The sequence below is a fragment of the Mytilus californianus genome, unplaced genomic scaffold (assembly GCF_021869535.1).
Source record: "Mytilus californianus isolate M0D057914Y unplaced genomic scaffold, xbMytCali1.0.p SCAF_49, whole genome shotgun sequence".
NCBI lineage: Eukaryota > Metazoa > Mollusca > Bivalvia > Mytilida > Mytilidae > Mytilus > Mytilus californianus.
In genome coordinates, this window is record NW_026262700.1 from 1,179,277 (window position 1) to 1,241,292 (window position 62,016).

Below are 62,016 nucleotides of genomic sequence, written 5' to 3' on the forward strand. Positions count from 1 at the left end.
CATTTTGTTAATTCACTGGTCTACGATTGTAAATAATAAAAAGCGACTGGTTACCAATTTGTGTTGTCATTATCTTTGTGTTTTCTTTTGATGGTCATGGTGTTGCCTGTTTGTCATTTCCCTTTTTAAGTCATTATGTGGGCTGTTTGTCATTTCCCTCTCTTAGTCATGGTATCGGCTGTTTTTCTTTTCCCTTTTTTTAGTCATTGTGTGGGCTTTTTGTCATTTCCCACTCTTAGTCATGGTGTCGGCTGTTTGTCTTTTCCCTTTCTTAGTCATGGTGTCCGCTGTTTGTCTTTTCCCTTTCTTAGTCATGGTGTTGCCTGTTTGTCATTTCCCTCTCTTAGTCATGGTGGTTTCTGTTTGTCATTTCCCTTTTTTAGTCATGGTGTCGCTTGTTTGTTATTTCCCTTTCTTACTATTTGTGTTGTCTGTTTGTCATTTCACTTTCTTAGTTATCGTGTTGGCCGTTTGTCCTTTTTTTCTCTTAGTCATGGTATTGGCTGTTTGTTTATTTCCTTTCTTAGTCAAAGTGTTGCATGTTTGTCATTTTCTTTTCTTTGTCATGGTGTTGCCTGTTTGTTCTTTCCTTTTCTTAGTTTTGGTGTGGGCTGTTTGTCCGTTCCTTTTTTTAGTCATGGTGTCGCCTGTTTGTCATTTTCTTTTCTTAGTTATCTTGCGAGCTGTTTTTCTTTTCCCTTTTTTAGTCATGATGTCGCCTAATGGTGATTTCCCTTTCTTAGTCATGGTGTTGCCTGTTTGTCATTATCTTTCTTGTTCTTGGATTGGGCTGTGTGTCATTTCAATTTCTTAATCATTGTGTCGCCTGTTTGTCATTTCCCTGTCTTATCCATGGTGTTGTCAGTTTGTCATTTCCCTTTCTTAGTCATGGCGTCACTTGTTTGTCATTTTCCTTTCTTAGTCATGGTGTTGTCTGTTTGTCATTTCCCTTTCTTAGTCATGGTGTCGCTTGTTTGTCATTTTCCTTTCTTAGTCATGGTGTTGTCTGTTTGTCATGTCCCTCTCTTAGTCATGGTGTTGTCTGTTTGTCTTTTCACTTTCTTAGTCATGGTGTCGCTTTTTTGATATTCTTTTCTTTGTCATGGTGTTGTATTTTTGTCATTTCCCTCCTTTAGTCATTGTGATGTCTGGGTTTCTGGAGTTTCCGTTCATGATGCATGTAGGAAAGATACGAGTACATAGATTCAATTATGGATAAAAAATTTGTATGCAATAAATTTAAAGTTTAATATTAATGTTTAATATTTAAAATTATCTACCAATTATCAGGTTATATATAGGCAGTCCAGGTGTAAAATCTGGCTTATATATTTTAGTTACATGTTACTATAGTTACGTTTTAAAATACGTTTCAACATATATATATAGTAACGTTTTGTGGCTTAAGTTGTACCCCCTCTCGACAGTAAAATTTTAAATATTTAAAACGCTCGGCGAGCCTCGCATTTGAAATTTTAAATTAAAATGGCTAGTTGTGGATAAATATCGTATCACACTTGATGCAGTGGTATAATCTATATTTTTGTCATGCTTGGAACAGTGCGTGTCCTGCTATAAAGGGTCATTTATAATCTTTGTGAAGACATTATAATTGTGTCTTACTTTGAACCATGAAAATACAAAGCATTGAATGATTAAAAAGCATATAGAGTACACCCTAGCATCAATAAAAAGTGACAAACTAAGAACAGGGACTTCAACAGCTGTTTTAGACAAGACAAAACCATGTTATGTCAAAATCAGTAACGGTAAAGTTATGTCAATTCAAACAAAGTCATATCGTTTAAATTATTTAAAAAATCGCTGAATTCGTACAAGAAATTAGAGGAAAAACAACAGATATCATTAAAAAGTATTTCTTAGTTAAAATTCTTGATAATTAGACATACATTTCATCAAAGTATTTCTTAAAAATCAGTAAAGTAGTTCTGATTAAAACATCATGAATTTTATCTTTTCCTGAAACTAAATCATACTACACGTATTAACAGTTATTATTTTAAAAAATGTTATCTCATTTTGAATTGTTTATTTTGTTGTAATCTTCTGATTTTTATTGTAATGTGTTTATAAATTCCTGACATCTGACAACACCCACAATCTTAACTTAAATCATAACTGTAAGAGTATTATTGGTGAAACATATGTACAGCATATTATTGGTGAAACATATGTACAGCAATGTGCCTTGTCAACTCATTTTATTTTCTATAAATTTTTACCACTTATACTTCAATATTCATTACAAATAATATACATAAAAATAGTACAAAAAACAAATATAAGATTTACTAATTTTGCGCAATACATCCGTACAATTATCAGATTATTGTGTTGTTACTATATAGATAATACTCAAAATAACCAAGGTAAACATGATATATCATATTAAACATGTCCCAAAAGCGGTCTGATAGGTGCGGTGAAACGTGCCAAAGATACTAGGCTAAGGAGTGAACCAGTCATATTAACAAATACATACTTGATGAGCAGACGAAATAGTTGCATTTCTAATAAAGCTACACTTTATTTAGACAAGAGTGCACACGCTGAAATGTCTCGCCTACATTTACTAACCATTGATATTATATTGAAAATACATGTACACCTCACAATCATTCCATACACCAAATATGCTTTAAATATAGTTGACCTATTGCACATCTAAGAAACAAACTTAACCAGGAAAACTTAACATTGATCAGTGAACCATGAAAATGAGGCCAAGATCAGATGAACCCTGCCAGACAGACAGTCCACCTTACAATCATTACATGCTTTTAATATAGTTGACCTATTGCTTATAGTATCTATGAAACAAACTTAACCAGGAAAACTTAAGATTGACCAATGACCAATGAAAATAAGGTCATGGTCAAATGATAATTGCCAGACAGACATATGCACCTTACAATCATTCCATACACCAACTATAGTTGACCTATTGCTTATAGTATTAGAAAAACAGACAAAAAAACAAAAACTTAACATTAAGCGATGAACCGTAAAATGAGGTCAAGGTCAAATTAAACATGCCGGACTGACATGTACATCAAAAATATTTTCATACATCAAATATAGTTGACCTATTGCATACAGTATAAGAATAACAGACCAAAACACAAAAGCCTAATTTTAACCACTAAACCATGTAAATGAGGTCAAGGTAAGATAACACTCGCCAGTTGGACATGTTCACCTTACAATCATTCCATACACCAGATATAGTAGACCTATCGCTTACAGTTTCTAAGATATGGACTTGACCACGAAAACTTAACCTTGTTCACTGATCCATGAAATGAGGTCGAGGTCAAATGAAAACTGTCTGACGGGCATGAAGACCTTGCAAGGTACGCACATAACAAATATAGTTAACCTATTACTGATAATAAGAGAGAAATTAAGAATACTAAAAATCTTAACTTTTTTTTCAAGAAGTCACTGAACCATGAAAATTAGGTCAAGGATAATGGACACATGACAGACGGAAACTTCATAACATAAGGCATCTATATACAAACTATGAAGGATCCAGGTCTTCTACCTTCTGAAATATTAAGCTTTTAAGAAGTTTTTTAACGCCGCCGTGGTCGTCGTGGCCGCCACCAGATCACTATCCCTATGTCGAGCTTTCTGCGACAGTAGTCGCAGCCAACGACAAAAATTAAATTGGCAGTTTTTTTCATTATTGATACCTCCCGCAAACAAATAAAAAAGAAAAAGAAACTAACTTGACCAATCAAATGAACAAAACTACAAAAATATGTGCATTAAATTCCAAACAGTAGTGAAAACTGTACAGTCATTTAATCAAACGTATAAAATATTTGACGCAGTAGTCATTTTAATTGATCAATATATGCTTGATAAACTATCTAACGTCAGATGGTTTAAATTAACATTTAACAAAAAGAATATTAGAATCTTCTCATCTATTTTTGTTGATCAAGATACTGTATCAACATTTGATAAGCTACTACAACAGCATGACGGCTATAGACATAATATATATCTTTCTGTCCGACTTTTTGTGCGGTATATGTAATGTCATCAGTCTTTTTAAAACTGTCAGAACAAAATTAATTCACAGATGTCTAAAATTCATAAAAGTTAAAAGTTTTATAAAAACAGATATTGGAGGTACATGTCAATAGAAAGTCAACCCAATAGCAATAAAAACTCAGAAGATATCTGGAGTTTAACAACAGGTATTTGTTCATAGTTAAGCGCTAAGTTTACTGAAGAAAAGACAGAAAAGTTAATAACACATTTGTATGTCTCCAAATATGCTGTTTATGATAAAGAGTCATAACCGATTGATACGTTGATTAAGGAAGCAATAATTGTATTGTTAATTAATTAGAAATACGTTGTTGATGTAGATTTTCTGATAAGATTTAATAGTTCCAATTAATGTTAACATGAACGTATCTTTCTTGTCTGATAGATTAAGACAACAGTAGTTTATCAATGTTCAAATCTCGTTAATTGAGTAAGAATAGAAGAAAAAAGGTAACAAACAAACCCTGGGGTAATCCCTTCAACGCCAAAAGGAGCAAGACCGGGTGCGTCGACATGATGAGCGACTGCTGTTGTGCATGCTTTGTATATCTTACCTTTTTTCACTGGGCCACTGGAGATATACTTGCTGCTTCACACTATTACTCGACTGATTAAAAGTAGGAGTTTAGGGAAGCTGAAACAAAGAGACAAAAACTTCCTGATGAAAACTTTGTAAATACTTGTACTGATGCTATCTGATTTTGTTCGTATTAAAACAAGGATAGTCGGCCACTTAACAAAATTGTAAATAAGATTGCAAGGAAATCGAAACACAACGTAAGTGAATCTCACATAATCCGAAACCTCACTCTTCTCTTAATTCTTATACATACATTTCCCAGTGGTCATTTGATAACGTGTCCAATGCATTTAAGTATTTCTTATCGATCGATATCGGGTACGTTATTTGCGCATATAAATGATTGAAGCCAGACACGTTATGCAATAGTGTTTTTTCTTTTACATTAAGCGTTAACTTATCAACCAAAAACCGAACATATAAAAAATAAGGGAATTTAGTATGATTTCAAACGTGGCAACATTCTATAGAGAAGTGGATAACAACAGAAGTAATATATGTCACCGTATGGGCCTCGAAAATGAGCAAAACCTAAACCTGTACATGCTATAGTTGATAGTAATCCATAAAGGCCTGGTTTAACAAAATATGAAACAATTCCTGAGAGAAAACCAATGGCGTGTATGTAAAGTTAGCGACCGGTTCGTTATTCATTATTCGATATTTGATATTCAATATCCAACCGGCTGCTAGAAACAACTATGGAGCTGATTTTTATTTAAATTTTCGATTGACTTATAATGTACAAATATATATACAGGTAAAAGGGCCCAGTGCGTTGGCTAGATCTCCCTAACCTCTCAATCTCCATAATAGTATGCATATAGTTAATTATTACATAGATAAAAATTACATCAAAAGGAATTTTGGTTAACTTCTCTTCTTCTATGTTTACAGAGGGCTCAAAGTGCAAGTTTGATGTTTAAAATATATAGTAAAAATCTACCGGAGACCGTTGAAAAAACAGTGAGATCTCCTGGTCTTTCAATGTCCATGAAATGTATTATTCTTTTATACTACGTATATATACACATCATATCAAAAGGATTTCCCAGAAAAAGGTCATCTTCGATATGTACGGAGGGCTTAAAGTGTCACTATTCAATCAAAAATCGTCGACATTCCAGGTAAAAGGCCCCAGTGTGTTGGCTAGATCTTTTTAATCTCTCAATGTTCATAATATTATACGAATGACGAAATTCGAAAGGGGTGCCGCGGTACCCAGTGTCTCGCATGCTATTGCTGCTGTCAGCGTAAAAGTGTAATATTGACTTTAAAAAGTGAGTCCATTTATCAGTAAAATACAAAAATTTAGAAAAAAAATTAAAACAATTTCTTTAGTTGCTTTTTCTAGGTTTTGAAGATTAGCTTCAGTCCAAGTTTCATAACCATCGATGAAGGTTTACAAATTTATCATGTAACAAGAATGTGTCCATAGTACACGGATGCCCCACTCGGACTATCATTTTCTATGTTCAATGGACCGTGAAATTGGGGTCAAAACTCTTATTGGGCATTAAAAGTAGAAAGATAATATCATAGGAAACATGTGTACTAAGTTTCAAGTTGATTGGACTTCAATTTCATCAAAAACTACCTTGACCAAAAACTTTAACCTGAAAAACTTTAACCTGAAACGGGACAGACGGACGAACGAACGAACGAACGGACGCACAGACCGAAACACATAATGCCCATAAATTGGGCATAACAATCGGGCATAACAGAAATGTAATCCCAGACTGTCTGTAAATCTTAATGGTTAAAAACTAAGTCTGTCATCAGAAAAAAACGGAAAATAAAAAAAAAGATATTTTCAAACGTTTGCTTCAAACATTATCTCTTAATTATAAGAAAGCTTCTGCCAAAGTTTCATAAAATTCTATGAAGCTTTTACAAAGTAATTGACTTGTTACAAATTTTAACCCCAGACTGTATCAACTTGCATTGGTAACTATAAAAAAAATATATATAAAAAAGTACATTTATCAGTACAATACGGGAAAATGAAAATAAATATTTCCAAATTTTGTTCTGCATACTCTATTTTGGTCATGATCAAACTGTTGTCCAAATTTCATAAAATGTCTTGAAGGTTTGACAAAGTTATTGATGACTGAAAAACTGTAACCTCAGACTGAATCTGAATGTTTATTTATATAAAAAAAAACGAAGACCATTTATCAGTAAAATACGGGAAAAAAAATATTTCCAACATTTTACTCTGGATACTGTATATTAGTCTTAAACAAGCTTTTGTTCAAATTTCCTAAAATTCCATGAAGGTTTAACAAAGTTATAATTGTCTAAAAAACTTTAACCATCGACTGAATCTAAAGGTTGACGACGTCGACGGCGATGCCGACGCCGGAATCTAGGATCGTACGGATGTCAAGTTGGTTCAATAATCAACATTCAACATTCAAATTTTTTTTTTGGGGGGAACCATTCATTTTCAACATTCAACATTCGATTTCAACAATTAACATTCAAAATTGTTTTTTTGTTAAACTTTTTTTTTAATTTTTTTTTTTTTTTTTTTTTTTTTTTCAACATTCGTTTTCAACATTCAACATTCGTTTTCAACATTCGATTTTCAACATACAACATTCGATTTTCAACATTCAACATTCGTTTTCAACATTCAACATTCGATTTTCAACTTTCAACATTCGTTTTCAACATTCAACATTCGTTTTCAACAATCAACATTCAAAATTGTTTTTTTGTTAAACTTTTTTTTCAATTTTTTTTTTTTTTTTTTTTCAACATTCAAAATTCGTTTTCAATATTCAGCATTCGTCATTCGTTTTCAACATTCAACATTCGTTTTCAACATTCGATTTTCAACTTTCAACATTCGTTTTCAACATTCAACATTCGTTTTCAACATTCAACATTCGTTTTCAACATTCGATTTTCAACTTTCAATATTCGTTTTCAACATTCAACATTCGTTTTCAACATTTAACATTCGTTTTCAACATTCAACATTCGTTTTCAACATTCGATTTTCAACATTCAAAATTCGTTTTCAATATTGAACGTTCGTTTTCGATATTCAACATTCGTTTTCAACATTGGATTTTCAACTTTCATCATTCGTTTTTAAACATTCAACATTCGTTTTCAACATTCAACATTCGTTTTCAACATTCAACATTCTTTTTCAACATTCGATTTTCAACTTTCAACATTCGTTTTCAACATTCAACATTCGTTTTCAACATTCGATTTTCAACTTTCAACATTCGTTTTCAACATTCAACATTCGTTTTCAACATTCGATTTTCAACTTTCAACATTCGTTTTCAACATTCAACATTCGTTTTCAACATTCAATTTTCGACTTTCAACATTCGATTTTCAACTTTCAACATTCGTTTTCAACATTCAACATTCGTTTTCAACATTCAATTTTCGACTTTCAACATTCGTTTTCAACATTCAACATTCGTTTTCAACATTCGATTTTTATCTTTCATCATTCGTTTTCAACATTCAACATTCGATTTTTAACATTTAACATTCATTTTCAACGTTCAAAATTCGTTTTCAACATTCAACATTCGTTTTTACTTTCAACATTCGTTTTCAACATTCAACATTCGTTTTCAACATTCGATTTTCAACTTTTAACATTCCTTTTCAACATTCAACATTAGTTTTCAACATTCAACATTCGTTTTCAACATTCAATTTTCAACTTTCAACATTCGATTTTCATCACATTCAACATTTGTTTTCGATATTCAACATTCCTTTTCAACATTCGATTTTCAACTTTCAACATTCGTTTTAAACATTCAACATTCGTATTCAACATTCAACATTCGATTTTCACCTTTCAATATTCGTTTTCAACATTCAACGTTCAACATTCGTTTTCAACATTCAACATTCGTTTTCAACATTCGATTTTCAACTTTCAACATTCAACATTCATTTTCAACATTCAACATTTGTTTTCAACATTTGTTTTCAACATTTGTTTTCAACATTCGATTTTCACCTTTCAACATTCGTTTTCAACATTCAACATTCGTTTTCAACATTCGATTTTCAACTTTCAACATTCGTTTTCAACATTCAACATTCGTTTTCAACATTCGATTTTTATCTTTCATCATTCGTTTTCAACATTCAACATTCGATTTTCAACATTTAATATTCGTTTTCAACATTCAAAATTCGTTTTCAACATTCAACATTTGTTTTTAACTTTCATCATTCGTTTTCAACATTCAACATTCGTTTTCAACATTCGATTTTCAACTTTTAACATTTCTTTTCAACATTCAACATTAGTTTTCAACATTCAACATTCGTTTTCAACATTCGATTTTCAACTTTCAACATTCGTTTTCAACATTCAACATTCGTTTTCAACATTCGATTTTCAACTTTCAACATTCGATTTTCAACATTCAACATTCGTTTTCGATATTCAACATTCGTTTTAAACATTCGATTTTCAACTTTCAACATTCGTTTTAAACATTCAACATTCGTATTCAACATTCAACATTCGTTTTCAACTTTCAACATTCGTTTTCAACATTCGATTTTCACCTTTCAATATTCGTTTTCAACATTCAACATTCGTTTTCAACATTCGATTTTCAACTTTCAACATTCAACATTCGTTTTCAACATTCAACATTTGTTTTCAACATTCGTTTTCAACATTCGATTTTCATCTTTCAACATTCGTTTTCAACATTCAACATTCGTTTTCAACATTCGATTTTCAACTTTCAACATTCGTTTTCAACATTCAACATTCGTTTTCAACATTCGATTTTTATCTTTCATCATTCGTTTTCAACATTCAACATTCGATTTTCAACATTTAACATTCGTTTTCAACATTCAAAATTCGTTTTCAACATTCAACATTCGATTTCAACATCCGTTTTCAACATTCAATATCGTTTTCAACATTCAACATTCGTTTTCAACATTCGATTTTCAACTTTCAACATTCGTTTTCATCATTCGATTTTCAACTTTCAACATTCGTTTTTAACATTCAAGATTCGTTTTCAACATTCAACATTCGTTTTCAACATTTGATTTTTAACTCTCAACATTCGTTTTCAACATTCAATTTTCAACTTTCAACATTTGTTTTCAACTTTCAACATTCGTTTTCAACATTCAACATTCGTTTTCAACATTCAATTTTTAACATTCAACATTCGTTTTCAACATTCAACATTCGTTTTTCAACATTCGATTTTCAACATTCAATATTCGTTTTCAACATTTTAACATTCGTTTTCAACATTCGACATTCGGTATGGGCTTTGCTCATTGTTGAAGGCCGTACCGTGACCTATAGTTGTTAATTTCTATGTCATTTTGGTCATTTATTGAGAGTTGTCTCATTGGCAGTCATACCACATATTCTTTTTATATATACTCACGGTGGTCAAGTATCGTGAAAGCTCTGGCATAGGATCGTGAAGGAAATCTTATCGAGAAGACATTTGCTAGGTCAATTACTGATATAATTTAATGAACAATACGGACAAATTTACAACAAAAATAAAACTGTCTGCCAAATGGTTTAACATTATGAACAGTATGTTAGAAAAATCAAGGTTTAAAATTAAACCGTTTTTACAAAACTACAAAAGGTAGATTGCTGCTCGACATTTCTATGACATTAAATATGTAAACATACAAGATTTTTTTCATAATTCGAATGACTTAACAACTTTTCTTTGAAAAATGTCATTCCATGTTAAACTTATTAATTTAAATGGTTTTTAAAGTTATTTTATGTAAGCATATTGAGTGATTTTGCAAAAGATGAAATATTTACATAAACATTATTTTTTAGATCGTTAAAGATCGCGAACCGCTTTTTGAAGATCGTGAAAAGGATCGTGAACGATCTGATGCTACGAAAACATTTTACTCATTATCTAATCATATGATAATTTAAATTCGTAGTTTAATGACCCATTCAGGTTCTCTTTTTTTGGTGCATAGGGCTATAATCGTTCATTTAATCCATTGGATCTGATTATCTTATAGTACCACACCGACTAGGTTCTTTATAGCAATATCATAAAATTGAGAATGGAAATGGAGAATGTGTCAAAGAGACAACAACCCGACCATAGAGCAGACAACAGCCGAAGGCCACCAATGGGTCTTCAATGCAGCGAGAAACTCCCGCACCCGGAGGCGTCCTTCAGCTGGCCCCTAAACAAATATGTATACTAGTTCAGTGATAATGGACGTCATACTAAACTCCAAATTATACACAAGAAACTAAAATTAAAAATGATACAAGACTAACAAAGGCCAGAGGCTCCTGACATGGGACAGGCGCAAAAATGCGGCGGGGTTAAACATGTTTTTTGATATCTCAACCTTCCCCTATACCTCTAGCCAATGTAGAAAAAACAAACGTAGAACAGTACGCACAGTAAAACTCAGTTTAAGAGAAGTCCGAGTCCGATGTCAGAATAGGAAACAAAAGAAAATAAACAAAATGACAATAATATATAAATAACAACAGACTACTAGCAGTTACTGACATGCCAGCTCCAGACCTCAATTAAACTGATTGAAAGATTATGTCTTCATCATATGAATATCAGGCACAATCCCTCCTGTTAGGGGTTTAGTATCATACCGTCATAAAATATATGAGAAGAACATAACCAGTGTCATGCCAACAACTGGTTTTAGAATAAATATGTTTAATTCCGATGCAAAGACACTATAAGTGAATCCCAGTCTATTTGTCCGTCCTTCGTAAGTTTTGCTTTCTTATACAAATTTAAGATTGAGAATAGAACCTAATGGGCTAAATTACAGTTCAAACTGGACATCATGCACATTCGATCGCGAGGCACGGTATTGGATTGGTAATTTCCCCACTTAAGTTGGTACAATGAGATATAATAGCTAAGTTTTAACAGACTGAAGTGATCGAACAATCGGGTAAAAATAACGTCATCTTGGTACATTTTTAGTGTATGTCAGCGCAGTCACGAACTAGTCCAACATTGTCATACGATGTACACACGAACGACGCTTCTTTAAACTGAAGGTAGCAACCCTTTAATTATAAAAAAATGTGGTATGATTGTCATGGAGGCAATCCTTCACAAGTGACCAAATGACACTGAAATTAACAACTATACGTCACGGTACGGCCTTCAACAATGAGGAAAGTCCATACCGCATAGTCAGCTAGAAAAGACCCCGAAATGACAAATGTAAAACAATTCAAACGAGAAAACTAACAGCCTATAAATTTATGTAGAAAATAAAAACCTGAAGCGGGACATACGGACGAACGAACGGACGGACGCACAGACCAAAAAACATAATGCCCATCAATTGGGCATAAAAAAAATGTAATCCCAGACTGTCTGTTAATGTTAATGGTTAAAAACTAAGTCTGTCTATCAGAAAAAAACTGAAAATCAAAAAAAGTATATTTTCAAAAGTTTTCTTCAGACATTATCTCTTAATTATAAAAAAAGTTTCTGCCAAAGGTTGATAAAATTCTATGAAGCTTTGACAAAGTAATTCACTTGTAACAAATTTTTATCCCAGACTGTATCAACTTGGTAGCTATAAAAAAAAATATATAAAAAAGTCCCTTTATCAGTAAAATACGGGAAAATGAAAATAAATATTTCCAAATTTTGTTCTGGATACTCTATTTTGGTCAATATCAAGCTGTTGTCCAAATTTCATAAAATTTCTTGACGGTTTGACAAAGTTATTCATGACTGAAATACTTTATCCTCAGACTGAATCTGAATGTTTATTAATAAAAAAAATAACGAAGACCATTTAACAGTAAAATACGGGGAAAAAAAAAGTTTCCAACATTTTGCTCTGGATATTGTATATTGGTTATAAACAAGCTTCTGTCCAAATTTCCTAAAATTCCATGAACGTTTGACAAAGATATAATTGTCTAAAAAAACTTTAACCATCGACTGAATCTAAATGTTGACGACGTCGACGCCGATGCCGACGCCGGAATCTAGGATCGCTATGTCTCGCTTTTGCGACATAAATGTCGTCTCTGATATGTACGGATGGCTTAAAAGTACCATTTCTTGAAGTTTACATGAAGCTTAATTGTCTTTTGTAAATATAGATGCCGGTGAGTATTTCTGTGGAGTGAGTAAGCGAATTCGTCCCTTTTGCGGCATACACGTGTGCTTTGTAGGGAAACTGGTGTAGAAATTTGATGAAGTCTTATACGGGGGTCTGCTCTGTGATTTTGCTCCATGTTTTGGTGCATTAAGCCATATGCATGCCATGCTTCTGGCACTTAAAATTTCTGGGAGGTGAGATTCTCAGAGTTTTACCCCAAACTCTATGGGAAAATACAATTTTTAATTCCAATTTTAAACCAAACAGTAAAAGATGTCACAAAGATATTTTAAACCCATGTCTAATAATCAGGAGATTTGCAAAAACGATCTCAAATTAATGATTCAACAAAAAATAAATTGAGTTTTAAATTTGTGTTACTATATATGGTAAAACCGGAGGATTTGTCTCTGCTTCAACTCCAATATTCAAATAGATAAACACAATCTAATTATCTGATTGGTCAATCTTCAGCTGTGATGCAAGCATGAAATTATGTATTGCAATAATAAATTCTTGTAAAAACAAGCATTCTGAGAGTATTGCATGGCATTACATAGTCACCTACCGGTTAAAAATGCATTGTACTGGAACAAAATTTGAACTTAATCTGTAACTTGTTATGATAAAACTATATACCAATTATCAAATCAATATCTTCAAGCATGACGAAAAAAGGTGGGGAAAACTGATTATTTGAGTGAATGTTCTTAGTCCAAGGACCATAAGTCTGCACAAAATCATCAGACCGCAACAAAATTTAAACTTGATCTGTAACTTGTCATGATAAAACAATACACAAATGTAAAATCAATATCTTTTAGGACGAAGAAAAAAAAAAGTGGAAAACTGATTTGCCGGACTGACAGATGGACAGACATACAAACAGACACAGACGGATAGACTGCAAACCTAAAGTCCCCTTCGACTTCGTCGATAGGGGACCTTTTTAAGTACCTATTGTGTGACGTCAAGGGCAGTGAAAATAAAGGTGAAGTTTTGATATTTTATATGTGGGAAATCATGGTATTTCATTGGAACCAATGTAAACATACACCATAACCTTCAATAGTTGTCAGTTATCATTCTCACACCAATACGACATTGACAATAAAATATTGTAAAATAAGAAATGTTTGAATAATTGCAAAAATTAATACCATACATGTCTTGGAAAAATAAAATCTGCAATTTTGAATACTGATGTCATTTTTGTAGGCAGCATTTCCGGAAATATCAATAACCTGGTAATATATTTTTATTATTGTTCAACAATTGCCATATTAAATGCACACAAAATTGTCTAAATTGACAGTAGTTGTATATCATCATTAGACTTTGTATAATTCTATAAGAGAAATAATATATTGTTATATATTTTATTTACCATTTGAAAAAAAATAATATGTATGATACAAAATAATATTTATTGACAACAATGAAATATATTTATCATTAATACCATATAAAAATAAGATGTGGTATGACTGCAAATAAAATAACAATCCACCAGCGACCACAAAGTGTGGGTGTCAGCAGCTATAGGTCACTGTACGGCCTTCAATAATGAGCAAAACCCATACTGTATAGTAAGTTATTACAGACCAAGACATGATATGCAAAATGTGAAACAATTCAATTAAGAAAAACCAACAGCCAGATTAATGTTCAAACTTATTAAAAAAAAATATGACAGCAACCAAAGACAACCACTGAATAACAGGCTCCTGACTTGGGACAGGCACATAAAGAATTTAACCATGTCAGTCTTGCGATAGAACTTTTTTAGTTAACAATTTTATATATAACACTTTCATGAATTCAAACTACAGTGATTCATGTACATGTCTAAATAGAACTCCTTAAAAGATCTGAAAAACAAATCGGTTTAAAGAAGGTGTTCAGTTTGTACAGGTTTAAAATGTATTGATGTTGATATAAAGGGACTTTATAGGAGTGAGCTGTCTGGTTTAGACAAATAACTAGTTTGGTCAGGTTTCACTGAATCATATTTCAATGTAGTCATTGGTTTGTGGTTTTAAACTTTCAAGACATAAAATCAATGATAAACGTTGGGAAATGAAGATAAACCGTCAACAGATATACCAAGACATGAAATAAAAGTACACTATGTAATTAATTTTCACACCATCTAACCCACCCTGCTGGTGAGACCCTCAATGATAGTGTAGATTATAAAATCATCCCTGAAGTATATAGAATGTAAACATTCAAAAATACATATTTCAACATTGGAAAGTTCTTATTTCTTTAAACAGCAAAGGTTAGAGGTGTAAATAAAAAAGACTTTGTATCTCCAAAAGCATTTTAAACATAACTCAACATTATGTGCACTGCAATGTAATCACTGAAGCAAAACAATTATTCAAGCAAAAAAAAAAAAAATTTACAATTGATTAATATAAAAATTAAAATATCAAACAACAAATCTAATGTACTGTTGATTCATTTATGTTCGTGGATACTAATTTTAGTGGATTGAGGAAAGCTTGTATTTTCATGAATATTTAATTTGGTTGATTTGCCAACGACTTCTTTTAAAATTAATAAATCCTTAAGCATTAAAATTTGTGGTTTATACCCACGAAATCCATGGAAATTGGTACCACACAAATTATAATAAATCTATAATAAAATACATAATAAACAAAGAGGTGTCTAACCTGTATAACCTATATAACCTAAAATCAAACTTAAAGAACGCCAATAACAGCACCCCTTATTAAACAAAAACTTTAACAAATGGTGGTGCTACCATCAGCACCAATAATGGCACACCCTAGTCTGGCTATAAAAACTTTCCTTACAGGCAAGACAATTATTCAATGGCACTGACCATAGACCTAACATCAACATGAATTACTGATGAAAGCTCTGAGGAAAAATGACGCCATTGTCTCTAATATTGGGATATGTTTGATGCAAGTCTTGATTTTCACATAATGTACCTACTGAATCGTAAGAGACTTTTCAGTTCATGTTAGGTATGCTGACTGACAATAAAATAGAAATGAATTGTTTTCAATATCTATGGCTTTTTTATTTGTTTGTCAAGATATATATATATATATATGTGTGTGTGAAGTGAATATAAAAATGAAGATGTGGTATGATTGCCAATGAGACAACTCTCCACAAGAGACCAAATAACACAGAAATTAACAACTAAAGGTCACCGTAAGGCCTTCAACAATGAGCAAAGCCCAAACCGCATAGTCAGCTATAAAAGGCCCCGTAATGACAAATATAAAACAATTCAAACAAATATGTAACACATCAACAAACGACAACCACTGAATTACAGGCTCCTGACTTGGGACAGACACATACATACAGAATGTGGCTGGGTTAGACATGTCAGCGGGATCCCAACCCTTCCCTGGGACAGTGGTGTAACATGAATATATTTATATGCTGGTTGTTTCTTTTGTATAAAGAAATAGCTGAAGACTACCTGAACGATCTACAATATTCAAAGCAATATGTGAATTTTTTTCTTGCAATTTCATTATTCTTAGTCAACGATACATTAACAGACTATCCCCTTCTTTGTAGAATTATTTAACAAAATGATGATGAAGAGCCTGCACTAAACAAGCTCTCATACCCCACATAGTCCTTATTTAAGAGATAAGTTACACGTGACTTAGTGACATTGTTATTTCTGTTACTTAAAGGATGATCAAATTCTGTAGATTTAGACAATAGTATTGTTATACTAATTTGACAATTACAAATATAGTGACACCATTTATACAACCAAATTTCATTGTTGATATTTATATATATATAAACTGAAATCTTTAAATGACAACATAAATTATTGCAGAATTATCTTTTTTGCAAATGATTTAATGTTTGTGAGTCATTTATTTCAAATAATTAACCAGTACTAAAATAAGGAGATGTGGTTACATGATTGCCAATGAGATAACAGTCTGATAACTAGCTAGCTATCCACCACAGTCTAAATAATGTGGCTGTTGGCAGTTAAAAGTTTCTTTACATCATTACAGACTCATTGTTATAAGGACCTAGCTAGACCTTTTTCTTAGGCAAGGTATATTATATAACTCTGAAAGCAATACAATCCAGTGTTCTCCCCATGATTTTTTTATAGCAATGTGGTATTAGCGCCCGATTTAAGATTGATTCACCTTAAGTTTCATGTTTGTGACTTGATGTTACATTTATTTATAACTACCTTGTTAGTTTTATTTTATTGAATAGACCAAGACCTGGATTTTTTATACATGTGCCATGTGCATTAACTGTAATGCAAATTAGTAACATTTCAATTATTAATTAAACTTTAAAAATTAAAATGCCTAGATAACTTAAATAATTTTATTTTATTACCACCCGTCCCCAAATGTAGCACAGTAAGTTTTTTTTATTATTTAAGGTGAATTATCAATAAGTAAATGTTTGTCAATTGAAACATAACAACCACCTTTAAAAGTTGTGTTTGTTATTTTATGAATAGGTGAATTATTGCCACCGGAAATATTTTACAAGATTTGACAATACTTGTTTTAGCACTTTTGAAATTGTCTCCCTTCACAACTTCCTGTTTACACATTTTGCTGTATCTCTAGGAATCATTAAATGCCATTCCTTATCAAAGTCATCCACAGTTAACATTGATTTTAAATTAATATTTAATCAATAGTTAAGAAAAGTGGATGGCAAATCTCAATACTTTTTATTTATTTTCAAGAAATTTTCCTACCCGATTTTGAAAAATTAATCGTAAAATACAGGCTTGTAATGAACACCTGGACAAGGGGAATGCTTTTCTCGAAACAATACAGATTCAATAGTTTAGTTGTTAACTCGAAAAAGTAATAAAATAATTGTAATGTTTCAAAAATGGACGAGACCACGTTGTCAGAGAAAGGGTAAAACTTTCCTTAAATACTTTATAATCCTGGTACCTTTGATAACTATTTGGTATGATTCATTGAGCACTGCCTACTCCTTTCATAAAGTTTCTGCATCTTATAATTCTTTTTAAAGTGAAGAAATCCAGAAAGAAAAAAACGTCTTTTTGACAGAAAAACTTCTGCAATTATCACAATGTATTCTTTAATAGAACTGGCCCCTGCGATATTTGACCTATCTTATCTGATTATGTCTGCAGCAGTAACTTACAAATACATATGCACCGAGTGGATATAACCGTATTACTAATTTTCGATTCTTAAAAACTTCTTAAATCTTGATAAAGACCATTATCTTTCGTATGATTTTAAGATGATACCGATTATTATTTTTTGAATGATTTCAAAGTTCAGCTGACAAGAAAGGTAAGCATTCTTTCAAGAACTATTTTCTAGCGATAGCGATTTGTTATCATTGGTATGTAAAAAGTCCAAACCATAACAATACGGATCTATTGATGATTTTTGAAATTTAGATACCATATGTACCTTTAAATCATATATATCAATGAGTTATACTTTAGTCAATGTTATATATAAGTGCCATCTTGGCCTTTGCTCTAAACTCTTTAGCAATCTTGACAATTAAGTTCAGCAACTTAATGCTCTTTGTTTCAGAAAATGTTTTTTATGTACAAGCCAAAAAACAGTCTTTCATAAAATTTCTTTAAACTAATATGCCTAATGCTGCCTCTATTCATGAACACTTTACTGGTCTAGCAACCTTTTTACTGGCCTGGGCCTAATTCCCAGTATATATTGCCTTAGAAATACTGAGTTATTCATCTTCTCGATATCCCTTTTCCCTAACCTTGTTTAAAATAAGTTTGAAAAGTACCATTTCTCTTAAGGCTAACAGTACTCCTTCCTTTCAAAAGGAGAATGTTTGCTGAGTAGAAGTATATGTTTAATTATTTTTTTCAGGAATAAGTTTTAAAACTACTACTGAAATTGTGTAACTTCAAGAACAAAAAAAAGACATCTTTTTAAAATTTTGTATGTTCCCACATGAGCTACATACTTGAATTTCAAGGATAATTCTTTTTTGGAGGAAGCAAGCAGGAAAACCATCAAAGGATCTAAAAAAAATACAGTTTGGTAATTTTAGCATATTAAAGCTGCCATGTTACTAATCACATTTAACTCCCTTTGACAATTACTTTTTTTCTACTTCAAGTAACATCTTTTCTTTTCTTTTAATTACATATAACACGAATCTCAATGTAAACCTGAAAAAATATTTTACCACTTTTTTAATTCCATTCCACAATAGTTTAAATTCTCCTCTGATACAGCCAATCACATAAGTTGTTATAAGTGTACAAGGCACAAGGTACAATAAAGCTGGTTGGCCAGTCTGCATCAACTCCAAGGCAACAAATGTTATGATCATTCCAATTCCATATGCTGTAAATACATAAATACATTTAAGGTATAGTCATGACTATGTAAGTAATGCTTGCAAAAAGGCTTTTCTTTAATTGTTCTCTTGTATTTCTTTGAAAACTTCCTGAGGTTTCATGCAAATTAGCAGACCACAGGTAACACCACACTGCATTACACATAGGCCTTCCTTGTATTACCTTTCAGGTTTATGTAAAGAGAACCAAACATCAAGTGGCAGAAGTCAATATTCTAATAGGTGTGATTTTTTATGGGAATAATAATTGCTTAAGCTAAGAAAAACTATTGGTATCGAGTTATGAACCAGAAAAGGGTAGCATCAGTGAGAGTAGAAATCGTGAGGCATCAAACGGTCATTTTTGGCTACTGTTAGCATCAAATTGGTTACAATTTTAGCATGATATGTCAAAATATCCTTATCATGATTCGTCAGAGGTCTCAAAATAATTATCCATTACTGTTATTTTTGATAATTATTTAACGTGATTCGTCAAAATCAGTCGATTTTTGTTATTGTCATAAAGAAAATGTACATTTTATCGTCACGCACCAAAAATTACCATTAACATTATTTGGGAAGATTTGTTTACCGTTATTCATCATGAAGGTACCTCCATTACGATCCTCATCAGTCTGTAATTTTTTTAAATGCTGAATTCACACATCAATGGTTTCGGGTAAATCTTGACTCGTCTCAAAAAAAGTTTGGATATCAGACTGTTATATGTGCTAGTTATTTACAACCTTTGGTTCTTTGACAGTTTTTTATGCTATACTTTCATATCAATATGCAGTAAATCCTTACTCCAACCAACAAAGCAAGGTGAAAATTATGAAAACATAATCCTTGAAAAAATGAATATTTACAGAGTTTTTTTCCCTGATTGCAATATTGTAAATTCAGAAATTATTGCGATGTTTTTATTAATGTGAAAAATGTGACAGGATCATGTTCGCAATAATAAAACCTTCCATTCATAATTTTAGAAGTGATTTTCATTTATAAAATTTTTGCAATCACATTAATTAGCTATAGATTACGCTTTTTGCCACTGGTCAAATTTTCGCAATAATAAATACATGCATGAATTTCTGAATTACAGTATATAAAATTTTCACATAGCGGTTAAATTTGTGCATCAACAATAATTTTACTCTGCACATTATTATTGTTGCTTTCTATAAACTATTGGCACAATGGATTTTTTCTGCCATTTTGTGTGATCGCGTAACAAGTCAAAATAATACAGGCATGGCAATTTCCATGTTTACAGTGGACATAAGCATTCAACTTACCTATTACCGTAGCTATGTAGTATATTTTTCTACTGTTGACTTTTAAATCTGTTCCATGATTATAACCCACCAATAAACCTGCATTATATCAACAAAGATTGGGTAGATAAATATAGCAGCAATACACAATATATCTTTATGTAATACTCAATACATACACATTTGACTAATCTATTTTCAATATTTTTGCACTGTGGCCTTGATCTTTGACCTAATAATAATAAAGTCAAAGTTTGGCATTTTCTTTACAAGGGGTATTTTCCAGCAGTAAAGCAATTTCAAGCAAATTTGGTGAAGGTTGAACATATGGTTCAAAAGATTTCATCCTGAAACCACAATTTTGACCTAATTTCTGCCTATAACTTGCTGTTGTGACCTTAAGTCTGACATAGTGACCTCAAAATCTTTAGCAGTCTTAATCAACATTATCACAATAAGTTTAATAAAGACATTATTTATTGCTCAAAAGATTGTTCATAGACCGAAATTTTGTTGTCAGTATATATCAATACATCTGTTAACCTATATCGGGTTGAAAAAAATTTCTATACAAAGTCTGTAACTGTTTGAAAATTGAGTTGATATAGGAACCCTACAACACATACCAAAATTATCTTCTGTTTTGTATTGGAATGTTCCAAAATCAATCAAAGTCTTATACATGTATAGGTGCACTTGCATAACTTGTGTGGATTTCTATCCGACACAGCTCATATCTTATTATACCTTACATACATGATAAAAAATGCTATTGGGTACACAATATCAAGTGACATGGAATAATTCCTTGTATCGTTGATATTATTATACCTTATATATATTATAAACAATTCTATTGGTTAATACATTATCACGTGACATGGAATAATACAGGGTCAGACTTATAATCCGACAGTCCTGTAGTCCGACAATCTTATAATCCGACAATCCTATAGTCCGACAGCCCTATAATCCGATAGCCCAATAGTCCGACGCGCGGTCACATGTCTCTGAAAAATATGCCAATATAGACATGTAACGTTTGTAAATTGGTATATTTTTTACACAGAAAATTATCAAATCAGTCCGTATGACGCTTTGTACAGGGCCGCACTAATCCCATACGAACCGGAATTCAATCGGCAATCCTCGGATAAATCTGCTAATACCCTTGTACAAGGGAAATCCATACCTCAACACAAAGGCAGCCTCCCGCTAGAACATCGGGAAGACTGTTATTATGGTGGAAGAAGCCGAAGTACTTGAAGAGAACCAACGGCTGCCCGACGGGAACGGACAAACCGAAGAGTTCTCAGCAGATTTATTTCCAGGTTAAAGTTTGGGGCAACTTTGACCACCGAGGCCCCAATGTTAAACTCCGGTCTAGGTAACAGATATGTGAAAGGGAGGGTGAAATTCACCCTTCTGATTAATGAAATGTATCGCGCCCAGAGTCAGAATGGAACCCGGGACCTTCAACACTGCAGCCATCGGTGTTAACTACTATCTGCTTTGTATACTGTGTGTACCCATCTTCGTTCCGTTCTTTTTCACATAATTGGTTTCATGTCGTGATGATTCTATGACTAGGAATGCTTAAATCCATATTATAATTTACATAGAAGTGTTATCATCTATCAGCAAAAAGATCAGGTTTTGGCAATTAACCCAGAAAAAGACGAGATAGTACAGCAATTTATATTGCCATACAAAAGCAGTGTTAAGGTGTCATTTTGATGACAGAAAAATAGAAGCAATTTATTAAGATTTCACTCCAAATCCCAAACTATGAAACATCTTCTTGGATCCCGTTACAACGCATTCCACTTTTTCAATTTTAAACACTGCTCGCGTTTCGACAGTAAACTAATAAGCTTATATGAAGACGAGATCCACATCCTTTGCAACAGCACGGCTTCGTGTCGGACCAATAGACTGTCGGAGTAACGGACTGTTGGATTATCGGACCATCGGACTATTGGACCGTCGGACCTACCGACTGTCGGACTACTGGACTGTCGGAATTTCGGGGTGTCGGATTATAGCTTCGCTCCCGAATAATACAGTTAATTTTAATTTAAATGCAAGGATGGACATATAACCCTAAAATGTTACACCTTGTGATGTATAACCCTATTATATACTTGTGAATAACCTTTTGAGCTTCTTGATTTGTACACTAACTAAATCCCACCGAAATGATGTCAAAGATGTATGTAAACAAAATGGCAATAGTCGAGGTAGAAGCCCATAGAGTGACCAGGAAACAAGGATTAGAAATTTATCTAGTGCCGAGGATATCTCTCATAAATGGTATTTTTCAGGACCATCAATATTTTACAGAAAGAGTCTACCTTTGTTGTACATACGAGAAATTATAAGACACATTATAATTTTCTAAAGTGAGTGTTATTACAATCTGTTACTACAGTAAGGTTAGTGTTTATTCAATGGTTTAAAAGTCTCTTCCACTGTTAGTTTGATAATATAAAACAATTGCGGACCCTTAGAAGAGATGAATATCCAAAATTGTCAACCCTAAAAAGTTATTTCATTTCTGGTTGAGCTCTCAGTGAAATAATCTTTTCAGGTTTACAATTTTGGATATTCACCGTTTCTACAGGCCATAACTATATAATACTGCAACAGCAAACAAAAATATAAGTGGTCTATCATCATCAACACATACAAACGTTTTCTTAAATTGAGTGAATCAGAAAATGTTTTTTTTTTATGCAGAAAAAGGTAAACATATCTTCCCTGCCAGAACTTTGTCCAATGTGAGTCAAAAGTTGTTCAAACCAATGTTGGTGCTTGTTAAGATAGTAACATAATATGATTACTCATTGATCCTACCTGGAACTATCACATCTCCGAATCCCAACATGGAGGGTTGATTTAAACAGGAACTATACGGAGAATAATTCAGCTTTGGTACAACAAACACCATAGGTAGCCGAAAAATATATCAATATAAGTCATTGGATACTAATCTTAATTTTTCGTATGTACTTATCATCAGGTTTTGAATTGCAAAACAATATCAGCTGCCAGTCACAATTTGAAGATATTTGGTGAATGACTGCAGCTAACAAGTTTTGTGGATACTTTTTTACTTGTTAGGTACTTATTTTTGTGGCTTTCATCATTAAAGATGTCCCAATAATTTAAGTGCTCCACATGAAACAAATTAAGGCTTGTACGAAGAACTTGTCAAAACCATGATATCTTACACAAGTGAATTTTAAGCATTGCAGAATGCTAAAAGATAAATAGATCAGAACAGTTTTGACAGACATCTTAACAGAAGATGAACATTTATGACCCATTGACATATATCTATCCATTGGTATATTACCTCCTTGAAATAGCACCCCATGGATATATTTGACATTCCAAAAAAAAGTGACCCATACCAGCAGCAAGTCTGTGTATACCTTTTTATCTTACCTCCTATAGATTTCTGGGGATATGATTGATTAAAGGACTACACGTGGTGACTACATATATTTTATATAGGGTGTCCTAAAAAATATGGGGTTAGTTACCATATGGGGTTAGTAAGGAGTTACTTCCCTTTCAAAACAAAAAAGAAATCTGAAAAAAAAAGAACAGTAATAAAAAGGGTAATCCCAGTCAAGCTCAAATAACCTCATTCATGTCCGGTAATCAGAGCACACAAGAATCAACCAAAAAATCTCAAACTCCATCAAAACAACCTGTTAGTATTACATTTCTGAAGTCCCCAGTAACACCAACTGAGAAGCTTCACGACAAAGAGAGTGATTCTACTGCCAAGAGGTCCAAAACAACTGATACCTAATTATATACATACATGTAGTTAATTTACCTGTGTTTGTATAAGAATCAAAAACACAACAATATGAATATAATGATGTATTAAATTAATATTTTATTATCATTACAGGTATCATTTAACCACAATTCAAAAATTAATAGACCATAAAACTATAAGTCATCATTTAATTCTATATCACTCAATTATCAGTCTATATAATCACAACTAAATATCTCCTCTCTTATTAGCAATTTACAATCCTTTTGTAACTATGTACAATTTCTCACATCCAGTGGTAAGCAGCGTGTGCACAATCTCAACATCTTTAGATCTTTTCTTTATTATTAAAATTCTTTGTGTCTTTTTTTATCACTTATTGCAAAGCTGCATATGTACATTCACTTCACATATATGTTTTCAAAAAGCTTGTCGGAAACTAACTCTTTCCTATATAATTGTAATAAATCCTTCAATAGTTTTGGTTAAAGCGGATATGGGATTATCATCTGTGAATCCATACACCAAACCTCAAAAGGATAAAGTACACCTACAAAAATCAAAACATAGATCGATTATTATAATTGACACTAAAACATTCATAAGTCATACAATACAAATATTGATCATAAACATTCTAGTATTTCACTTAGCTTATCAAGTAGCCAACAATACTATGCAACATTGGCTCTGTAAATACCATGTAAATAATAGTCCAGTATGTATTTTTATAGTACATGTAAAAACATTTAACAATATTGTTTATATAGTGTTTAGTTTAAAGTCATGTTTTTTTTCTATTAATCATCTTTGTATATATTTTTCTATTGATTGTATTTGCATGTATGTATACAAACTTAATGAGTCCAAAATATTTTTTTTTGGACACAAAGGGGTCTGTATTTCAAGTCACATTGTTGACCCAATTCACGACCTATATATTGAGGTCAGTAACTGATATGTTGTGTAATGTTTGCACATTAATAATCATGATAATTATGGTTGTATATAGATGTACATATATAAAGAATTTAATATTGATAAAAATGTCATACAAAAAAAACCAACAAAGCAAGGATAAAGATAAAATCTTAAATTCAAATTCATGTAGATTTACAGGTTCAACTTACTTTCAAACTGAACAGAACTCCTTAATTATACTAGCTCACCTTCTTAATAATAATACAATATGATACATAAAAACTGTATCCATGTCTGCACCGTAAATACCAACGGGTTACAAAAATCTGAAAAAAGAAACAGAATTATTGAATGGGCTAATCAACAAAAATGTAATATAGTATTCCTACAAGAAACTCATTTTACTTACACCTTAGAATCAAAGTTAAAACAAGAATTCAAAGGTGAATTAATTTTAAATAATGGGTTAAGTAATGCAAGAGGGGTGGCTATATGGATAAAAAGCAGATTAAACTACAAGCTTATTGACCAATATAAAGACTCAGAAGGTAGATTCATACTAGTTAATATAGAAATAGATGACAATATATACACCTTAGTGAACCTATATGCACCTAATAATTGTAAAACAAGAAATACTTTTTTTTAAATCAGTAAAACAATTAATTGAAGATCAAAGTATTGGCCAGTTAATAATTGGGGGTGACTTCAATGACATATTATCTATAAAAGATACCAAGAAAAAATTAGGAAATAAAAAATTTGATAAACCAGTTCATAACCTCAAGACATTGATTAAGAATCTAAAACTAACCGATGTCTGGAGAGGCAAAAACATAAATAAAACCCAATTTACCTGGAGAAGAAAAAACTTTTCAGAATCTACAAGAATTGATTATTTTTTAGTAAGTGATGAAGTTAATAAAAATTGCATTTCATGCGACATAAGACCAATAGTACTTCAACACACTGATCATTACGCTGTTTCATTAAAAATCAACATAAATAGAAACTCAAAAGGGCGAGGTTACTGGAAATTAAACAGTAGCATCCTAGATGATAAACAATATCAAAAAATTATTTCAAAGTTGATTAATACATATAAAACAAAAGCAGAAACATCTCTAAACCTAGATATTTTATGGGATAATTTTAAAGTTGAGGTAAGGGATTATACCATTCAATACTGTAAATTAAAAGCAAATATTAAAAAAGATAATATTGAAATTTTAGAAAACACATTAAAAACATTATCTGCTGAAATAGATTGTGATAGCAATACACATGAGAGGAAAATTAACCTAAAAGAAAATATAGAAAAACAATTAGCAAGCTTATATAATGAAAAAATTAAAGGAAATCAAATAAGATCACGTGTGAAATGGCTAGAAGAAGGGGAGAAAAACACATCCTTTTTTCTTGGCCTAGAAAAAACAAGGCAAAGTAAAAAAACTATCTCTCAACTGTATGATGAAAATAAACAGGTAACATATGACCAAAACAAAATAATAAATCTAGAAGTTAATTATTATACTAAATTATATACTTCAACAAAACCTGACACAGAAGAGGTAAGAAAGTACATTGAAACTATTAAAGAATGTAAAAAAATTAATGAAAATGAAAGCAATATATGTGAAGGAAAAATTACTATAAGTGAATGCACAGAGGCTATATTTAAAATGAAACTGAACAAAGCCCCAGGTTTGGACGGACTAAATGTTGAGTTTTATAGAAAATTCTGGGAACAAATTAAAGATTTGATAGTACCCGTTTTCAATTATTGCTTTAAAAAAGGTGAATTAACCAACTCCCAAAAAATTGGAGCTATATCTCTTTTGTATAAAAAAAATGATCCACTCTCCCTTGATAACTATAGACCTATCACATTATTAAATTATGATGTTAAATTATTAGCCTATGCCTTAGCGCAAAGATTAAAATCAGTACTTCCAAAAATAATTCACTCTGATCAAAAAGGTTACATAAAAAACAGATACATAGGATTTAATATTAGACAAATCCAAGACATCATTGATTATTCTGAAAAATTTAAAGTAGATGGTGCAATTTTATTTTTAGACTTTACTAAAGCTTTCGACTCACTGGAGTGGTGTTTTATGTTTGAATCTTTAAAAAAATTTGGTTTTAAAAAGGAATTCATTAAATGGGTTGAAACTATGTATACAGATATAAAAGGGTGTATTTTAAATAATGGATGGGTGTCTGCCCCCTTTAATACATTCCGTGGGATTAGACAAGGGTGTCCGTTATCCTCGTTAATTTTCGTTTTATCTGTTGAAATAATGGCAATTAAATTAAGGGAAAATAACAAACTAAAAGGATTTGAAATCAAATTAGATGGAAAATCTTGCTCGCTAAAAATATGTCAGTTGGCAGACGATACTCAATTGATTTTAAAAACACGCAAAGAAATAAGTATAGCCCTTAACATTATTGAAACTTTTGGAAGCCTTTCTGGACTTAAATTGAATAGAAATAAAACAGAAGGTTTGTGGCTTGGGAAACTTAAACATTCAAAAGATAAATTTGAAAATATAAACTGGAAACAAGACCACATTAAAAGTCTAGGAATATATTTTGGATACAATTATCAAGAATGTCATAAATTAAATACAGAAAAGCAAATAGACAAATGTGAAAAATTAATTCAAGGATGGAACAAACGAAACTTAACATTAATAGGAAAGATAACTGTAGTTAAGTCTTTAATTTTACCAAACCTAACATACATTGCATCAAGTATGATAATAACACAGGAAATAAAGCAAAAGTTCAAGAATTTAATATATAATTTTATATGGAGTGGAAAAAAAGATAAAGTTAAACGTACTATATTATGTAAACCATATCTTGAGGGAGGATTACAAATGATTGATTTAGACTGCTATCTTAAATCATTACAAATCAGATGGGTTTTAAAACTAATCAAAAAGGAAAATGATAACTGGAAAATTATTCCAAGATTTTACCTTGATAAATTTGGGAAAGATTTTCTTTTATTCAGAATGAATTTAACAAATGTTAATTTGCTTAATAAAATAGATTATAAATCTTTACCTGAATTCTATAAACAATTAATTAAAACATGGGTAGAAATAAAAGGAGGCCAAACAATCATACCAAGAAACTTTCTTCAGGTTAGAAAACAACTTATATGGGGAAATCATCTTATCAAAGAAAATGGGAAATGTTTGTTCTTTCAAAACTGGATTAATAGTAATATTTTGTACATCAATAATATATTAGATGAAAACGGATACATCTCATCAGAAACTGTACTAAAAAATTTAAAGAATAAACAAGATTGGATTAGAGAATTTTCATTAGTTAAAAAAGCTATACCAAAGCACTGGCAAAATATTTTAAAACAAGAAAGCTCTTACAAAACTGTTGTCAATATAAAAACATCAGTGAAGTTAAATATACTACTAAAACATGAAATTTCACCAGATATGAGTAACAAAGAAGTATATACTTTCTTGCAAAGTCAATTTACACATGATAAACCGACAGGAGTTTTAATGTGGGAAAGAATTCTTCATAAAAAAATGACTACAAAATTGAAGTCCACATTTAACTTTATTTTTAACTACCTTGAAAACAACAAATTTAAAATGTTTAAATGGAAAATAATACATTATATATTAGCCTGTAATGAATTACTTTATAAATGGAAAATAGTACCAAGTGGTTTGTGCTTCTATTGTAAGCAACATGATGATTATAAACACTTCTTTTTTTCCTGTTCATATAATGTTCATTATTGGCATAAAGTTGACCAGCTATTAGCATTTTTAAAAATTGATAAGCATATACTTAGTCTTGAAAGTTTAGTAACTGGCTATAAAATTGATGATGAAGCTTATTTTGATATGAACTATCTATTAACTATAATTTTCTTTTCCATCTATAAAGCATATTATATGTCTGACAAGAAAGATAAGGTCATTGATATCTTCAAAATCTTCAAAAATGAAATCTGGGACATTATTAACATAAATAAAATCAGAAGCAAAAAAAACAAGAAAATAATACTTAAAACAAGGGAATATTTCGAATTCCTTTAAATGAAATGACAATTATTAGATACAAGTCTTAGCTGTGACCTCATTAATACATGACTGCACATGTGTCCAGTCAATTGGTGTGCATTAACTGAAATTCGCAATTTTACTCTTTTATAATTTATTACAGCTACACTGAATTAGAATTGTTATTAAATATGTTTATTCCTGTTCACAATGCAAAATTATAATCAGCAGGAGAGCGAGCAGAATACACAACACAATGCAACGTTACTGCATACATGTATAATTTGAAGACCACGTGTACTTTCGATCAACTTTCGATCTTCGGCTTTATCATAGAAATCAACATTTACTGTTAAAAAATAATGTGTGAAAAAAAAAACATTTTTACCTCATCATCCAAGACTTCTTATATAATTCAGTGTTGTAAACAAAACAAAAAGTTTTAAGTTCAAAATTCTATTGTCGACTGAAGAGTCATGCTATCAGTATCAAAGATCAATACATCATCAATTTCGCGGTTCAGTGAAGCTTTGATAAAAAAATCATATACAGTATAGGTTAAGAAACGTACCGTATTCCGGTAAAAAAACAAAAATTATGTAGAATTGTTCTAATGTATTGATCTGTATTAATATAACTTACTTTATAGATATACTTTATTGAATATCTTTCCCTAGATATTCAATAACTAATTTAAAGGGATACTTAATTGAAGCTGTAGATTGAGTAAATTGTTAACAGCAAAGGTGCAATAAAATTGATTAATTAAAAAAAAAAAAAAAAAAAAGAAATCTGAAAGGTTTCAACAGACGAAGACATTGATAATGAACGACTGAAATAAATTCATCAAACAAATTTTAAGCTAATAAGTTGTTATTGTTGGTGTTTGGTTTTTTTTGTATAGACAAATGGAAGTAGGTCCTTAATACTAAGAATTGAAGACATAATCACTTTGATAGGCCGCTAGTCTAAATACCACATATGAAGATAGTCGGTAAGATAAATTCTTTACACGGTGTGATAGTGATCTAATACGATATATATGGGGTAAGTAATTTCCATATCCTTCGCTCTCGCCCCATATGGAATTTATTAGGTCACTAACACACCATGTAACTAATAATATAGGAAGAGAACCCCCCCCCCCCCCACCAAGGTAACAATATGCACTTAATAAAATTGAGAATGGAAATGGGGAATGTGTCAAAGAGACAACAACCCGACCATAGAACAGACAACAGCAGAAGGTCACCAACAGGTCTTCAATGCAGCGAGAAATTCCCGCACCCGGAGGCGTCCTTCAGCTGGCCCCTAAACAAATATATATACTAGTTAAACATGTTTTTAGATTTATAATAAGAACCGTTCCAAACATACATGGGACTTCCAAATCTCAGCTATGGGTGGGTGTCAACTATATATGTTTTGTAAACTTAAAATGTAATTGTCATGATTGTATTGTTATAAATTAGGCCATTAGTTAGTTATCTTGTTTGAATTGTTTTTCATAAATTTTGTCATTTTCAGGCATTTTATAGCTATGATATGGTATGGGTTTGCTCATTGTTGAAGACCGTACAGTGACCTATAGTTGCTAACCTTGTACGTCATTTGGTCTCTGGTGGAGAGATGTATCTGCAAGCCTTGTTTTTCTTTGAGTTTCTAACGCTCACACAAATATATTTTATATTTTCAGATAATGCACATTTATCGGCTATTTGTAATTTTCCCTCTAATCTTACTGCCTATTATTTTTAAGATCATGGGCAGGACTTGATACTCAAAATAACTCCATTTAAGAATAAGTTTGTATGTGTTGATGATGATAGACCACTTATATTTTTGTTTGCTGTTGCAGTATTATAAAGTTATGGCCTGTAGAAACGGTGAATATCCAAAATTGTAAACCTGAAAAGATTATTTCACTGAGAGCTCAACCAGATATGAAATAACTTTTTAGGGTTGACAATTTTGGATATTCATCTCTTCTAAGGGTCCGCAATTGTTTTATATTATCAAACTAACAGTGGAAGAGACTTTTAAACCATTGAATAAACACTTACCTTACTGTAGTAACAGATTGTCAAAACACTCACTTTAGAAAATTATAATGTGTCGTATAATTTCTCGTATGTACAACAAAGGTAGATTCTTTCTGTAAAATATTGATGGTCCTGAAAAATACCATTTATGAGAGATATCCTCGGCACTAGATAAATTTCTAAGCCTTGTTTCCTGGTCGCTCTATGGGCTTCTAACTCGATTATTGCCATTTTGTTTACATACATCTTTGACATCATTTCGGTGGGATTTAGTTAGTGTACAAATCAAGAAGCTCAAAAGGTTATTCACAAGTATATAATAGGGTTATACATCACAAGGTGTAACATTTTAGGGTTATATGTCCATCCTTGCATTTAAATGAAAATTAACTGTATTATTCGGGAGCGTAGCTATAATCCGACACCACGAAATTCCGACAGTCCAGTAGTCCGACAGTCGGTAGGTCCGACGGTCCAATAGTCCGATGGTCCGATACTCCTTTAGTCCGTTAATCCGACATTCTGTTGGGTCGACACGAAGCCGTGCTGTTGCAAAGGATGTGGATCTCGTCTTCATATAAGCTTATTAGTATACTGTCGAAACGCGAGCAGTGTTTAAAATTGAAAAAGTGGAATGCGTTGTAATGGGATCCAAATTAAATCCTAGACTGTTTGACAAATTAATCTAGGATTCCATTCCTGTTCATCATGTCGAAGTTGATAACGAGAATGTCTGTTTACATGCATGCGTGTGCATGTAAAGTATTATGTTGTTGAATGTTAAATGTGACATGTATTAGGTGTATGCTTCTCATATCTGAGGGGCGTTAGCCTCGAAGATATGAGACGACTACATCGGATTTTTTTTTCTTTTCTTGTTCTTAAAAGAGCAATTTGTTTTGATAAAATATGAATGATGTCATTATCTCAAATTTTCTAGATGCAGTACCACTTTCAGAAGATGTTTCATAGTTTGGGATTTGGAGTGAAATCTTAATAAATTGCTTCTATTTTTCTGTCATTTAAATGACACCTTAAAACTGCTTTTGTATGGCAATATAAATTGCTGTACTGTCTCGTCTTTTTCTGGTTTAATTGCCAAAACCTGATCTTTTTGCTGATAAATGATAACACTTCTATGTAAATTATGATATGGACTTAAGCATTCCTAGTCATAGAATCATCACGACATGAAACCAATTATGTGAAAAAGAACGGAACGAAGATGGGCACACACAGTATACAAAGCAGATAGTAGTTAACACCGATGGCTGCAGTGTTGAAGGTCCCGGGTTCCATTCTGACTCTGGGCGCGATACATTTCATTAATCAGAAGGGTGAATTTCACCCTCCCTTTCACATATCTGTTACCTAGACCGGAGTTTAACATTGGGGCCTCGGTGGTCAAAGTTGCCCCAAACTTTAACCTGGAAATAAATCTGCTGAGAACTCTTCGGTTTGTCCGTTCCCGTCGAGCAGCCGTTGGTTCTCTACGAGTTCTTCGGCTTCTTCCACCATAATAACAGACTTCCCGATGTTCTAGCGGGAGGCTGCCTTTGTGTTGAGGTAGAGATTGCCCTTGTACAAGGGTATTAGCGGATTTATCCGAGGATTGCCGATTGAATTTAGCCCACTGCGTTCATTTCCGGTTCGTATGGGATTAGTGCGGCCCTGTACAAGACGTCATACTGACTGATTTGATAATTTTCTGTGTGAAAAAATATACCAATTTACAAACGTTACATGTTTATATTGGCATATTTTTCAGAGACATGTGACCGCGCCTAGACTATCGGGCTATCGGATTATAGGGCTGTCGGACTATAGGATTGTCGGATTATAAGATTGTCGGACTACAGGACTGTTGCATTATGGGACTGTCGGATTATAGGTCTGACCCTGTATTATTCCATGTCACGTGATAATGTATTAACCAATAGAATTGTTTATAATATATGTAAGGTATAATAATATCAATGATACAAGGAATTATTCCATGTCACTTGATATTGTGTACCCAATAGCATTTGTTATCATGTATGTAAGGTATAATAAGATATGAGCTGTGTCGGATAGAAATTCACCTTATGCAAGTGCACCTATACATGTATAAGACTTTGATTGATTTTGGAACATTCCAATACAAAACAGAAGATAATTTTGGTATGTATTGTAGGGTTCCTATATCAACTCAATTTTCAAATAGTTACAGACTTTGTATAGTGATTTTTTCAACCCGATATAGGTTAACAGATGTGTTGATATATACTGACAACAACATTTCGGTCTATGAACAATCTTTTCAGAAATTAGGTCAAAATTGTGGTTTCAGGATGAAATCTTTTGAACCATATGTTCAACCTTCACCAAATTTTGCTTGAAATTGCTTTACTGCTGGAAAATACCCCTTGTAAAGAAAATGCCAAACTTTTGACTTTATTATTATTAGGTCAAAGATCAAGGCCACTGTGCATAAGTATTGAAAATAGATTAACCAAATGTGTATGTATTAAGTATTACATAAAGATATATTGTGTATTGCTGTTATATTTATCTATCCAATCTTTGTTGATATATTGCAGGTTTATTGGTGGGTTATAATCATGGAATAGATTTAAAAGTCAACAGTAGAAAAATATACTACATAGCTACGGTAATAGGTAAATTGAATGCTTAAACATTGTAAACATGGAAAAGTTCATGCCTGTATAATTTGGACTTGTTTCGAGATCACACAAAATGTTAGAAAAAATCCATTGTGCCAATAGTTTATAGAAAGCAACAATAATAATGTGCGGAATAAAATTATTGTTGATGCACAAACTTAACCGTCCCCTTTTCCACAAATATGATCTACCGAATCAGACTTATCACCGGATTTGTACTAACATGAGAAACACGACGGGTGCCACATGTGGAGCAGGATCTGCTTACCTTTCAGGAGCACCAGAGATTGACCGCAAGTTTTGGTCGGGTTCGTGTTGCTCAGTATAAAGTTTTCTATGTTGTATTTTGTGTACTGTTGTTTGTCTGTTTGTCTTTTTTTTTAGTCATGGCGTTGTTAGTTTATTCTCGACCTATGAGTTTGAATGTCTCTTTTGTATCTCTCACCTCACTTTAACTACGCAGTTTATAAAATTAATACAATACTTAACTGTCAAGTGTAAATGTGTCCCGACCATAATTCTTAAATATAGTAACAACATCGGTGAAATAATAGTGATTTCATGAGTGCATCATAACTGAAACACACCTATAACGTTATATAAGCATACCAAGGTCATTAAAGTTATAAAAAAAATGGTCACTTGTTACTGATTACATATTCATATTGTCAAAAAGTACGCCGTCAAAAATGAGAAAAATCCATATCGTAAAGTCGGCTATAAAAGGCGCCGAAATGAAAATTATGAAACAATTCATTTTAAAAAAAACTAACGGCCTAATTTATAACAAAACAATTTACGAAAAACGCATATGACAGACATGAACTAACGACAACCAACGAACGTCAGACTCCTGACTTGAGACACGCACATATGGAATGTGGCGGGGTTTAACATGTTTGACGACGCCAACCCTTCTCTAATCTGGGACATTGGTATAACAGTACAAAAAAAGAAGTATGAAAATCAGTTTAAAAGGGCTTTACTCATCAGATCGACACAAAGCAGAAAAATATCCTACAAAAAGACAGACCGGACGTGGCGGTCTATTTATAAATTCCTAAAAACAAACAAAAAAGACACAAACTACAGATCTGATAGTACTCGTAGTAACTGGCAGCTGGTTCAAAATCGATAACAACAAATACAATAAGCATGTATCTAATCAATCTCAGTATCCATGGTCACAACGGCCATCTTGTAACAATGCAATCAAATCGCACATCTGAATCCACCCGCACCAGGAACGCCAATTAAAGCAACAAAAAAAAACCAAACCTGGATGCAGAAATACCAAAAAAAAAAGTAAAATAACAAAAATACCGAACTCCGAGGAAAATTCAAAACGGAAAGTTCCCAATTAAATGGCAAAATAAAAAGCTCAAACACATCAAACGAATAGATAACAACTGTCATATTCCTGCCTTGGAACAGGCATTTTCTTATGTAGAAAATTGTGGATTAAACCTGGTTTTATAACTTGCTAAACCTCTCACTTGTATGACAGTCGCATAAAATTCCATTATATTGACAACGATGTGTGAGCAAGCCACGTCAGGAATCCAAAAGGAACATAATAGTTAACCGATAAATAAGGGAAAACCGCAGAGTAAACGGATGATACACAATGTCATCACCTGAAATCTTGAACTCCAGACCATCGTGTATCAATTGTGAAGTTGACACTGAATATTTATCTATTGTTGATATTTCCGATGGATTTAAAAAAAAAAACGGACGAGAAGTTCTTTGAGAAAACCATTGCTCATCAATTTTTGCTCAGACACTGATGACGTTTTACAAGTCTGTGTAGTAGCTGCAAGCTTTTGAATATCGTATGAGTTTAGTAATATATACTAATGTGACCTATAGTTATTAATTTCTGTGTTATTTGGTCTCTTGTAGACAGTTGTCTCATTGGCAATCATACCACATCTTCTTACTTTTATATATCCATACACGGGTGAAGTTGTTTAAATTGATGCTAAGTTGAGACAGATTTACAGAATTGAAATCGTTTCGTTTCTCATAGACTTTGGTTCAGAGATTCCTGTTGGAGCCAAATTCGATGTATATGTCTAAATATGAGACAGAGGAAGCTATGTCTGTGGTTTATTTAATCGACAAAACACAGACGAATCGATTTGGTCAACCAATTCATGGTATTATAAACTTCAGTTTCGATAGTTTTTCTTCATAACTCTGCTGGATTAACGTCACCGAACCTATGAAATATCTTAAATGTGATCGTACAGGTGTGAAATGAATCTGAGTTATAAGGAAAAAATATTGAAACTAAAAATAGTTCAAAATGCTATGAAATGGCTAATCAAAATCATTTGTCTGTGTTTAATTTGTCGATCAAAAAAAAAAGACAAACATAGCTTCAGATCTTCTGCCTCATTTTCATACATAAGAATTTAACCTGCCACATTCTATATGTGCCTGTCCCAAGTCAGGATCCTGTAATTGAGTGGTTGTTGTTTGTTACTCTCTATCATATTTGTATGTTTGGGTTGTTCTCATTATTTTATCAATATAACGGAACCATAAATAGCTATACTACAGGCAGGCGGTTTATCTAGCTATACAATCAGGTTTAACTCTCCCTTTTCAGAAAATGTCTCAACCAAGTCCGAAATATGACAGTTGTTTTCCATGCGATCCGTTGGTTGATAAAGTCTATCGTTTTGTTTTATCAGGTTTTTTTATTGACTTCCACTGTTTTAATTTACCTTAGAGTTGGTTTTTTGTTAATACTTTTCTGTCTTTAACCCTACACTGGGACATACAAATATTTTCATTTCTAGACTTATCTCATTTAAGCAGTAAAACCCTTGATAAATGAGGAGTTTTGCAGTACGGAAAGTTTACATGCAAAGTCATATCCGCACAGAGTTAGGACTTGAACACTCTGAAAAGTCCCATCAAACAACTTCGTTTCTTTTTGGTCGCTCAAACCTTGCATAATGTACCTATTGTATAATTTGTTGATTGGTCGTCCTCAATTTTCATGAAATATATTCCATTGGACGTTAGACAAATCCAACTAAATGACATAAAGAGACGCTTACTTTGTCGATTCAACAGCTCTCTCTCTCTCTCTCTCTCTCTCTCTCTCTCTCTCTCTCTCTCTCTCTCTCTCTCTCTCTCTCTCTCAGAAGTCACTTGATTCCTTCTGGGTTTGTATTTTATGATAACCAGGTTTTCAGTAGAAAATTAGGTTATTGACTAGGGGCAGTACGATGTTTGGAGGCTCCATCTGTTTCCGTGCAATAATTTAAGAACTGTTCAACCGATGCCATTGAAATTGAAATATTTTTTTAATGAAGTCAAAGTTGTGGTCTAGTTCGGTATTTTGATAATTTTTTGGTTTTACCGTTCAAGAGGTAACTTCCCTGGTTGATCGGGAAATGACAGTTTATGTCGTCTCAATGCGATCATTTGAGATCGCTTGATCCTAATACTTTCTAATTTTAATATGATGTTTCTTTTAACAAAATAGAGGTCAAAGTTCGATATTTACGATACTCATTCTTATCGTTCGAGAATATTTACTTTGATTATTTGACAAAAATATAAAAATTTCAAAAAACTTGAACCACACACTTTATCGGAAAAATTTCATTGGATATATAGCAGTTTGACAAACACTAAATTTGAACATCGAGAAGCTTAATATTTCCTTACCAATAGAACATGATTAAAACGTTCAGCTTAGTTATCTCCCTATAGTTTTATGTACCACCTTAATTTATTTACGAGATAGGTTATCTATTGTTAGTTTTATTGCACACTCAATGGATTGATAGAATTCATGTATCGTTTTACAAAGTTATCATGGTTGTGACTTTTTGAAGTTCTCGAGTGTCTAAGGTGGTACATAACACTACAGGGAGGTAACTCTGTAAAATTCAGCTGAACGTTTTAATCACTTTCTAGTGTTTATGATATATTAAGCTTCTCAATGATAAAACATAGTGTTTGTCAAACTGCTGTATATCCAATGAAATTTTTCCGATAAAGTGTGTGGTTCAAGTTTTTTTGAAATTTTTGTCAAAGATTTATATAAAATATTTTGTCAAAATTTCATGAAAATTAAACGAGCCAAATCAATTTTAGTGTTTGTTACCACCTTAAATTCAAAATTATTAATAGGCATTTATTACGTTTTACTTTGTATTTAATCAACTCGTTATTCATGTTGTTACGTGTATTATCCATCTTGGATACAAGATAGGTTAGATTGCTTTCGAGGCCATTTATAGGTGTCTGTGCGGTATGGGTTTTGCTCATTGTCGAAGACCGTACTGTGACCTATAGTTGTAAAATTCTATGTCATTTGGTCTCTGATGGCAAGTTGTCTCATTGACAATTATAACACATCTTCTTATCTATATATAGATTACACAATCTGCGTCAATCTTAGTTGTAAACGCATTTGGCAACTATTTTGAGGACCTTTCTTGCAACTAGATACACTTAAATGTAGATGTATCAGCTAACCAATAACATATATAGATTTTGTTACATTTTATTTTAACAAAACGTCTACGCACTACACTGTTTCTTTCTTCGTACTTGAAATCAGTTCCTGCAATATAGAAAATCGTACAATAGGGTGATGTATATAACCAAAAGATTGATGTTAGGGTGGTGATGATTGTATTACACAGGTAAACATTATCAACAGACTGATGAGGATAAGGTTGTGACGATTTATTACACGAGTAAACATTATCAAAAGACTGATGAGGATAGGGTTGTGACGATTTATTACACGAGTAAACATTATCAAAAGATTGAGGATAGGGTTGTGAAGATGTATTACACGGGTAAACATTATCAAAAGATATACACATATACTTCATTTAAATCATATACAATTGGCATACTAATAATTTTTCAAAAGTACCAAACATTTGATAGAAATTAACAAATATAATTCATACATGTATATTGCAGGGAAAACGGTTAATTATCCCCATCTTCTGGACGGTCATTGAGAACGTAAGCCCATGTGAAGATCTTAAAGCAATATTACCAGTGTTGATTTTAATTCATTCACAAACGTTACAATTTTTTTTTCGGTTACATAGAGAGGACTTTATTAAATTGTATTGTTAAATAAATGTGTGATTGCATAGAAATTATGTCCAATTTTACTTCCCATGTTATTTCTGTAAATTTTCTTTAAATAAATAATACTAGAATTTAATCTAAAATGCTATCAAATAAAGTAAGAAAAAGAAAAAGTATCTACCCGAATTCACAGACGAAGCCAAATAAACTATTGCAGTCGTCTTGAAATGGAAACCAACGTCCATACTCCGTAGTTGTTATAGCACAAGATTCTTTTTCTGGATCAAGTCTGTCTAAAGAACCGTCGTTCCAGTTTGCATACATGTTTGTCTGTGTTGTATTGCCTGACGGCCAACTAAAGTTTCCACCATTTACTGACTCTAGTCCTATCCACAAATTTTCTTTATAAAGAAAAATTGAATAAAAGTATCACCTATTTACTGTATATATAGCTAACATATTACAGTTCATAGTAAATAAATAGTGGGATGGTTCAAAATAAGGTATGAACTCTCTCAAGATGTTTTTGCATTTCCATTTTTTTAAATTAAACGTTTCCAATCAAGTTATTTAAAGTATATTCTATGAATGAATCATTTCCCTTTGATAGAAAACTTAGAAAGTATTTATTAACGTATTACGATCATGGTTAATAAATTGTTGGATGGTTGAGACTAAGATATGGACTATCTTAAGTTGTTTTCGCATTTCCATGTATTCTATTGAGCGTGCGTTCCTAATATTACTGTTTAGAAGTATATTTACAATGTGAATGGATAATTTCCTATTTTTCATTAAAAGTGAAAAGTGGTAAAGTCCCTTTTTGAAATGTTTTATCGACGAATTGACCACTTGCTGGTGGAAGTTGAAATTATACAGTTTCGTAGAAAGTGCAAAGATAAGGTATCATTTAAAAAATCAATCATAATAATATGTGTACTATAACATACTTTCACCGTATCTTATTATTTCTCACATTTCCGTAAATATTAAGTGTTATATTTCATGTACTTCTTTCTCGAAAATATTGCAAATTTTTAAATTTGTATAAAAGGAACACTTCAGGCAAAAAAAAATGAAGTTGAATCTTAAAATCAGTTTATGCAATTACTTCCTGTAGAATTTGAGTTTTTGTTTCAAATGTCAGTGTTTGAATAATTGTTCAAGATGTTCCGAAATCTAGCAAAATTTCAGTTTTGAATCATCTTTAGGCATTTATGAATTTCAATTGAAATATTCTAAAATACACAAATAAGAATTTAAACTAACATTACACATATATCGCATACTGTGGGTTTCATTGAAAATTGAAAAAAAAAATATTCAAATGCACCTGGCGTGAAATGAATTCAAGAAAAATTGACCCTACCAGATTTTTAAAATGTTGTAGCAAAGATGTGATAAAAAAGTTCATTTTTAATCGTATCAAATCGTGATCTCGTATTGTCAGAAAAATAAACAATATGTATGTCTCTGATGAGGATGGGAGAAAACATGCACATCCACCTAGCAAAACCATTTAAAATGAATTGCCAGTGCCACAACTTGATATGAGACAAATTTGACAAATTAATTTGCAGGTAAGAGTTTACTAACATATACCAATCTTAAGCTGTAATATGCAACGAGATGTTTTAAGTATATCACACTTCGTCATTAAACGACTCCTCCTGTGATTGAAGTTTAATCAGATTAATACTATAAAATTGAAATGGATAATTTCGATATATTTTCATCTTTACATGAACGTGTATATATTTTTTTCTTCCAATGCTTGTCCATCACAACAAAATTTTCTTTAAGGGGCCAATTTAGCATTTGTTTGGATATTTTAGTGTATTTCTCAAATTCAATTTAACACCGCCATCAATTCAAACCCCAAATATTTATAAAAGTATGCATCGTTCAATCAATGTAAACAGTCAATTCAACATAATTCACGGGTGAGTACATGCAAATAGCTAGACTTCATCAAACTGTGATTAAAGAAATGTTCCAATTTCAGTTTTCCTTAGTTAAGTGAAGTAATATATGCATACGACTTGGACACTTCACGTAACTAGTGATAACTAATTTAAGGGAACACTTAAGTTCAGATGTTTAATGCATACGGGTACATACATTCAATAAAAAAGAGTATGTGTCCAGAGCGCTTTCCTTAATTTATTTTTTTTATCAGGAAAGGTCAAGTCAACAAATTTGAAAGCCAAGAATGTAACAAATAATCGATGTATGGACTTTATGATCAAAAGGGACACGAAAAGAGTAGACACATCAATCTACGGTCAACTTTTCCGAAAGGAGTAGGAACCTAAGTTTCTTAACAATTTCTTAATTTATTAACCGAAAATTTCAGAGTAATGTTATAAATCATGTCCGTTTGAAAGATAATTTTTCTGTTTTTAATTAAGAGTTTTCATACACATACCGCAAAATGATAACTAAAGTCAACGCTACAAAGAAGCGAGGGTAGGTATATTGTTTTCGGTTCGTTCGTCAGACAGTTATTTTCCAGTAGCTTAATCCAAAAATATATATCGGATTGCATCTGCACTTAGATACATTGTCAATCACACACGAAATAACTAGAGGAATGCATATTTATACAATCAAGGTATCAGTTACTAAAAATAACCAAAAAATGTTGCAGCAAGGTTGTTCCTGGATGCTTAACCAATACCACATATTGCTTTTATACTTGGATAGATGGTCGCGTAATGAGATGACTATCCCTATTGACTTTGAGGTCACTATATTCAAGGTAAAGATTAAAACTTCAAAAATAGAATAATTTGAGCAGATAACTGGTTTCCAGATTCTAAATCAAAAACTGCATATTGGCGTGATTGAATTTATGCTCAATTATTAAAAGAAAGACCCCTATTGATTTTAGTCACTTTGTCTAAAAGAGAGGCGAAACATATAAAAAGGGATATTCAAACTCATAAGTCGAACATAAACTGACAACATCATGGAAAAAAAAGAATAAGACTAAAAGACAAACAAACGTACACCAAACACAACATAGAAAACAAAAGACTAAGAAACACGAACTACACCAAAAACTGGTTGTGATCTCAGGGTGTAGTTACCTTAAAATATCTTTGTGTACCAACATATTTCTGTCAGAAATCAGAATAAAAAAAAATAATATATTTTGAATATACTGCAAAGCACGTCATCAAAGAGCGGCGAAACATACCAGAGGGACATTCAAACTTGTAAGTCGAAAATAAACTGACTACGCCATGACTAAAAATGAAAAATGACCAACAGACAAATAATAGTACACAAAACAAAGACTGAGCAACACGAACTCCAACAAAAACTGGGGGTGATATCAGGTCCTCCGGAAGGGTAGGCAGATCCTGCTCCACATGTGGCACCCGTCGTGATCATGTTAGTAATGGCACCCGGTAATAAGTCGAATTCGGTAGGTCACATTCATGAAAAAGTGACAGGATTGTAGTTACGACAATATGAACATATCCGCTATCATCTGTGAAACGGATATTCCATAATTCTTTCAGTTGTTAAGAAACACAACACTTATAGATATGCTTATATATTTCTGAGCTTACCAACTTGTAAGTTTCGAAAATTCTCAAAAACGAATTGATCTTCCTCCTGGTTATTTATTTCGATGAGAGTTGAACAAATGTTGGTACAATATTCCTTCAAATAATTTATTAAAAGTTTATAGCATCTGTAGTACTTAGATAAACAACACATATAATATTATCAACTTTTAACAATTTATTGCAAATGAAATTAATGAGTATTCTGAAGTAAATATATTAATCACAAATGACAGTTTCTCATAGAGAAAAGCAATACTAAACCAACATTTTTATTCGTATCTTTCAATCCCGCATTGACGGTAGCCTGTTATTTCAAAACTTTTTTCATCAGGAATGGCAAACGGTAAACCCAGGAGCGTTTTTACACTGAACGACGTCATCTTGATATACAATATGGACTGCAAAGACTGTTTGAGTCACAAATGTCTCTTTGTTTTGTAAAATTAGCTCATAGAAACAGATATATTTTATCACAATTTATCACTTTCAATATAATAACTATGGTTACCTTTGCTTGACTAATATTACTCTTAGTAACATCGTTAAATACGTATATAGCCCCGTTGAATGACTGGATATTTGGATTTCCGATGTCATCCGGAAAACCTTAAAATAGTAAAAAATCAAAGTAATAGTAATACTGTAACAGTAAATAAAGTACTAGATCTTCTACCTCATTTCGGATCGGCTATCCGAACAAAATCTAGTTCAACTCTAGCATTGTGGATTCATTGATTGTTAATGGGTATCAATCTTCGTGGATTGAGGGAAATTTTTTTTAATGGATATTTGATTGCAATCTATACAAAGCCCCAAAATGACAATTTCAAAACAAAACTAGCGGCCTAATTTATGTACAAAACAATAAACGGAATACAAGTATAATATACAGCACTAACAAACACTGAATTACAGGCTTCAGACTTTAGACATGGACATACAGAATGTGATGGGGTTAAACATGTTTACGGGCGCCAACCCTCCCCTTACCTTGGACAATGGTATACCAGCACAACATAAGAACAAACTATAAAAATCAGTTGAAACGGGTTTAACGCATTAGATCAACGTGGTGTTACAAAAGTCTGCATACCAGCCTATAAAAAATGTGTACTTCGTTTATCATTTAAATTTGTGGTTTACCTGAACCCACGAAATTCACAAGAAAATAGTGTCTCACGAATAATAATGAATCCGCAGTAACAAACAAAAATGTAAACTCAATAAATCCAAATTAATTTTTATAACATAAATATATGTTGATTATATCAAATAAACTGTAAACCACTTTTGCAATCCATTAAGCGCTAATCATACTGCTCCAATTGATTGAATAAGGGGAATATTGAAACGCGCTTTCTTCAAAACTTGAAATGACGTATTCTCAATTAGACCGGTCCAATATCGCCTATTTTGTTTATGTCAATGGACCGAAAAGTTGTATATGAATATAATCAATACTCTGTTATACGGGACGAACTGTTCGAATAATTGTCTTACATAATATAATTAATATATATGAGTATAGAAATTCGATACATATATTCCAGGCCATTCACATTTTAGTGATTTCAAAAATATTACATTTATATATAAACAGCGAGAGCAGATATACATTTTTGAAAAAGTATTATCACTTATTTTACTGTATTAAAGGTAAATTCATGTCAAACAAGCGAGGACACTTTTATTAACGATTATATCTCAAGTTGTAAAAGGGCATGTTTCATCAAAACATGCGACCAAGATTTTTTTAATAAAATCCATTGGAATTGAAATGGGGCGCAGAGACTCAATCTCTCTTTTGAGCGAAACAGCTTTTGAACATACATTGTGTGGAACGATTACTGTCTACGAATTGGGGCTTGATATAGAACGGCACACATATCAATGTCGTAATTTAAAAAAAGTTATCAAAATACTAATATGGATATACCGCTTTTTTTAGGGAGTTACAGGTATGCCAAAACACTAGTTAAATATGTAAAGAAAAAATATAGATAAATTTCTTACAATATGCATTTAGTTGACTCCACTGCCCCGAATCTAAACATACGATGGAATCATTCCCCCATAGGTTATATCCATTCAAGCAGGACAAATTTGCTTCTGAGCCTACAGTAGTGCCTAATACATCATAAGTACACTCGCATTACCACAACTTCGGGTCTCTGGATCATTACATGTAACTACAATAAAATGTTTATAAAATTCTGAAATAAGAGACAGGACATTTTGGTGACCATGCAGGGAAATTTAAAGGAACATAAACGCTAAATATAATTCCGATAAGTTATTCTGCACATGAATCATAATAAATATTTCATTTATTATCAGATATTTATTCCTTGTAAGATGGAGGATTTCTTTGTCTGCTTTCGTGTTTTCGAAATGTTTAATTCTTCTCCTGTTTTCTTTTGTATCAATGTGTTCTTGTGAAGCAAACCGTACATACATTTATTACCATAGTAATTACATATTCAACATTTAAACTTATTGCATTAGCACCTCAACAGCATAACATCGATTCTGTCAAGTTGGTCAATGAATAAATACATGCCAAGAGTATATTGACCTCTTGTTTTATTTTGTGTTGCGTATGTGTTGTTAGGTTAGTGTCTCTGGAACATATATCCCATATAATATGTTTTTCATATACGACAATGTATCTGGATAACGGATAATCTTATATATTGATTTATATTTCTGGTTTCGTCGATCTTTGAATTATAAAATATCAATAGAAATAACATAACATAACAGTATGAATAAATGTAAATTAAAAAAAAATAATCAACAACCTAGTCTTCTTATCTGGGAATCCATTTCAAATTGTTTAACAAAAGTTTTAACTGCAATGTAAGGATAAAGATCTCCAATGTAAACTTGCATCAAACGGCATTTTCTATATGAAAAAAAAAAACTCATCAAAGAATTGACAACATATTTGAAAAATTGCGATAAATTCCCTTATTCACTATTTGACAAAGCGTGGTAAAAAGTCTTCACAATAACAGAAAATTAAGGATTAAAATACGAATATCTGATATAAGCTTATAATAACTTACCTTCGGGGGGTCCTTCTGGGTGACTTTTGTTGCATATTTTACCTGAAATCAATATGATATGTGTTCAAACATCATCAAGTTATATGTTACATTATGCTAATCGTTTAACCTGTTTTAAGATAAATTATGTTCTTACATTGGTTGCAATGAAATACCGTGATTTTCCTTTAAAATAAAGACCATTTTGTCACTGCATTTAAAATTATTTTTCTAAATGAATTTCTTTGGGATCAAACCATTGTTGCCAAACACGTTGCAACAAGACGGTGTGAAATTCACGGAAAAATATATAGTTCTTTGCATTGAATACTTTATTTACGCTATAAGTCATAAAAAGAATAATTCATCCATAAATACAAATTTTAAAAATTATTCGAACCTTGACCTCACATCTGTGAAAATTACCTCATGCACTATGATAGTTTGTGAATTATTATGTTTATCTGTCATTTGTTGAAAAGTTTTCGATGTTGAATTCATTGATTACTTATATTTTTGTTTATTTTGCTATCAGTAGACAATGGATACTTTGTATTTATGTTGAAATATTTTTTTCTCGTGGTAATAAGAGATAAACAAATGTTCAAAGTTTAGTCAAAACATGTATGAGGTTCACTATTCATAAAAGAAATGAAAACATAATTAACATAAAAAAAAATAAAAAATTACAAAATACTGATGCAGAAATATTTTTAAAAATTCATTTATCTAGATGTAAAATCCTTTAACTAAAAAGAAAATAAGGTTAAAATTTATCTTATTTCAACTAAAAAGTCCGTATATACATGACACTCAGAAAATATTGAAGACATTGTGTCTAAGGATACCAAAAATTAGTTTCACAAATGAAAGATATATACACTTTGAATTTATTAAACAATTAAACGCCACTAACACATGTGTTGATATGAGTTGACAAATAAAAGATAAAAAACTTACTTTGAATTGATTGAACAACTAAAGCTACTAATACCAGGGTTATTATATCGTATCTGAACATCATTTGCAATCTCAAGGACAACTGCCCTATCCAAATATTTGATCAGAAATTTTTACATTTAGGCGCTTATATATATACATATATAACATATGGTGTAGCATTCTCCTGTTTTCATTGGATATTACGATCACGTGTTTCAGATAAAAGTTCATGTATCTGAAGACTTGATTCTATTTTTAAGTATATTGACGCTATGTTTCTATTTATACGTACATTGACGGTCAATGTTAAAACATCTGTGACGTCACACATACAATCATGGCGGAAGCGCCGAAGAGTACGAAAAGAAAATTTGCAGGTAAACTGAAATGAGTTCCATTTGAATTCTTATTTGTTCTAAACAGAAAAAAAATGTGATTTTGTTTACAATAAAACAAGTTAATCTTATTTATTAATATTTTCAATAGCATGTTAAAAATCTTGCAAAATGTAATATATAAATTAAGGACTTTCACTCAGTCAATATTTCATATATGGACTGTTAGATTATATTGACACTCGGACTTCGTCCTCGGTCAATATAATCTAAACAGATCCATATATAACGTATTGACCTCTTCAAAAGTCCATAATTGATAAGTATATATAGTACACAACATATGCTGTTTTCAAGGTGAAACTATGTTGATATTTTCTATCACTGCCACCAAAGAGAGACCTTTCTTTTATTGATCCGATTTGTTCATCGATACATGAAAACAATAGACTTTTTCCCATCTTCACTTAACTGAAACAGTATTGCATCAGGTTTGATTATGACCGTTCAACCGACACGGAAAGAAAAGAATTTTACAGTGCAATCAAATTACGGTTTTGTATGTTTCCTGTACTTTGTTTTCAAAAATAATCGTTCAACGTTCACAATAATAAAAGGTATTTAGGAAAACACTGTTTTCTATTTAAAACTATACAATCTCTCAACCTACAGACTTTGTCCTATTCAAAAATATTTCAAATTATTATATATTAAAGAGTTAATTGTTCTCCTTGTTCTTGTTCCTTGTTTACTTTATGTTCTTGCAAGTGTCTTTGTTTTCTTTACTAATAAAGAATAAAGGGAACAGGATTGATGTCTAAAAATAGATTATACCTTACGCTTGCTCGTGTACCTATCATAGCCGAGAACACTGTTAGAGGCATTTTATCGCAGTTTTCTTTGAGCACCACAAATATAGAGCCCCAGACGTTAACAGTGTTACTAAATACATATCGTTATTGACAAGTGATTTACTTATTCATATATGTGCATATACATGTATTCATAACAAAAATAATTAGCAAAGAAATGAGAAGACATATTCAAAAAAGGTCCCATATCATGTGTCATTGGTTACAATTGAAGTCTCCATTTTGCTTTGATACTTTTCATGCCCCCCATAGACAATGGGGGCATTAAGTGTTACCCTTGACCGTCTTTCCGTCCGTATAATTTTCGTTTCAGCACTCTAACTTAAATTTTCCTCAACCAAATTGTATGAAACTCATACACAATGCTACGAAAAACAAAAAAATCACATTTGGGCAGTGAGTCACTTACCGTTCTAGAGTTATGCCTGTTTTCAACTTGAAAAATTGCAAAGTATGAGCTGGGGCATTCGTGTCCTCAGACACATTCTTCTTTTATTTAATTGTTGTTTGCTTATTTTCAATGGAAAATACATAGAAATAATACATCAAGTATGAGATTCAGTAAAGTAGATCGAATGGGATGAAGGTGGGAAAATTGGATTTCAATTCTGAAAATGGGCATGTTTGATAGAGAAGGAAATTTTACTTTGAATAATATACGCAATTTAGAGTCAAAATCCTGATAAGAAAATTGTTTTCCGATAATAACCACAACATCTGCAGTTTCATTTTTTTCGGTTATATTCTTATCTTAACATCATCAATATTAAGAAAGACATCTTCCTTGTGTACATCTGTGGCTTGCAATTTGATTGGCTAAATGTTAATGAATGAAAATTTACATTCTGATGGTGAAGATCGATACCTGGAACCTTTACCACTACCTCGTAAAATTTTATAAAATAATTTATGATTTAAGATAACTCTTTAGGTAGGAACAAAACATTTTGGATGCGTTTATGGTGGAAAATGTGGTTAAAAAATATCCAAACACTGCTTATCGTAATTGATATAGCAAATATAAAAATAAAGCGTTCCGGACGCACACAAATTAAGTGTTTATTTCATGTAATAACACTGTAACGATACCACTTCTGTTTGCAATTGGTCCTGGAGGGTTTCATCAGCTCATTAGTCAGTGTTTTGGTATTGAAAAAATGAACAACAAAAATACCGAACTCAAAGGTAAATTCAAAAAGGGGAAGTCCATTAATGCTGAACAAATTAAACGTTATCAACCAATGGAACTGGTGGAAAACAACTATCATATATATGAATTACTACAATTTTTAAAATTTCATTAACATTTCTTTTAAAAATCTATAGTTTTATAGAAATCTCTCATATATATGAGTTACTACAATTTTTAAAATTTCATTAACATTTCTTTTTAAAATCTATAGTTTTATAGTAATCTCCCCTGAAATTGTTAAGTTAAAACATTGATGCGAACAAAAACAAATATTTTGTATTTGTTAAAATAGTCGAAATAAGGCAATACAAGACTCATTAATTGTCAATCTGTCTCAAAACTTGCAGATTTAAGCAAAGAGTTAGACCAATTAAGTACAGCTACTCTCAGTCAAAGATGGCGGTATACAGTTAATCTAACTTGAAAACACTGATATAGACAAGTAAGAATGAATTGAGGGTTAACGTATTTAATTTACTAAAGAGCTTTAGGTGTTTATTGAATCATTTGTATTCTTTTTCTATTATATGAATTTGTCTTTTACTCAGCTTTTGCATATTTTTTAAAAAGAAAAACCCGAGTTACTACACAATATACAATAACACAGACAAAGAAAAGGTTAAAATTTGCACCTTATGAAACATCAGCTTGCAATAATTCCACTGACAGTAATTAAGGTACTTTACAGTTAAAAACAAAATGTACAGGATGCGTTAAAACATACATTATAAGCGGTCGTTTCTGTATTTTGTATTACAATACGATATGCAAAGGGAAGGTTTATATACAACACTGATATGGACAAGTAAGAATGAATTGAGGGTTAACGTATTTAATTTACTAAAGAGCGTTAGGTGTTTATTGAATCATTTGTATTCTTTTACTATTATATGAATTTGTCTTTTACTCAGCATTTACCATATTTTGGAAAAGAAAAACCCGAGTTACTACATAATATACAATAACACAGACAAAGAAAAGGTTAAAATTTGCACCTTATGAAACATCAGCTTGCAATTATTCCACTGACAGTAATTAAGGTACTTTACAGTTAAAAACAAAATAAAATAAGTGCAGTTCCGTAAGAGAAATTTCTCAGCTCAAATTTAAAATGGTTTTACCTATATTTAAGTCATTTTAACAATATTTCAATATTTTTTTTTCAATTCAGAATAGCATTAAAAACGTCAATAATATGATATCTATATCAATATGCTATTGTTTTATTCCTAAATGAGAGCAAATTGTGATGATATTAGGCAGCTGGTACGGTGTGAATATCTAATTAATGACAATCAATAAATTGGTAACTGTTTATTATAGTTTTATATGAAGTGTAGATTGTGACTTTGTCGTATCGCCCTTTTTGTATTTTGTTAACGAGTTTTCAACACAAAGATAATATACTGGTGTTCAGATATATCTTATGATATTCGTTTGATGTGTTTGAGCTTTTGATTTTGCCATTTGATTCAGGACTTTCCGTTTTGAATTTTCCTTGGAGTTCGGTATTTTTGTTATTTTACTTTTTATTTCCCTTTGGTATTCTTTGCCTCTCTTTTATGGTAATGGTTGCCAGTCTTTTTTTTTTGTCAAAATCCAATGTTCTGAGAGGATAAACAATTGCAAGGGAACCAGTATTAAAGTGACGTCATAATAAATTAGCTACCAATCATAGTAGTTCAAATTTCCGGTTTATTGCGTGTGCCAATTTATGTTCAGTAAATTTAAATCATGAATGAAACTTGCGTAAAAATGCAAAAGAAATGAAGAAATAGAATCATTTCACTTTATTGACACTGGTTTCTTTCAATGTCTTACAGACTGAAGGGAACTAGTACTCTTGGTACGTGTATTGTATGTACCAGTTAAATTCATATCGTGTTTCCTGATTTTAATGCAGAAAGGGAGAAGTCTAGGAATCAACATAAGGTTATACCTCCAGTCAACCCTTGGGACTGGAAAAACAATCGTGTTTTAATAGTTTGAACTTGATTACCTTTAAGTTGTATGAACACTGCACTATGTAAGCATCTGCACAGGACACAGATCAAATGAGTAAAACAGACCATAGATGCATGTTGTTGGTCTAAATACACTGTTTAGCAGATTGTAATCCTAGATTGACGAGTAAATGAATGTTATATTAATGGTCCATTCTCTTGGTCATCACATAGACTCAATTGAGAAAAGTGAACATTTACAATATAAACTCAAATCGATAATAAATGTTTATCCTACAACAATGAAATGCACATAGTAGTTACCGTATAATAGTTAATATAAATGAAACTTGTGTTTAATCGATCATGTAAGACAATATACATATAATACACGATTTTTATTGGGATTTTTCATTACACATAATAACCGTCAAAGTATTGATATTTCTAATTTTCCTATCTTCTATTTAAAATGATTAACAGTAGTCTAAAAAAACGTCAAAAACAAAAAAAAGTCTTGTGGGTGCGACGCGCTTTTCGTCTAGCCCTACTTAAGACATACATCAGTGGTGCTCAATTATAAACAGCTAGAAGGCCAAATCAGATACTCAGTTGATGAGTAATTAAAACAAAAATTCAAAACGTTGTGGCAAAGCTCGCAAATCCCATCTACGCCCGGGGGTAGAAAAAAAATCTATATCTAGGGGTATAAAAGGACTTCTATGATTGGGGGTCAAAGGCGATGTATGTCTGGGGGATACATAAAACCTAATATTTTCCGACTATTAAACATAACATTAACAGTAAATTTACAGCAAATGAGCGTTAAAATGATCTTTCATGTCAACCCTGACTTAACCAGACTAACCCCGTTTCGTCACTTATATCTTTTATCTGAGTAAAACAAATCAGTTTGAATTTATGCATGGAAAGTAATTTAAGATGAATTCAAGAATTTGCTTACCCACTTGACATTTATTAAACTTTGTGTGTACATTATATTTGATAGAAACTAGATAACCAGCTTCTGTAGTCTTCAAGTGGTGGATGTTTTAACAGGGTTGATCAATTTATCATTACCCAAGTGCCTTTCTTGAGCACTTCTTTAATAATGAGCTGAACCTGCACTGCTGCTCTTAATAATGACATAAATACCACTTTATTTATTTGATATAAGTGATATATATATATATATGTACTTGTAACAGGAAAACTATAAGTGATAGAGACCTTAGGTCTTTTGATTTGAGGTCCTCGGTTCATAAAGAACAACATGAGGTCAAGGTAAAGGTCAAGGTCATTTTCTATTTTTTTTTATAATTTTAGCTTATCGCTTCTCCTAAGAAATCGTATAAGATATCGACAAAATAGTTTTACTAAATTGCTAGTTGCGACGAGTTGCTACACATAAATTTGGTTGAAAGGGTCGATGACATTTATCATTGGGTTTCAGACATTTGACCTTAAAGAAAGTCAACAGAAAGTTACCTTTTGTAAAACGGAAGTAGCCATTTTTGCATTATTTCATGTAAAAGAGTTACAAGGACTTTATATTCTTGTACGAAGTTGAAAAACAAAGAGGACCTTAAATTCCGAAAGGTTTTGACAAATACAGCTAAAGTAATCTATTTCTGAAGAAGCAAATCTTATTATTTCTAAAGTTTCTGAAAGCTACTGTCTATAAAGTGTTGCATTATTCGAAACACTAAGGATTTACATGTTTTACCTGGGGTAGGAAAACCTTACTGTTTTGAATAATACAACTTTTTTTATAAATAGTTACTTTTAGAGAAAATGGTTGTGTCAAAGATATTTCATGATATTTACATGATATGTACTGACTCCTAGGTTGGTAATACCTTCGGGGCGCAACGTCTACATACCCAGTGGTTGTAGCACTCAACAAGGTACCAGTAGACAGTTTATTTCAGACTTTGTCGTCAATAAATCTTTTTTTGCTAAAATACAATATATACAAAGACATGCTATATTGACTTTATAACAAAAAGTAAAAGTTTAAACAATTGAAATATATACGAAAACATAAGGATCCTACTTTTTTTTCCTCCATGCACATTGAAAATATTTTTCAGAAGAGATACCAATGGACATTCTGTGACATTATGTACCATTCCTTTGTTGACATGACATATCATTGATTCAGTAACTTTCCTTAATTTTAGTGTTAAAGAATATTGACATTATTTGAAACACTTACTGAAAGTTTTTCAATCCACAGACATAGATGCCCTTAGCAAACTTTGGCCAAGTTTCAGGTAATTTTGGTTTTCAATGCGCTACAGCTTCGAAAAAGATTTGGTTTAAAAAATGTTTGATTCTAGAGCCATTGATGAGTTATATGTAACAGGGTCTGGATAGGGGGGACGGTCCTCCATTTCTGTATTCTTTAATTTTTTAGGCCATTTTTCTCTTATTCTTTATACTTTTTGCCCATTATTCTCTATTCTTTATATTTTAGCACCTCATTTTTCTCTATTCTTTATTTTTATTGGTCCGTTTTTCTCTATTCTTTATTTTTTTGGTCCATTTTTCTCTATTCTTTATACGTTTTGCCCATTATTCTCTATTCTGTAAACCTCCATCCACACCCTCATGTAAACGAAACGCACGTCTTGCGTACTTAATCATAAGATGGTGTATTTGGCAAGTTCAAATAAAGCCGTGATTTGGCCAGTGGTATAACAGTTTAATCTCAAGCTAAACGGTCATTGGCATACTGATGGATTGGTTTATTAAAGGCTGCTTAGAGACCAGCGGTAAAATATAACATGCATATACAGGACAATGAAATTTGAATTAAGGCTAAAATATTAAATCCTAATTGAAAATTTATTTTTTGATTCAAAGTATAGTAAAAGTAACATAACAAAAATACCGAACTCAAAGGAAAATTCAAACGGAAAGTCCTTTTCAAATAACAAAATCAAAGCTAAAACATCAAACGAATGAATTAATTGAACACATTTGGAAATATGTTCTTTTGTGTTATCTTTAAAGAAGGACCTTATTATCAAAAAATACAAATTTACGACTATGCTACAAAAGTATTAAGGTATACCAAATTGCAAGTTAATTGACCAAATTCAATTCTTTTTTTTTTATCAATTTTGGTGTTATAGGATCAATCCTTGTTATACGGTTCAGAATCATTAATGTAAACCTCCATCCACACCCTCATGTAAACGAAACGCACGTCTTGCGTACTTAATCATAAGATGGTGTATTTGGCGAGTTCAAATAAAGCCGTGATTTGGCCAGTGGTATTACAGTTTAATCTCAAGCTAAACGGTCATTGGCATACTGATGGATTGGTTTATTAAAGGCTGCTTAGAGACCAGCGGTAAAATATAACATGCATATACAGGACAATGAAATTTGAATTAAGGCTAAATATATCCTGTTTTGTACTGACAGGTAGTATCAGATTAAAAATACGATCGACAGACCACATGATAATGACGTAATGGCACAAATGAAAGCATAAATGTCTACTAAGTAGAAAATGAAAGGATATGGAGTAAATGTACATGGGACAAAATCGCACACAATACATAGAAAACATAGAAAATTATCAATGAAGAGGGCATTTATTCCTGTTCTTCATCTTGACAGTTGATGTTAGACATACTTATTTGACTCTGACCATTCCATTCTTTGTTCTTACTACAACAGACAACGTTCCTTATGCTAGAAATGGCAAATACCAATATATTAATCCATTGTTATCTATTCTTGAAAAATATTAAATCCTTATTGAAAATTTATTTTTTGATTCAAAGTATAGTAAAAGTAACATAACAAAAATACCGAACTCAAAGAAAAATTCAAACGGAAAGTCCTTTTCAAATAACAAAATCAAAAGCTAAAACATCGAACGAATGAATTAATTGAACACATTTGGAAATATGTTCTTTTTTGTTATCTTTAAAGAAGGACCTTATTATCAAAAAATACAAATTTACGACTATGCTTCAAAAGTATTAAGGTATATCAAATTGCAAGTTAATCGACCAAATTAAATTCTTTTTTTTATCAATTTTGGTGTTATAGGATCAATCCTTGTTATAGGGTTCAGAATCATTAATGTCCCTTTTGAATATCATCTGCATACATAAAAGTGTATTTCCTTTTTACTGCTAAAATATATTTGGAATCTATTTTCTTGTCAGCCCAATTTTATTTTTATTTTCTCTTGGTGGCTAATTTGATTTTTTTTTTATTTCAAATAATTGGGTTTATTCTATAGTTTAAACAAATTAAGTCTGCAAGTCCTGATTTTATAGAGCTCTACATTGAAAAGGTTTTTTCACGATAAGGAGAACTGTTCAAAACATTAGAAAACGTGGCGGATACCAGGATTTTTAATAAAGGGGGGTGGATAAAAGGGCCCCAAGGAAAATAAAGGAAGGACTGTACCAAAAGATGCAATTTACAGTCATAAGTGATTCCAGAATTGGCAAATCTGACTTTGTCGGTTTACAAGATAACACAAATATTGTTTGGCCAAGTGATAGATAATCAAAAAAATTAAATTTCCCCATGTGTCCCAACATGTCACTGTTGTCACCACAGCTGATTAAAAGTACATTTGCCATGGGAAATTTAAAAATTCCCATGGGAATATTAGAAGTTCCCATAAGAAAATTTAAAGTTCCCATCGGAAAAAGTACTTTTCCCATGGGAATTTTATAGTTCCCATCGGAACTTTACAGTTCCCATGGGAAAAGAAGAAAACAAAAATTTCCCATGGGAATTCACCTTTTCCGATGGGAACAGTTTATCTTCCCATGGGAACAATTTTTCTTCCCATAGAAACAATTGTTCTTCCCATGGGAACATTTATTTTTCAGATGGAAAATTTACTCTCTATGGGAACAATTTTTCCACTGCCCAAATGACGGCTTTATTTGAACTCGCCAAATACACCATCTTATGATTAAGTACGCACAGATGACAATCTGAATCAATAGAGTGTGGCACGTGTCGATAATTCATTTAATACCACTGTAATCATGGTAATTACTAAAGATATGATATAATTTGGAATTATTTATTTATTTATATTAACATAGTCTACTTTTATATTATAAGTCCTTTGTGACAACTATGTCATCCCATCAAGTCCCTAGTACGTAATATTGAGGTGGTCATTTGCGGTATTTCTACGGACGTCTTTATTTCAACATTTTGATTCTTTCCGTCTTTATTTCAACATTTTGATTCTTTCCGTGTTATATTCTGTATAGGCACTTTATGTAGATGAATTACAAGAACAGAAAATGGTAAATTGAAGTCTCTGTTTTAAAAACTTAGCATTGACATGGATTAGTGATTTCTGTGACTGTTTTTCTAACATATACACGTACATGTACCAAATATACAAGTTTGTTACTTTTCACTTGAGTTTTTTTGTGTGTGACTTATTTCCGTTTACCTTATTTTTGTTTTTTTTTTTTTTAAACACATTTTATTTCCAAAAGTAGCAAATGGGATTGAATACAAGTTATAACACCTCTCCTTATACAAATACAAACACAAAATACATAAGATAATGACGAAAAACAAAATAGGAATGCATGTAATACAAACTAATGAACAAAAACGAAAATGCAATATAATATTGTTGTAATATGAAATGGCGTGAAGTGTGAGTAAGTAGGAATTCAGAATTTTAATAGTATGTGAAGTTCTGAATCTTTGTGTAATTCTGATACGAGATTGAACAGATTCAAAATTTGCTTTACTTTGCTGAAATGTATAAAAACCACCGTGATCAGCCAATAGAAGCTCAATTGGTATAGCATATTTTTTTTTAAATCAAAAACAATATTTCTCTTGCTTCGTTTTGAAATGGGCACTCGACAAAAATATGAATACAATCCTCAACTGCATGGCTACAGCTGCATACGGGATTTAGTTTAATATTAATACGGTGCAGATCTGCATTTTAAGAGCTTCGCATATTTCTGAACCATGAATAATATCAAGTTTCCTAACACCACAACTAAAGTAGAAGGGTGGCTATTTTTATATTTCGGGAAGTCCATATGTCGTGGTTTTGACTTCCATTTACTTGTATTAGATGGGAAAAAAGATGTTCTGGTTATATCTAGTCTATGACGCATGGTACTATACATAGTTGTTATTATTTCGTAAATCATAATTGGAATTTGACCAACAAGTGGGAGCATTAAATCGCAGAGATAATCAATGGCAGTCTCGTTATGTAAAAAATGTAACACATTGAGCTTTCTTCGCTTTCTTCACTTTCTTCTGTCTACTAGCAATTTCCGGCCTGTTTCCAAATATGTAGCTTCGGTTCCCGACTGACACACACGGGCGGCAACCCAGTTACTATTCCTCCTGTTTCTTATTTAACATGTTCTTATTTATTATAATCTTGTTGAGTACAACTATCCCGAAACACATATTCATATTCCATAATTGGTATAATAAGATTTAAGTTTATACGAGCAAGATTATTTCTATATAATGCATACTTCAATTTTTCAAGAACATTTAATCTTGCACTGTGCTTGAACAATTCATTAAGTGTTCTATATGTGTATACATTTTGTACATATTCCGACTAGGAGTTTCATGTGTTAAAACAATACCGTGTGATGATTTCAACTTATTTTACACTGAATAACGTTAAGATGTGTATTCATATTCAATTCACTACTCATATCACTATCAACGTAGGAGACTATTTTAGCGCATAGATAGGACATTGAGCAAAAACAGTCAATTTACCGAAAAGAGAAATTAGCAATGCCATTTTAGAGAATATTATTCATTCGTTGTATAATAATGAATTTTAATATAGTATTTTGATAGCACAATACAACCAAAAAAAATACAGAATAATAGTCTAAAAAAAATGAAAAATTGACATCTTGTTCATTTTGTATAAAACAGCACAAATTCATAAATATCAACGTTTTATTCTCCTAGATAAGATATCACCATCAATTTCAAATTCTAAATATCAGTTCTCTATTTTTTTTTCATAACTTTGATCTGTCATTTTTAAACTTTTTTCATAACTAACTTTATGAAACAAGTAAATATAGGGGAATTAATTTAGAGCAATTTCATTTATGGATTCTCTCATAGTTTAAAGCCATAATTAACTAGCGGTGTTCCGTGTAAAATTATTTTCAATAATCTTATTTGTTCATAACTTTTTTTATCTGGGACTATCATACAATATAAAATCTTATTAAGTCCCAGCCTTTATATAATACCTTTATTTAATTCCCTTACTTGACCATCAGAATGACTAAAGGGATTATTGCCAGAGGTACTGTGAGGTGACACTTCCAGGTATTCAAGCGATTTCCTTTCGGGCTTTAAAACTCTTATTACACATACTGCAGGTTCACGCACCTCTTTACTGCTGCGCAATGTACGGTAATTTAGAACTTTATATTTAAAAATTATCTGTTATAATATACATCTTGTGTACATTTTTTTGTATCTTGAGTCCGACAGTGATATATTAAAAAAAATGTGTTTCAGAGAACCAATGCACCAAATTAATTTTATAGGATTTAGTTTAACATTTAAACAAGGAATGTACTACTGGACAAAAACAATTTAAATGTGGGACAAAATTGGCTTACAAAACGAAATTTGTTCAAAGAATAGTACCGAGCATGTGACAAAATTATGGGTATGTAACAGAGGTATCGCAATTGGTGGATAGTTGCCGTTTGTTTAACGTTCAGTGGAAAGTATTTCATGCATATTTAGGACCAAACTAAGTTGGACAGACGACAAAGCGAAATGGTGACACATTCATTGTTCAAAATTAATTTCCAGGTGTGTTTTAGGAAGTCAAATATATATTATGGAAAGTAAATTTTACTATTATTTATTGAACAAAATAAAACGATCAAAACCGTTAAAAGAAAATAAACCCGGTGAATGAAAGCTGAAATAAATTAAATAGTAAAAAAATCATTACACAATTAACCTTAAACTTTCAATGTTATGAACATAATGCTGATTTTTTTTCCTGGCCAGTTTTGATTAAAGTAAACAATCCCAAAAAAAAGTTTCTTGAAATAAAGCGGAGAACTTTTTTTTCGAATTTTGATTTATCAAGTTACATACCTTGTACGATCTATGGCAACACTCCTTGTTAGTGAATTTGGGTTACACATAAATAAATATACCATTATTTTACTTGGGGTGGGGAGGGGATTCATTGGCCCTTATAAAAACAAATACAGGCTTATAGTATTTTGAAGCATTCAAATGAAATGAAACGTAAGATATTTTTTACGAATAAAAAAAATAAAGTCTGCCCAAAAATGATTGATATTTCAAAGAAAGATTTATAGTGTGTTCATAGTAAACTCAAACCAGAATGCGTATAGATGTCTCTGCTTATAACAGTCACAAATCACTTCTAAATATTAAAAATCAACGATGTAACATTAATGCATTACTATTTTATCGGAAGGGATCGAGATGCGCTAATTGCGTAATTCAAATTCTCGGACCGGTGCCCTTAATTTTTTTTATAACACGTTATAGTTAATATCAGAAATATATAATACGAGACATATAATACACATGTATTATATGTCCCCTATAATATGCATCCTTCGTTTTAAAGTTTTGTTTAAACACTTTATGACCGTATCTTGGGGGCACTGCTAAAATAATCTTTCAAAAAGCAAATTTAAATTTCCATCTTTAAAACTTGTATATCAGATAAATTTGACCACATGACAACAAATACTACAATAAACCGATGTATTACACGTGCCGTCGCAATGTCATAGTCAGTTTTAACGCATCAGCGACAACAAATGGAAGTTTTTAACGACCTTGACTGGCTATACAGCCCTTTCACGGTCGGTATTTCGCATCAGCGCACACAGGTTTGTCGAATATATATGTGTATATATGTCTCTGATTGGATGAAATTTACCGAAAACCACGCCTACCTTAAACTAATACCCAACCAACCGCACTTGAAAGAAGGATATATCAAACATGGATAGGATTACTAGAGATTTGGTTGGGTATCAATATTTGAAAAAAGCTGAGACTCTTTATTCAAACTCTGTATTCAAACTTAAAAGTATAAAACTTGCCTAGAATATGCCAGTAATGCAAGTTTCGCAAATTGGGAATAAATTTTACACACCATTTCACCTACCTAGTGAGGAAGATTTTTTTTTTTAAATTGCAAATTAAAACTATTTCGAATGGTTCTCTACTCGTACAAATAATCATTAGCAATTATCTTAAATTAAAAAATCAAATAGTTCTTTTATCTGTATGCAATCACAAAAATAATTCATAAGGTGGCAGTGTTAACAGAGAGAAGACAGAATCTGCCGCCTCTGTGACCCAAACGACATTAGTGACGAGTACCATTTCATTATTAATTGTGGAACATTTAAACTAGTAATAAAAACATTTTTACTGTACTACTGTTGGACAAACCCTAATATCTATGAATTTGATCAACTATTTAACTCACAACATATTGTAATATTAGAAAAAAACTATGTAAATTTATCAAAGTTATGTGAAAGTCAGTCCTCCAAATTAATTTAATTGTATAGTTCACACATGCATGTAATGATTGTATCTTATAGTTATGTGTATGTATGTTCTCTATAACTATTAATTGAAGTTATATGAGAAATAAAGTATTCGTATTCCTTTAAACTATAAATTACATGAAGACAGCCTACCGTACGGGTAATATACAAGTGTATATAATACCATAAATACTTAATCCTGACCCGACCTTGTAAATGGAAATCTCTGGTATCGCTTTGATAGTTACATGAGAGATCATAAAAGACAAATCTAACAAAACTTGCAAAATTGTTTGCGAAAAATGAAACCAAATAAAAGATTAAAGTCGGATTATTTTGTAGACAAGTTACACAATGAAGTAGGAAGTTTGACCGAATAATTTTTAATGGTGATCATCTGGAAAATTCCTATTTTTTTCCCTCTAACATAGGAGCATAGCTTGTGAGCAATCAATGAGACAATTGACCTTAATATAACTTGATAATTTATTTCCATGACTGTTTTAGAATTAAAAACTAAATGATCAAGCAGTATTTTACTTATTGTGAAAGAAAAAAGACAAGTGGACAAAAGTATTATGAACCCACAGATCTTTATTCAATCAGAACCAGACTAAAACTGGTCTATTTTGGATACTCACATAATAAAACATGTAATGAAAAAAAGGTTTCAATTTCTTTTCTGATTAAAAACAATTAAATATGGATCCTCACATAGTAAAATCTGACCTGCGACCTTGGGTGATGGGTTGGCGACCGTGATTATCTTAATTCTTTATTGGAAATAAGAAGAGCAAAAGATCTGTGAAAAATATTCTATCTTGACAAAAAAAATAATATATATATTGTCACAGGTAGCTACCTCGTCATATCGAGAAGCGTTTAGTACAGTGATTTTGTCATAGTTTGGTTAAGATGAACATGGTTGTGTTAAGTTACTTCCCCGAACGATTGCCTCAGTTCTATTCAAACGAGCAAATAAAAAGTAAATAAGATGTTTTAATTTGCATTGTTAGTCAAACGATCTACATTGCAATTGTTGTTTTCAAAAAAACTAACGCAGAATAAGCAAACTATCGAAATTGCTATGGTTTGGTTAAGTTATGACATGGTTCGGTTAAGTGTCTAGAAATTCGCCATGGTTTTGATCAAGTTTGTCATGGTTTAGATCCAAATTAATATATATGTGTTTCAGCATAATATTGATAGTTTGTTTAAAAACGCTTGTAATTAAACGAAGTTACACAATTTACCAACTGACTAAGAAGAAAAAAAGCCTTTTAAACCAAAATTAGATGCTGTAATTGGCAAAGCGTACATTAAACAATTTAACTGTTCGTGACTTGTCTTTGTATGCAAATCGTACTACTACGAGTGTCTTGTAAAAGAATTAGGAATAAATGAGCACTCATGTAATCCCACATACAAAAACATCATTTGACAAGGATGAGATTTTGGTGATTCATAAGTCCTTAATAGCTTCAATGAACATTACTTTGAGCAG

The 62,016-nt window shown here is 31.6% G+C and overlaps 1 long non-coding RNA gene across 1 annotated transcript; it reads right to left on the reverse strand.

Moving 5' to 3' along the window:
- Window positions 1-24,330: 24,330 nt before the first annotated feature.
- Window positions 24,331-30,029, reverse strand: LOC127700158 (uncharacterized). Its single transcript, XR_007981477.1, has 3 exons — window positions 29,609-30,029; window positions 25,414-25,491; window positions 24,331-24,794 (listed from the first exon to the last, which is right to left on the reverse strand). It is a non-coding gene; the product is annotated as an uncharacterized LOC127700158 (long non-coding RNA).
- Window positions 30,030-62,016: the final 31,987 nt, after the last annotated feature.